At 32.8% G+C, this 72089-nt stretch overlaps 1 protein-coding gene across 2 annotated transcripts in view; it reads right to left on the bottom strand.

Annotated features, from left to right (window-relative positions):
• Positions 1-70747: 70747 nt before the first annotated feature.
• The window catches only part of LOC139527592 (uncharacterized), a 49539-nt gene continuing 48197 nt past the window's right edge, over positions 70748-72089 (bottom strand). Inside the window, exon 2 of one of the 2 annotated variants that reach the window (XM_071323121.1) lies at positions 70748-72089. This exon is cut by the window's right edge and continues 665 nt beyond it. In XM_071323121.1, the coding sequence (XP_071179222.1) occupies positions 71238-72089 (852 nt within the window). In that variant the 3' untranslated portion in view covers positions 70748-71237. The other variant, XM_071323122.1, reaches the window with a different exon arrangement.

Here is a 72089-nt window from a genome sequence, read left to right as displayed (position 1 = left end):
ATTTTGTGGACGGACGACGCTTTGCGTTTAACTTACGTAAAGTAAATGAAATCCTCTAGTTTTCAAATGTATCTACCAGTTTGAGCTTTGGTAAAGTTGATTATCATTTATTGAAACCTATTTATTTAGGTGACATAGAGGTTTGGCTAGGTGCAAGTGAATTAACTGTCGATGAACGATTTTAGTGGAACAATAACGCCACCTACTGTGAGTTTACAGACTTTGGATCAAGCGAGCCCAATGTTCGTTATTACGAGCACTGTCTAGCCACTCACTTGTACAGAGATGGCAAACTTCATTGGTACGATAGGGCATGTGCTATATTGAACTTCTTTGTCTGTGAGAAAAAATATTCACTCATTTATATCTGTGACACTGATATGATAGAAACCAACACATTGAGTTTAACGTACCTAAACCGTGCTGTATATAGTGAAAAAATATGTTTATGTTCTAATACATTCCTCAACTAGACATACATTCAACAGTGTTTTAAGTTGTGCTATTGCACCACAGTCTGTCGGATAAAACAGGGTCAGGCACTCACATCCAAACTTAACAACGACTCATTATATGTATTCCTGTCAAAATCCTGTACTCCATTGATTGTCGTTGGTTGCTCTCTGTTTTATTGGTATTTTGTTAATTGTTTTGTCATACATCTTGCCATTGTCTGACATAATATCTGTTAAAACGTAACAGAAATAATCAGTCTGTTGTGTACAGAATTTGGTTGATTAACAAAGTGACATTTGCCAGCTTTTGAACTTCAAGCAACGTCTTTGGCAATCTAGATCCCTCTTTCAAAGGTTAAATTTTGACAAATGGTAAAGGATTATTAAACCATATAAATAATTGTGTGACAAATGTAAACATGGGCACATATCATATATTATAAAGTATGACTAAAGGCATACAAAATTACACACCTACATCTTTTTCCTGGCGAGAGTGGCATGGAGAAAAATTACATAGCACAACTTTTTACATAAAAATTACCTTTTTTGGAGTAACATAAATATATATAAAGACAATATGAGTTTGATGCTCCAGCTTGCCTCCCTTAACACGTGTAAACCAATTTATCATGATAATTCTCATATATCATGTATATTTTCAGTGTTGGACCGACATCTGTTTTTATTCGAGTGCAACTGAAGAGAGGAGAATGATACCAAAAGGGACATTCAAAATCAAACGTCGCAAATAAACTAACAGTGTCGTCATGTCAAAAAAGACGCTCGTTCGTGGTATTGTAAAAATTGTGTCAGCCAGAAAATAAAAATAAAAAATGTCTTGATTCTTATTCAAATAAATGTATGAATGTTTTGGATATTCGAAAATCACCTCTATCATTGTGCATGCCAGCTAGCACAAAAAACATTCTTTCTTTTATTTGTTTTCTATATTTCAGCAAGAAAATGACAACATTACCGATTTTTTTATTTGTACAACAACCAAGCTGGTAGAAGAGACTAATGAGTTTATATGGAAATGATATAGCTATCATAGATACAACTTACAAAACCTTAAATTACAGCTTACCACTTTTTTTCATTTGTGTCCAAACCAAAATTGGCTGTACCATTGCTGCATCTTTCATCACCGCTACTGAAAGCCAATCTGCTATAAGAGAAGCATTGAAATTAAACAAAAATTGGAATGTTAATTGGAAAACAATTTTTTTTTATGCCAGATTATGATAATCGAGAAATAGATGCAATTGAAGGCCTATTTGAAGGTATGAGCTGAAAAATATCTGTGTATGTAATTGAATTAACTGTTATCTAAGCTGTAAAAAAAATGCAGTAGAATTCGTCATTGCCGTTAATGTAATCCCACATCACCAACAAATCTAAAAATAATCTAAAAAAAACCAGTTTGATTAGTGCAAAACAATTAACACAGTAACAAAACAACAGTCTGATGTATATAAATTTCTTTAAGATGATGGTTTAATGCCACTAGAGAACTGGTTGTGCTATTTCATGTCCACCACACAGAGGCAACAATTAGATAAAAAATCATAACTGAGCTAATCTACGTCGTTAAACGACTTAGCTAAGTCGTTTTAACGAGTTGGATAAGTTGTTTAAACGAGCTAGCTTAGTTGTTTAAACAAGTGAGAGAAGTCGTTAAAACAAGTAAGCTAAGTTGTAATAACAAGATGAATATGATAATTCGTTATACCAACTTAGCTGAGTCGTTATAACAACTCAGCTTAGTCGTTATAACAACTTGAAAAAAAACTCCACTCTGACATTAATCGGCTTCCTTATGTTTTCATATAAAAAAACGCAATATATGCAGAAACGTCTAAATGACGCCCTTGGACATAATGGCTAGACATAGGGAATACTTTCTAAAAAAATTGTTAGGTCATGATGTTCGTGAAAATAACCCCATTTAGCCATTATTATGAACTTATAGATAGTGTGTATCTTTTTAATATGTTAATTTTGTACTATAAATGCACATTGTCTATTCATATCACATATTTTAACTAATCGTAAGGAATGGAAAAAAAAACGTTTGGACATATTAGCTAGAATGCGATTTATCAAACTTCTGCTTTATGAAAAAGAAATGTTTATCTTTTTCAGAACTTTCTATTAAGTATAGTTTTAATATAATACGTATATTATAATGTTATAGTGATATTAAAGAAATCCGAAATTTTGATAAACTTTCCGCATAACATATAAAGACAGGTTCCTCTGCTGAGTATTTCTTTGAAGACTTGGTTCAAATTATAGCAAACGCAAAAAAGTATGATATTAGACTATGAATTAAATTAAATAGGAAGTTGATGTACCAAATATCGCGGGTTTTTTTGGCAAAATTACATCGAAACAAAGAAAAAAGCATTGTGTTCAATCTGAAAATGTTGTGCTTGACAAGCGATTATTAACGTAAAAGTGCGATTTGTGTGATCAATAAGATAATGTATGTTACAAAAATTCAAATAGTTAAGTTAAAATTAGAAAAAAATGTCAATGCCTTTCTGTAGATACATGCATGTTGATGGATTTATTTTGTATAAGCGAATGGTTCCTGTTTTAAAATCATATTATAGCGTTTTTTTAATCAAAACGCACTACCGTGCGTCACGTCTAAGCGCTTACACACATGTTTAACTCTGTCACATTGATAATTCTATATATGTATGTCCGCAGCCAGCAGTCAGCAGCTTATAGTACAGTATAACTCAGTATTAGTTTCATATGTAGGATATTCTATACTTAATCCTGAAGCATCACCGGTGAGATACTAATTGTTGAAATACGTATCAAATGATATACATTCACATTGGTACTGTTTAGATTATTATTAAAATTGAGTTTTGACTTTAACTCAGAATTTATTTGCTGTTTTGAAATTGAAGTAGAAAAACAAAAGAGAACAGAGGATAAGTTAATTAATGATTTTACTTGTTGAGTTAATGTTGTAAAATGTGTTTGTCTACTAGAATAAGATAATTAACGGTTTTTTCTTCAAATTTCACTTTAAATCGGCAAAATGTGCTACCTTCCATTTAAGTAACAATGAGAAAGGGAGTAAAAACTGGATAATGAAATTAATCAATTCATTTGTGATACCTCGGTGTTTTATGGGGATGACAACAATCACGAAATTACGTTTTAAATTGTTTGTGTTTTTACACTCATCAAGTTTATTGAGAATTACAATAACTACCCATCTCCGAGACCGAGTACGACTATAAATACTATAGGTAAGTTACAGGGGTGATTCAAAAATAATTCCTACACTTCATAAATTTTTGCGTTGCAATGTGATAGGACAAAACCTTTCATCTAATTGATTTTTTACTGAAGGGTTGAAGAAAACGCTATTTTTATTCTTACAGATTTGTTTTCAATATCTATCGTTTCGTGTTATCTGATCTCGTGTATACGTTCTCTGATCTAACTGATGAATAATTTAAAGGGAATTGAATAATCATCCGTGTACATTATATAATAACATTATATAATAATACTATAATTGTTCATTTTTTAATTTACCTTCTTTTTTTTAAGCAAAATTTTACACCATTGTACATGTAAATAGTCTTGGCGAATAGGATAACTATTTTCTATTGAATGATTGTAAATGCATTCTCTTGTTCGCATTTAATTTATGTATGAGAAAACACCACAAGTTACGTGAATGATTATGAATATTTAATCTGCATTAACTTTCTAAGTCATTCCAATCATTCCCTTGCAATTGTTTGTCTTATTTTAAAATTGTACAAAAACAAGTTCGACAAATAAACAAATTACGCTTCTTTTCTCCAAATAGACAAATCTACAAGATCTTTAACCTTTCAATTACGCAGTTGGTTTTTTTTTCAATTGAAGCAATTGAAAGAGTGTTATATCTCATCTTTTCTTCTAACAATTTAAAAAAAATTATAAAATTGAGAACAAACGATACAAACGGTGACAAACGCAGAATGATGACAAACTTCACCAGGTAAGTAGATCAAAATGTAACGTAAAAAGAAGGAAAAATCAATACGACGGAACTAAGTAGTGTGTGGAATGAAGATTGATGAGATATGGAAGAATCTTCAGAGGGGAAATACTATATTTGATAATGTGTAGCCGTATAACTTTTTTGTAATTGTATTTCTGGAACTGTGCATTTAAAGGGAATGTATTTAAGTTTCCTTGTTTTAATTGTTTGAAATATGTCATTCATCTACCCTTTATAGCTTTCGATATGCTTTATGGTTTTTGCTCATTGTTGAAGGCCGTACATACTAAACATTTTGTAGGTTAAACCTTTTAAGTCATTTGGTATCTGGTGGACAGTTGTCTCAGTGGAAACCATACCACATCTTGATTTTAAATAATCCCTTGTTTTATGATTGTTTGACTTTTCTTATTTTGTTCTTCCTAAAAATAACGTAACACAAAAAAATCGATGTTCAAGTCAAAGCTCATATTTTAGATGAGCAATGAAACATATATCAATAAGGCCTGTTGTTTTCATAATGTAGATTTTTTTTAATTGCGAAACGACAACATTGAACCATAACAGTTCATCACTTTTAGATGAATATAAATTCACACCTAGGCTTTAGAGCAGAATTACTATAACAGAAAACCGAGTTTTCGTTGAACATGTTATTGGTCAGTTGAATTGCTATAATGAAATAATTGATAAATTGGAAAAAAGTTATAAATTTAAAACAAATGAAAAAACTGAATTGGCAGAACATAAAATTGAGAGGATTGAACATACCAAGAGATTGAAATCAAAAGAACCACTAAGAAATATAGACGTGTTGATTAAAGGAAAATCATTGGTAAAAGATCTGGAACGAAGAAAAATATACAGAAATAAACAGGTGAAAATTAGTACACTGAAAGAAAAAACGATAAAAGGGGCTAGCAGCTTTATTCAATCACAAAGTAACAATAATGGGGTTATACAAGTAGGTTCTAATGATTTAGATTTTGAGGACAGTGTAGAACAAGTTATTCCTCCTTTACTGGAATTATTGAAAGAAACAAAAGAGAGTATGCACCCTGACTGCAACATCTTTGTAGGAGAAATTTTGCCTAGATTCTACCAAAAAAGAACAGAAACTCGAAAATTTGACGAAAAAAGGGTAGACTTCAATAAAATCCTTGAAAATCACACTGAAGAATATGGATTTAAAATCATTAGACAGAAAAACCTGACTCGAAATGACTTCATGGATGGAGTACATCTGTCTTTCGAAAAGAGGGTTCCTACATACGTCCGAAATTTAAAGGAAATTTTGAACCCAATATTAGGAATCAGTTCCGGGAACAATTAACAAAGGAAAGAAAGAGTCCAGTTCAACCGATGCTATAATCAGCAATATAGAATACGAAACCGATATCAGTCATACTCAAATGGACACCAATATACAGACTATAATGATATCCAATATCAAAATGGGAGGGAATATCCAAGTTATCAAAATGAGAGGGAACAACTGAGAAATCAGAACGAGAAAGAATATCAAAGATACCCAAATGAGAGGGAATATCAAAATAGACAGGAAAGTTATACATGTTATAGACATATTCAAACGGATCAAAACTACCCGTACCAATCAGATGAGACAAAAAATGTGAATCATGAAATGGTAACACTGATGAAACAACTATTAATAACATTGTCTTTTACTTATATATCTTTTCAAAATCATAAACAACATGAATAACGCTGAAAATTAAATTTGGACTGTAACAATTTATTGTTTTGCATTTATCGTGTATATCAAATTTGGGTAGCTACGGTGTACATTTTTGTTAATAATTAATCGGTAAATTGACGTCCAAAGATTTGCTGAGGTGATTACGGCTTTATTATTTCAACTGTTTCTTAACAGAAAAAGGAGAGAAAAGAAAGAAGGAAAACATGAGATTTAATTATTTTTGACTTGTCTATTTTAGAAATACATGAAGTACAATATGTTTTGCGTTGACCTATGCTTATATGTTTGTTGAAACTCAAAGAAAACAAAGATAAAATATTATCTTGATATTGCTAGATAAAATTAGTAATTCATTCATCTACATGTATATAGGATCAATAGGATCCCTTTCAAATTATTCATATTTTATTATTCATAAGGACAAAAAAATACATTTGTTGGTTTTTTTTTATAAGAATTAACTTACATTGTTCGGTTTACACAGATATATATAAGCTAAACACCAAGAGAACAATATTTACACTAAAATGAAAAAAATGTATTTGAATTTAATTGTACATCTAGATAGTTTTAATTGAAAATAATTACAGCATGAAATGATTTTTTTTCTGAAACGTTAAGAGTATTTTTTATAGATTTGGCATACATATTGAAATGAAAATATTTTTCACTTTTTCGGACCCTAGTTTTATCAAAAATATTAAATCTGATATAAACATGATAAATGTAATTCTTGAAACACGGAAAAGAGAAATTGCAGATACACAATAAATGGATTTATATCAATCTCAAAATCTAGGAAACAATAAAAGGTATAAGAGACACAGCGGGGGTATTATCTATAATACTAAAATAACGAGGTCCAATTTATCAGCCGTCATGGGGTTAAACCGACAAATCAAAGAATTCAACTTTAAAGAAAACTGATATAGGACAATGGTGTTGATTAAAAATTACAGCACACCAGACCCTTTTGTTTTCCACACAATAAATATTGCCAATAATTAACAAGTTCCGGGTCGAATCCGATACCGATTCCAAAAGTATATGCACCTGTTACCTTTTACCTTAGGTAGCAATACACAGTTAGAAAAGAGGGACGAAAGATACCGAAGGAACAGTCAAACTCATAAATCTAAAACAAACTGACAACGCCATGGCTAAAAATGAAAAAGACAAACAGAAAAATAATAGTACAAATGACACAACATAGAAAACTAAAGAATAAACAACACTAACCCCACCAAAAACTAGGGGTGATCCCAGGTGCTACGGAAGGGTAAGCAGATCAGGTTAGAAGTTTAGTTTCGCATTATTGCCCCTGTGAATTTTTTAAATATGAAAGTTTTTGTATAATAAAATTGATTTTTAGATATTTCAAGAATAATATCGCCTTCTTAGTGGTTTTATATGAACAATTAGATTGTTTTCAACATGTTTTATATGCCATTTGTATGATTGACAGTCCGTGTTTTCCTATCTGTACCGTCCATAGGTCCATAAATCATAAATTATTGTAGTGTTTATCAACAAAGATTTTGCGCTCGATCTTTTTAATTTAATTTTATGGAAAAAACGAGCAGAAATGAAGATGATTTTTTTTGGACCACTTAATAGATATTAACCTATTAATTCAGTTAAGGTATCACTGTGATTGATTGAAATTTTCCTTAAAACCAAATTTTGGAGACTTTTGCTATATTTTGTACATGTATCTAACAAATGCAGATTGTTACAATGGTTACACCCAAACGGGATTATATTTCACCCTTATGACCATTAGAAATCAAATGTATGGAAATAAAATCATCATAGATACCAGGATTAAATTTAGTATATACGCCAGATGCGCGTTTCGTCTACAAAAAAAATTCATCAGTGACGCTCGAATCCAAAAAAGTTAAAAAGGCCAAATAAAGTACAAAGTAGAAGAGCCTTTAGAACCAAAATTCCTACAAGTTTTGCCAAATACAGTCAAGGTAATCTATGCCTGAGGTAGAAAAGCCTTAGTATTAGTAAAAGTTGTAAACAGTAAATTTATAATTAGAAGATTCTCTTTCTATAAGTATTTACATGCATAACGCACATATAAAGCCTTCTTTGTTAGTAGACAGGAGGGAAAGAAGGGTGTTTAAAAATTAAGAGTGTCAATTTTAAGTTTTTTTTCCTCATTGTGTATTGATACCAGGGATGGACACGATTACTGACAAATGTAATCGATTATTATTAATCGATTACATCACGGATTTTTGTGCAATCGATTAAAAATCGATAACTCAAATTTTAGTATGTAATCGATCACAAGCGATTACTTTATCAAAAGTAATTACATTACTTTTCGATTACTGTCAATTACATGCTTCAACATTTCAAAAAAAAAAAATTAACATAAGTAAAACACAATTATTTTGCTCAACATTTATATAGTGGTTAGTAAGGGCTTTACCAAATGCATCATGTAAAGCATTGTTCTAAATTATAAGTTAATAGCTGTTTTTTTTTTATCAAATATCTTAATGAAGATTAGAAATATTTAAAAAAAATCTTGAAATTTTACTTTCAACATAAATGAAAGATGACTTTGCATTGCAACAATCACTTATTCATAATTAATTGTTTTTCAAAAATGTTGCTTTTTTACGGACTTACGTTAGCTTTTTTTGTTTTTACTCTTAAATAAATATTTTAGCATAGTTAATTATAATGTTTAACACGCTTAAGAAAATTTAAAAAAACGTAGACTTATTTATTAGTTCAGCTAATTTTAAGATCAACATTAACTTTTATAATGACATGCATGATTTAAACCTTTTGTTTGGGTAACCATCCTAATTACAGATTATTTAACTGCCATTGGAGTACAATTTATAACCTGGGGCTAAATATTGTACATTTCCTTCACATAAGATAATTGAAACAAAAACAAAGTATGTTTTTTATTGATCAGAAGACTTTGATCATCTCATTAGTAAAGGCAAGAATGTTGTTAAGATGTGTTAACTTCTCCAATCAAATTATATACAAAATATATTTAAAGTGTCAAAGGGATACATGTATCTTTTTCTAAAAAGAATTGCAATTCATTGCCATTGGTGTTCTTGTTTTAATTTAATTTATATATATGTATCTCACCACATTTAAGAATTCAACTGTTTATCTATTCTGAGTTTTAATTTCAACTCTGATTGAAATTATGTTTTCAAGAAATTTAATATAAATAAGACTACTACTTTTAAAACGATAGTACAGAACTTAATCAAAGACAGACACATTTCTTATTTAAGATCTATTTTATTATTTCAAATCTATTTTCTTGTCTTAATATTAAAGCTCTTGAATTCCGATTACAGATTACGATTACCCCATCCCTGTAATTTATTAATAGCCAATTATTAACAACATGGGGATATAGCCCTAGAATTGGACTTTAAAGCTAAAACTGGGGAAGAAGCTGACTACATTGAAAATGAAAATAACAGTATATAATTTTTACAGGATATATTACCCTAAGACTATGATCTAGATTCTCCTATTAAAAGAATTAATTTAGATATTTTAAACCAACAAGGTAGAAATTTAGTGAACATGTGATTCGTTGTGTCGAACTAATTTTTCTAAAAATGGCTGTAGCATAGATGACTATGCAAAATTGAACAAAGATCTCCTGCCCTAAGTAGAATATGTTTGTACCTCTGATATAAATTTCTAATCGGACCATGTGCAAATTTCCTTTCAACCTAAATGTGATATAAAACAATATATAAATATAAAGGACTTTGATGATAAATTTATGTAAAAATTCACAACATACAGATGGACTGATGTGTCACATGGTAAGATGCATGAAACATTAAACTCTGACGAAGTGAAAAATAAGATTTTAAATTTTGAAATCACCCACTTTGTAAAAAATGAAAAAGGCATAAATGAAGCTTCAAAATCATTAACAGAAATTCTAGATAATGTAGCCTCAAAAATATGTATAATAAAAGTTCCAATAAAGCAAAAGAAAACTAAACAAAAAAGGAACCCTTGGTCAAACAATGAATTAAGGTAAAACTAAAACATGAACCATTTGATAGAAATTTGAAACAGCAATGTTTTGAAACTGCAAAATATTTTAAAAAAATCAAGTAAAAGAAAAAAAATCCCATTTCAACAACAAATGATTGAAAAACTATAAAATCTTCAAACTAAAGACCCTCAACAATTTTGGAAACTACTTCAATCTATAAGAAATAATATGAATAGCACATAAATTGATATGAAATCAGATAGACTAACAAACCATTTAAAAAAAAGTCTTTGGAACAAACATTACGATAAAGCAGAAGATGAGATAAACCATTTTTTGAAAGAAAAAAAACAAAGAGAATGAAAATAGATGCAATGGTAAAACTAATAGTTCAATAACAGTATCAGAAGTAGATAAAGTTATAAATCCCTTAAAATGAAAAAAAATCGCCTGGACCAGACTCCATTGTAAATGAGGTGATTAAATATTCAGTAACAATTAAATGCTACACAAAATTATATAACCTCGTTCTTGGTTAAGGACATTTCCCTGAAACTTGGCAATATTGTCTATTAGTGAAAATATGTAACTCTGGAGAATCCAAAGACCCAAAATATCTATAAAGTAACATCTCTTATAAATGTTATTGCCAAAATATTAAGTTCAATTTTAAATAACAGAATAACTACACATAAAGAAAACAAATTAAGTCAGGAACAATTTGGATTTCTTCCTAAATTAGGAATTACAAATAGTCTATTTGTATTTAAAACTTTGATTAATACATATCTAAATTTATAAAAGAAACCACTATATATTTGTTTTTTTTTGACTTACGTAAAGCATTTGACTCCATCTCAAGAACAGCTTGAGTATATAAACTTTGTCTCGGGGTATTGGCAGTGAAATGTATCAAGTATTAAAAAATATGTATTCAACCTCAAAATATCCAATTAAGATTTATAATGAACCCACCTTCTGGTTTGAAGTAACTAGAGGGGTAAGACAAGGAGATTCTTTAAGTCCAACCCTATTAAATTTTTCATATATTATCTACCTTAAATTTTTAAACAGGATGACTGCGATCCCTTGAAAATAGATCAGACAAATATTGGAAGCCTCCTATTTGCTGATTATATTTTGATAATGTCTGAAATTAAAGAGGGTCTTCAGTCAAGTTAAAACCATTTGTCTCAATACTGTGATAAATGGCAGTTAACTGTAAACTATGAATTAAATCACAAGTAACAATAGGAAAAATCTTTACCATTCTTTTAAAATTCTTTTTCTCTTCTATTTAAAAAAAAGTCACTAAGACTGAGGGCAAAGAGTCCTTGATATAATTTGACTCTCTTATATGAAAGCTTCATTTTTATGAAGCCCATGTGGTCGTATGGTCTAGCGCACCGGCTACAGTGCAGGCGAGTTGGTGTCACGATATCTCAGTAGCATCGGTTCGAATCCAGGCGAGGGATGAACCAAAAATTTACGAAAGCAAATTTACAGATCTAACATCTAACATATATATTTATCAAATGAGATTTGTCAAAACAGACTTTTTCACTTTTTTGGTCTTTTGGTAAATTTTGTTTGTGCTATATTTAGACCCTTCTACAACGAAATTTGTTTTACATGCACACGTATAGAAATTGCGCTTTTCATCTAACGCAATCATAGGTTTGAACGTAGTTTTCAATTTAGACTTGTTAATATTTATCCGTTTGGGCTTGTATCATATTTTCACTGTATGGGGAAAAAAGAAAAACATTAACAAAGAACTTCAAGGAACATTCAACAAAAAGGGGTCCATAAAAACTGATAAACACTTTCAATCAATGGGACCAGTGAAAAAAATGCGTCCTTTTTTCTTTATTATTATGAGACTGACTTCATGCAGGAATTTCTTAGGAAGAAAGATAAGAAGTTAGCAATATCCTTTAACTCTACTTTCCGCTATATAGATGATGTTCTTTCACTAAATTATTCAACATTTGGTGACTATGTAGAACGCATCTATCCCATTGAACTAGAGATACAGGATACTACAGATACAGTTAAGTCGGCTTCATAACTTGACTTACATCTAGAAATTGACAATGAAGGTCAGTTGAAAACAAAACTTTACGACAAAATAGATGATTTTAGCTTTCCAGTTATAAACGTTCCATTTCTAAGTAGCATCATTCAAGCAGCACCTGCATACGGGGTATATATCTCCCAATTTTTACGATATTCCCGTGCTTGCATTTCCTATCATGATTTTTTCGATAGAGGGTTTCTGCTCACAAGGAAGCTATTAAACCAAGAGTTTCAAATGGTGAAGTTGAAATCATTCTTTCGTAAATTTTACGGACGCCATCACGAGTTGCAATTGGTTGACTGTTATGGTATAACCGTTAACAAATGATATCGGATATGTTCCGTACCTCGTAACTACAATCCTTTTCCCTTTCATGAATGTGACCTACCGAGTTAGACTTTTTACCGGATTTGATATCACATTAGCAACACGACGGGTGCCACATGTGGAGCAGGATCTGCATACCCTTCCAGAGCACCTGAGATCACCCTTAGTTTTTAGTGGGGTTCGTGTTGTTGATTCTTTGGGTTTCTATGTTGTGTCATGTATGCTATTGTTTGTCTGTTTGTCTTTTTCAATTTTAGTCATGGCGTTGTCAGTTTGTTTTAGATTTATGAGTTTGACTGTCCCTTTGGTATCTTTCGTCCCTCTTTTTTCCCCTCCGGTTCATATGATCCGTTCATCCTATATTGACTCTTAAAATTTAAGAGTTTATCTAAAATTGAGGGTAAATTATATGGCCTTCCAAATACCGTTTCGATCCCTAATATCACTAACCACATTCGATTTAATTTCGTAGATTATCATTCATAAGTGATTAGAGTGATGTATCATCTTTGCATACACATATACTAAGACATGTTAAAGGTATCATATTGATAAAATATTTAAAGATAAACACTACTCCGTTCAATCGCCAATGGAAGTCAGTTTAAGAAAGTCAGTTGTTCGACCTGTTAGTTAAATGCGTTTTGTTTAAATTTATTTTTAATCTTTTGGGGTATTTTGGAAAATGTTGTTCGTGCTGTATTTGGATTCTTCTACAACATGTTCAACGAAATTTGTTTTACATGTACACGTATTAAAATTGCTGTTTTTGTGCAACGCAATTATAGGTTTTCAATTTAGACTGGTTTATATATATAAAGTTTTTTTCCTCACTGTCTATTTCTACCAGGAATGGACACGATTACTGACAAATGTAATCGATTAATAATCGATTACATGCAGGATTTTAGTGCAATCGACTAATAATCGATTACTCTAATTTTAGTATGTAATCGATTACAATCGATTACTTTATCAAAAGTAATTACATTACTTTTCGATTACTGTCAATTACATGCTTCAACATTTCAACAAAAAAATAACATGAGTAAAACACAATTATATTGCTCAACATTTATATAGTAGATAGAAAGAACTTTACCAAATGCATCACGTAAAGCATTGTTCTAAATTATAAGTTAATAGCTGTTTTTTTAGATCAAATATACATATTGATTTTAATAAAGACAAGGATTATAGTTCAAAGTGTCTGCATTGTTTATTTTCATTGTTTAATATGTGAACTGTATATTATGTATGATGTTTAAGCCATTGGCCTATATGGCCGTAAAGTGCTTTTCACTAAAGATTATGTATAATTTCATGGGAACTCTTTGAAGGCATCTTCGTTGGTGGGAGTTTTGATATTCGTCGATGTTATTCGGTTACACAGCTGTCTCATGTTAGGAGAGGATTGGGCTCTTTCAAACATTGGAACTCTGTCATATTATGTATGTGCACGTCCAGGAGAGTGTAGTTCGGTGACGGTCATTGATTCATATCTGTCATATGTATTTTGTAATTTGATTGTTTTATATTAGATATTATGTTTTCACGTTTATATTGTTGAATATGTTTAAAGTCTCTTGTAGCAAAATATACGGAATTGGTTTTACTCATTTTTGAAGACCCTACGACTGCATTCATTCACTCCGTTTGAACTTTGGTAAATATTGCCTCCTTGACAACCACACCAAACCATTTTATAAATATGGGTTAGATTTAGTAAAAGAGGAACGAAAGATAACAAAGGGACAGTCAAACTCATAAATCTAAAACAAACTGACAACGCCATGGCTAAAAATAAAAAAAATCTAACAGCAGCACACAGTACACAACATAGAAAACTAAAGAATAAATAAATAAGTAAATTGGTAGTAAGATTTGAAACCTATAAATCATTTAACATGTTTATGACAATGGTTAAGAAATAATGTATTTCTTTTTCTTGAAAAAACGGAATAGTCTTTATCTTTAAAGATTTTACCAATATGATACCTTTAACATGTCTAAGTATATGTGTATGCAAAGATGATAAATCACTATAATGAATTATGAATGAGGTTTCTACGAAGTTAAATCGAAAGTAGTTATGTAGCATACAACGTCTGGCGTATTAAATTATATTCCGGGTACCTTTGTAAACTATATACATGATATACAAGAAATAATACGATAAAACGAACAATAAAACTTGGACTCTGAACACTGTACGTATACTTTCCAGTTCTAAAATAACGTTCGTAGCAGGTTAATATCATCTTTCATTAAATGATTTCAATATTTATACTTTTGTGTTATTTGGGCACAGTGCTTTTTTATGATTCATAATATGCTGATGAATGGACATAATTTGTATTTCCCCCTCTCAACAAACGCATAAATCCCTCTCTGAACAGCCTGTTCTCATGTCTAGGCTCAAGGCCTGTCAGAGAAGAACAAACTTTAGTTTCACAAGGTTTATAAAAACACCGCATTGGCTTCTCTTCTCTTCATTTCGTAACATGACACACTGGTGAAGAACTTAAAGGACCTAAATGTGTGTTTGAGTGAAAAATTCTAATTGGAAGAAACAACTGCTTTAAATAGGCAACATATTATATATTTTTTTTTAAATATTTAATTATAGTGGATTAGGAAACAAGTTTGCAACTTATATTAATTCTTTTCCACTTTAAAGGGTGCGAGTGCTGCCTTGCAGCGGCATTAGCCTGCTCTTTTTCGAATCTACAATGGTGTCTTTAACGTGCAAAAGATGTGGCTCTCTCTTAATACAGGTCACCTATTTATCGTCCCCTTCCGACGGACTAACATCGTTTTCTCAAGACCATACTATCAATTGGTGTCAAGGGAGAGCCGAAAATTAAGTCCCTATAATTTTCATCCCGAAACGGGAATCGAACCAGGATCCTTTGTGTTAGTAGTCCGATGACCTTACCACAATTTTATTGACAAAAACATACCTCAATGTCAGTACCGTCAACGATTTTAAATGCTACAATTGAGTTAACTTGATATTTGTTTTAACTCAAATACGGAACATGCAAACTAATTGATGTTCTATTTATATAATTACACCTTATGTAAGAATCCTGGACTCTGATTAGTTGATAGCAAGTATATTTTCCACCAATTTACTGTTAAAATATAAAGAGATACAGCATGTTCTTGAGGTGTATTTGCGAGAAAAAAAACCCCAGTCTTGAGAATGAATTTCCCTCGCCTTACGGCTCGTGAAATTTAACATTCTCTCCACTGGTATTTTTCGAAAATACCCCTCCTTAACATGATATATCTGTTTACAATTCTTTGCACATAAAAACTGTTTTTAATGATATCTACATGTATCTTTAGATTACAGGATTACATGATTACATTTTCATCTTCCGCCACCAATTGTTGACTTTGTTATAGAAATATGTCATCCTTGTGTTGAATCATTTTCCAATTTGAGGAGTTATTTTGACTATGTGAAATTTAAAAGTTTGTAGTCTAGACCTGTCTGAATAAGTGCGTTAAATTCGATATCTTGTGATGTGCGAGTTCCATGCTCTAACCAAGTTAGTCATCAAATTAATGTAAACACCTTTGTTTTTATTTTTTCGGGGTATTTTTTGTTGGAAAAAAAAAGCAAACATTGCTGCCTTATATGCAAAACCGAATGACAATAAGAAGTGTAATTGTAATCAGTTTTAGTTTGATGAAAGTGTTCTCATTTTTTACTTTGGAATCATTTCTAACCAGGTTGTGAACTCAGCATTATTCGGATGTCTTTCTAACACAACAATTGCATTGCTTATACCAGAATTTCATTAGATATCTCCCACAGTTAGTATACTGTCCATAGGATACAGAACAAACTCAACCTGAAAAAAAGAGAAGGTATAATAGTCTTTATGTTAATACTGTCTGTCTTTTGACAATTGGAGGAATATTTGATACTTATATAGTTTTTTTGTTCATTTCTTCTTTTTCATTTTTCGTTTTACGGCTCATTGCAAGTGTAAAACTTTATTGATGGGCTGGTAGGCTGATGTGAGGCTTAAAAATGGCAATATATTTAGAAATGCGCATAAAGACTTTCATCTTACAATGTAATTTCTGAAAAATCATGTTAAGAATAATACTTTTATGAATTTTGTTATTCAGATTTTTAGTTGAATATCAAACACATGTATATCACGTATAATGGTATTTGAACAAAACGTTTTTCATCAATTCAATGGCATACAATAAATCAACATACATATATCACAGTATTGAATATCACAGAATTCCCATCTTATGGAAGGATCTACCGTGTAACACCACGGACCTCCGTCTGTAAAGTCGACATTACGACAGTAGTTTGCCTGGTCACAAGGTATAAAATACCAATGTTTATGTGGATAATCAACATTCCAATGTTGACATTATCTGCCGTTAATTGTTACGTTTAATAGTCCTTTATACTCTCTTCCTAAATCCGTTTTCTTGCATTCATCCTCTGAAAACATTAATGGTCATTTTATGACAAATGAACATATATTTGTGTTACATTTTTTCCCGAGGATATCATCAGTTCATTAGTCAGTACTTCGGTACAGATATGATGTATATACATTTTGAATGTATAAACTAAATTAAGGTTTCAACTCACTCAGGCAAAATTGACTGATACTATGCGGTATGGGCTATGCTCATTGTTCAAGGCCGTACGGTGACCTATAGTTGTTAATGTTTGTGTCATTTTGGTGTTTTGTGGATAGTTGTCTCATTGGCAACCATACCATATCTTCTTTTTTATATGATTTGTTCTTTTTGGTCATATAGTTCTTCAAACGTGCCTATTTTTACATCATTGGCTCAAATATTCGACGAAGAGCGTTTTTGATGAAGGTAAATCGGGAAATCGCTTCGAACACATTGGATTTAGATCGTGTTGTTTTAATTTTTGGCGTATTGTATTTCTAATTATTTATACATATGTACACATTAATGCACGCTTGGTGTTCACCGTTTGGTCTAAGAATAATCGATCTGGATAGCAACTTGTCTAAAAAACATGTGTTGTTTGCATTCACTCTTCATTTTAAATTATAATACTACTTCACAAACGGGTGAATTATTTAAGGAATGACTGTAATATTTTTCTGTCTTAGAAGAAATAACATAAAAAATGTGGTCGACATATCTGGCGTAGTGGGTTATTTTAAAGTATGAACCACATTTTTTATGGTATTTCGAATGTTAAATCATGGAAAAACGTTGCTGACGTCACGGTCACATGACTATATTATTTTTATGAGCTGTTCAAAAACGACATCAGCCAATCAGAAGACGCGCTACATCCGAAATTTGATTATTGAACGGACGACGAATGTAAATGTCGGGTATTTGATATACAGAACTACAAATTGTAAAAGAGAAATAAATTCGCTCTGATTACATTAAAATATACGATAGTTGATGTATAGACAGAATAATATATTAAATAAAATATGACATATATCAAAATTTATTGATTTATGTTTATTTTAAATGATGGCAAGTTGAAATTACATGTTTTGGATCAAGAGTACAGTGTGAGTGACAGTAAAAACTTGTCAAGCAAATATTTTTGATGTAGAGCTGTATTGGAAAATATTACCAGCCTATTCGGTTCCTTTTTATTTTGAATATATGATATACATATAGTTTATTTGCATTGTTACACCAGGGTTTTTCGATATCACAAACTAGTCAAAAAATTTGCTAAATGTTATCATCGGTATAAGATAATAATTTGTAAATATAATCCAACTTGCAGACATCTTATACGTTCAGGTGTTTCACATCCAATCTTTTATGATGATATTCTTTACAAAGCGCAACCATGTCAGTATTCACCTCATAAGCTTACAAAACCTTTAAACAGACTTATTAAGGAGGGATATAGCTACGATACTGTTGTCAGGTCATTAAAGATTGCATATTTTGGTTTTAATATTTATTCACTTATAGGGTCTTTGCATCGGAACTAAAACATTTATTTAAAAAAAAAAACAGGTGTTGGCATGACACGGGTTATGCTCTCCTCATATATTTTATGTTAGTATGATACTAAACCCCTAACGGAAGAGATTGTGCCTGATATTCGTATGATAAAGACATAATCTTTCAATCAGTTTAAAGGAGATCTGGAACTGGTATGTCAGTTGACTGCTAGTACAAAAAATTGTAGTCTGTTGTTAATTATGTATTATTGTCATTTTATTTATTTTCTTTTGTTACTTCTTCTGACATCGGACTCGTACTTTTCTTGAACTCAATTTTAATGTGCGTATTGTTATGTGTTTACTTTTCGACATTGGCTAGAGGTATAGAGGGTATATACATCTCATTAACATGTTTAACGAGCCGCAATTTTGCAGGAGCCTCTGGCCTTTGTAAGTCTTGTATGCTTTTTAATTTTAGTTTATTGTGCATAATTCGGAGTTTCGTATGACGTTTATTATCACTGTACTAGTATATTTTTTTTGAGGGGCCAGCTGAAGGACGCCTCCAGGTGCGGGAGTTTCTCGCTACATTGACGACCAATTGGTGGCCTTCGGCTGTTGTCTGCTCTAAAGTCGGGTTGTTGTCGCTTTGACACATTACCAATTTCCTTTCTCAATTTGACTTTAGTAACATCAGAACTAAAAACCTAACGATATAATAACTTGTCACTAGATAGTGATACCAGGATTATAATTTAGTACGTCAGACGCGCGTTTCGTCTACATCAGACTCATCAATGACGCTCATGTCAAAATATTTATAAAGCCAAACAAGTACGAAAAGTTGAAAAGCATTTAGGATCCAAAATTCCAAAAAGTTGTGCCACATACGGCTTAGATAATCTATTTCTGGGATAAGAAAATCCTTGGTTTTAAAAAAAATCAAAGTTTTGTAAACAGGAAATTTATAAAAATGACCACATAATTGATATTCATGTCAACACCGAAGTGCTGACTACTGGGCTGGTGATACCCTCGGAGACGAAACGTCCACCAGCAGTGGCATCGAACGATTGAGATTGATTTTATGATGTATTGTAATTATGCTGAAGAATCCTTCACTATATTCATATATTCTGTAGAGTTAATCTTGATCTTCTTTTTCAGGATAATGCACATGCTATAATTTTGTGGAATTATGTAACACGAGTATTTTCGTTTCTTATTCTAGGGGGAAGAGAACTGTTGTACTTCCAAAATTTGTCACTTTCAACTTAAGGAAGTTCGCTGCTCAGTTTGAAAATAAATAGTTTTCAAAAAAACTAATACATATTTACTTCTTAATCTTAAAAGCCCCAAACAAATATAGGGGTCAATGTGTTTGTTTTCGAAATATTAGCCATTGGAATTTTGGCAGGAAAATGTTCTCTTGACTTTTTATATCTTTGTCATTGACTAGTACTCCAAAACTATTAAAAAATAAATAAAATGTTATTTATCTTTTGCAAAATGGCTTATAATTATACATGTAAATAAACTCATTATAGATACAAGGACTAAATATTTTATATACGCCAGACGCGCGTTTCGTCTACAAAAGACTCATCAAATACCGAATAAAGTACGAAGTTGAAGAGTATTGAGGACCAAAATTCCTAAAAGTTTTGCCAAATACAGCTAAGGTAATCTATGCCTGATGTAGAAAAGCCTTAGTATTTCAAAAAATTCAAAATTTGGTAAACAGTAAATTTATAAATATAACAATATCAATGATAATTCATGTCAGCACAAACAGTGCTGACTACTGGGCTTGTGATACCCTCGGGGAAATAAATCTCTACCAGTAAATGAATAATAAAAAGAAAAATGAGGGTCACCGGGCAAAATTTGTTAAAGCATTTAAATGGATAAAACCAGAGGATTCCGAAAATCTGACCAAAATCACAAAACATGACAAGCGAGCTTCCATAACGCACTTGCATCTTACCTGTTTTCCTTAGAACTACATCACTCTCAGAATACTCTGTCGGGGGATGACAGCAACTATCTAGGCGACAGTGCCTTGTTATTGAACTATAGCTTGCCGTACAACAGGTATCGTTATCTATAAATGTAGTACATTCGATGGCACATGCAACTGACGAAGGCACTGTTATCATGCCCACTATTGTAACTGGTGATGAAATTCGAGTTTTCACTTGGTTTGAAAACTTCGTGTTTACTTTGCAAATGCAAAAACAGACAGTTAAATGAAAATACAAAACAAAAATACTTTTGTTAGAATCCATGTTAATCTGACAATGAAGTTCATTCTCAAAACACAAATATGTCGTACGTACTGCTGTGAAACTCAAAAACAGCTGTCATTTAAACATAGGGGGAGTTATTTGTGTGGAATGAAAAACCAGGATTATAATATTTTCTGATAGTATTGGCTGAAATATTATTGACATTATCAACACATAATGATGTGATATTCGACTAAGTTCAATTTGGTTTTGCCTATTTTAATAAGTCATTCAAGTAAAATATGACCAAAAAAAAACAAAGCAAATGAAAGACAAAGGAGGTAACGAATTGTGTGTGATTTATCAATATTCAGTTTAAAATTAATGGAAATCAAATATCATAAATAATAGTATATACTTATATATCTATAATATTATCGTTTTGAAAAAGATATACAAACATAATTTAAATTTTGACACATTTTCTGAACCAATAACAATATGATTTAAAACTAAGCATTGTTCTATTTTATACTAAAATTGCTAGTTTGAATAATTCTGACTCAACGGGATTTTTACGGTATAAGCTTAAAACTCAGGATATAATATAATTTAATGTATCAGTTTGTCCTAAATCGTTCCAGAAACTTCATATCAATAAGCAGGTAATATATGGCTATAACTATTTTAAATTCAGAAATTAATTCGAGGTTTTTATTTTTGCGAAAAATGCGATAGAGCTGTATACGCAATAATTTAAACTCGCATTTTGATATATTTTATATGAATTAAACAGGATTTTTCTCAAAATCGTAAACATTTAAATTGCATTTAAATCTAAAATGACAAAATCGCAGAAATAAATACACGCAATAATTTCTGTATTTACAGTACTTAAAAAGTACGTTGGAGATAAGTGTGTTATTAGTGTACACATTATTTTACACTCGATTTCGACTGGTTTCTTCGTAGCCTCAGGTAAACAGGTAGCCTAAATTATGTAGAAAAATGTAAACGAAAAACAAATATGTAACACAGCAGCAAACAACCACCACTGAATTACAGGCTCCTGACATAGAACAGGCACAAATATACAGAACTTTGTGGGTTAAATGTTTAAGCGGGATCCCAACACGCCCCCGAACCTGGGACAGTTAGGGGAGGGTTGAATATTCTGATTTGATAACATTCACAGAAGGTATTTCGTCGTTTACTTGCTAATGTTAGCCCAACATTATCACGAAAGTGTCTATTTGAGAGTACATACTTAATGGAGTACCTGTTTACCTAGCTAGGGTTGCTCAGACCGAAAAAATCAGCCATGTTTAACAATCAAAGATAGCTTTTCAAACTAAGGTTGCATGAACAATATATAATAAAAAGCCAAGAAATTATAAGATTATGCTGGCATCCTGAACACTTATGTACGCTTTGATGTTATCAGATTATGGTACGTGTTTCAAACGCCAACACAGTTAATGACTTTACTAGCAATTTCGCCTTATCTTTTATATATTAAGCGTTTGTAATTTTACAAAAAATGTATGTAAAGAGGCAATATAAATTCCTTAAAAGACTTCAAAAAATCCCATTCTGATAAATTCACTTGTATTTTCATAAAATGCGTTTAAATGGAAACGTGGTACAACATACATAGTATTCCCTTGATCTGTCTTATTGAAAACTATATGTATAAAAGAATTTTATATATCTAACATGTTTTTTTTTAGAATGATTTGGTATGTAAAAACTTGAACAAAGGCTATAGCTATACATTCTCATTTTGGCTGATAAAAAATTTAAAGTATATAGATATAATATTTATATAAAACAACTTTAATGATGTAATTGTCCGCTGAGAGAAAAATGCTTTTGATGTTCCGATAAAAAAGGAGAAAATTTAAGATACCAAGGGGACTCTACTTATAGATTTTTTCAATTATAAATTATAAAGATTGATATAATAAGTAGTTTCTTTAGATCTTTAAAACATCAGATTCTATAGTTTCCATATGAAATCGGTCGTTGATTGGATTTCACAGCAGAAAACATTATTTGTCTTTATAACAATACAATTGGGTGTTAGTTTTGGATTTCACAGCAGGAAACATAATTTGTCTATATAACAATACAATTAGTTGTTAGTTTTGGATTTCACAGCAGAAAACATTATTTGTCTATATAACAATACAATTGGGTGTTAGTTTTGGATTTCACAGCAGAAAACATTAGTTGTCTATAAAACAATACAATTGGGTGTTAGTTTTGGATTTCACAGCAGAAAACATAATTTGTCTATATAACAATACAATTGGGTGTTAGTTTTGGATTTCACATCAGAAAACATAATTTGTCTTTTTAACAATACAATTGGTTGTTAGTTTTGGATTTCACAGCAGAAAACATAATTTGTCTTTATAACAATACAATCGTGGGTAAGTTTTGGATTTCACAGCAGAAAACATTATTTGTCTATATAACAATACAATTGGGTGTTAGTTTTGGATTTCACAGCAGAAAACATTAGTTGTCTATAAAACAATACAATTGGGTGTTAGTTTTGGATTTCACAGCAGAAAACATTATTTGTCTTATAACAATAGAAGTGGTCGTTAGTTTTGGATTGCACAGCAGAAAACATAATTTGTCTTTCTGACAATACAATTGGGGGTTAGTTTTGGATTTCACAGCAGAAAACATTATTTGTCTATATAACAATACAATTGGGTGTTAGTTTTGGATTTCACAGTAGAAAACATAATTTGTCTTTATAACAGTACAATTGGGGGTTAGTTTTTGATTTCAAAGTAGAAAACATAATTTGTCTTTATAACAATACATGTACAATTGGGGGTTAGTTTTGGATTTCACAGCAGAAAACATAATTTGTCTTTATATCAATACAATTTGGGGTTAGTTTTGGATTTCACAGCAGAAAACATAATTTGTCTTTATAATAATACAATTGGGTGTTAGTTTTGGATTTCACAGCAGAAATCATAATTTGTCTATATAACAATACAATTGGGTGTTAGTTTTGGATTTCACAGCAGAAAACATAATTTGTCTTTATAACAATACAATTGTGGGTAAGTTTTGGATTTCACAGCAGAAAACATTATTTGTCTATATAACAATACAATTGGGTGTTAGTTTTGGATTTCACAGCAGAAAACATTAGTTGTCTATAAAACAATACAATTGGGTGTTAGTTTTGGATTTCACAGCAGAAAACATTATTTGTCTTATAACAATAGAAGTGGTCGTTAGTTTTGGATTGCACAGCAGAAAACATAATTTGTCTTTCTGACAATACAATTGGGGGTTAGTTTTGGATTTCACAGCAGAAAACATTAGTTGTCTATAAAACAATACAATTGGGTGTTAGTTTTGGATTTCACAGCAGAAAACATTATTTGTCTTATAACAATAGAAGTGGTCGTTAGTTTTGGATTGCACAGCAGAAAACATAATTTGTCTTTCTGACAATACAATTGGGGGTTAGTTTTGGATTTCACAGCAGAAAACATTATTTGTCTATATAACAATACAATTGGGTGTTAGTTTTGGATTTTACAGTAGAAAACATAATTTGTCTTTATAACAGTACAATTGGGGGTTAGTTTTGGCTTTCAAAGTAGAAAACATAATTTGTCTTTATAACAATACATGTACAATTGGGGGTTAGTTTTGGATTTCACAGCAGAAAACATAATTTGTCTTTATATCAATACAATTTGGGGTTAGTTTTGGATTTCACAACAGAAAACATAATTTGTCTTTATAACAATACATGTACAATTGGGGGTTAGTTTTGGATTTCACAGCAGAAAACATAATTTGTCTTTATATCAATACAATTTGGGGTTAGTTTTGGATTTCACAGCAGAAAACATAATTTGTCTATATAACAATACATGTACAATTGGGGGTTAGTTTTGGATTTCACAGCAGAAAACATTATTTGTCTTTATAACAATAGAAGTGGTCGTTAGTTTTGGATTGCACAGCAGAAAACATAATTTGTCTTTCTGACAATACAATTGGGGGTTAGTTTTGGATTTCACAGCAGAAAATATAATTTGTCTATATAACAATACAATTGGGTGTTAGTTTTGGATTTCACAATAGAAAACATAATTTGTCTTTTTAACAATACAATTGGTTGTTAGTTTTGGATTTCACAGCAGAAAACATCATTTGTCTTTATAACAATACAATCGTGGGTAAGTTTTGGATTTCACAGCAGAAAACATTATTTGTCTATATAACAATACAATTGGGTGTTAGTTTTGGATTTCACAGCAGAAAACATTAGTTGTCTATAAAACAATACAATTGGGTGTTAGTTTTGGATTTCACAGCAGAAAACATTATTTGTCTTATAACAATAGAAGTGGTCGTTAGTTTTGGATTGCACAGCAGAAAACATAATTTGTCTTTCTGACAATACAATTGGGGGTTAGTTTTGGATTTCACAGCAGAAAACATTATTTGTCTATATAACAATACAATTGGGTGTTAGTTTTGGATTTCACAGTAGAAAACATAATTTGTCTTTATAACAGTACAATTGGGGGTTAGTTTTTGATTTCAAAGTAGAAAACATAATTTGTCTTTATAACAATACATGTACAATTGGGGGTTAGTTTTGGATTTCACAGCAGAAAACATAATTTGTCTTTATATCAATACAATTTGGGGTTAGTTTTGGATTTCACAGCAGAAAACATAATTTGTCTTTATAATAATACAATTGGGTGTTAGTTTTGGATTTCACAGCAGAAATCATAATTTGTCTATATAACAATACAATTGGGTGTTAGTTTTGGATTTCACAGCAGAAAACATAATTTGTCTTTATAACAATACAATTGTGGGTAAGTTTTGGATTTCACAGCAGAAAACATTATTTGTCTATATAACAATACAATTGGGTGTTAGTTTTGGATTTCACAGCAGAAAACATTAGTTGTCTATAAAACAATACAATTGGGTGTTAGTTTTGGATTTCACAGCAGAAAACATTATTTGTCTTATAACAATAGAAGTGGTCGTTAGTTTTGGATTGCACAGCAGAAAACATAATTTGTCTTTCTGACAATACAATTGGGGGTTAGTTTTGGATTTCACAGCAGAAAACATTAGTTGTCTATAAAACAATACAATTGGGTGTTAGTTTTGGATTTCACAGCAGAAAACATTATTTGTCTTATAACAATAGAAGTGGTCGTTAGTTTTGGATTGCACAGCAGAAAACATAATTTGTCTTTCTGACAATACAATTGGGGGTTAGTTTTGGATTTCACAGCAGAAAACATTATTTGTCTATATAACAATACAATTGGGTGTTAGTTTTGGATTTTACAGTAGAAAACATAATTTGTCTTTATAACAGTACAATTGGGGGTTAGTTTTGGATTTCAAAGTAGAAAACATAATTTGTCTTTATAACAATACATGTACAATTGGGGGTTAGTTTTGGATTTCACAGCAGAAAACATAATTTGTCTTTATATCAATACAATTTGGGGTTAGTTTTGGATTTCACAACAGAAAACATAATTTGTCTTTATAACAATACATGTACAATTGGGGGTTAGTTTTGGATTTCACAGCAGAAAACATAATTTGTCTTTATATCAATACAATTTGGGGTTAGTTTTGGATTTCACAGCAGAAAACATAATTTGTCTATATAACAATACATGTACAATTGGGGGTTAGTTTTGGATTTCACAGCAGAAAACATTATTTGTCTTTATAACAATAGAAGTGGTCGTTAGTTTTGGATTGCACAGCAGAAAACATAATTTGTCTTTCTGACAATACAATTGGGGGTTAGTTTTGGATTTCACAGCAGAAAATATAATTTGTCTATATAACAATACAATTGGGTGTTAGTTTTGGATTTCACAATAGAAAACATAATTTGTCTTTATAACAGTACAATTGGGGGTAAGTTTTGGATTTCAAAGTAGAAAACATAATTTGTCCTTATAACAATACAATTTGGGGTCAGTTTTGGATTTCACAGCAGAAAATATAATTTGTCTATATAGCAATACAATTGGGGGTTAGTTTTGGATATCACAGCAGAAAACATAATTTGTCTATATAACAATACAATTAGGGGTTAGTTTTGGATTTCACAGCAGAAAATATAATTTGTCTATATAGCAATACAATTGGGGGTTAGTTTTGGATTTCACAGCAGAAAATATAATTGGTCTTAATAACAATACAATTGGGGGTTAGTTTCATTGTCTGTTCATACGTAAACAAAATTAAAAATAGTCGATTTGTTTACCGATATGTAATATTAACTAATTTAGAAGAAATCCAAACGAAGCAATGAGGGTCTGGATGGGGTTTATAATACAGAGGCATATACTTAATACTACATATTTAGTATATATGTCTCGGGAGTATTCGGTTGGGGGGGGGGGGTGCTCGAAAGTACCCTATATTTGTCATAAGACACATCTTGAGACCAATTTTTGAGCGACACTGATGAGTCTTGTGTAGACGAAACGCGCGTCTTGCGTATTAAATTATATCTGAGCGTCACCGATGAGTCTTATGTATGAACAGATAATGAAACTAACCCCCAATTGTATTGTTATTAAGACAAATTATGTTTTCTGCTGTGAAATCCAAAACTAACCCCCAATTGTATTGTTTTATAGACAAATTATGTTTTCTGCTGTGAAATCCAAAATTAACCCCCAATTGTATTGCTATAAAGACAAATTATGTTTTCTGCATTGTAATAATGATGATAATAATATTTGTGAATATTTATAATACAATCTGGCGTCCATCGAGCATGACGGACTGTCGGCCAACTAAGATTATGTTTACGTTGTTTATACATTTGTTATATACCAGAATAACTGAATAGCATTTTCTTAGAAATGTTTTTAAAATGACAAAGCATGTTCACCTGAATGTTTTACAATTTCCTTTAGTATGAAAAAAAAAATCAACTATATTTAGTAAAAGGTAATTAATTATCTAAACTATGTTCACTTGCAAAGAACATCATATAGTGCTACAATGATTATAGTACAAATGAGAGTGAAGTGCCAACGGAGGGGTGTAACTCGTAAAATGTCTACCAGAACTGTATGTTTCGTCAAAAAATGTATACATAAACGTTGCTGTTGCGTATTAGAGCATATAAAGTATAACAAAATTGACAAAGTCCCAGTTCAAAAAAAAGCATCAAATAATTTTATATTCAGCAGGTTCTATTGAAGAAAAGTAAAATTTCGACTCCTTTCATATTCGAATTCAGTATGTTGAAATACAATGTAAATAAGATATTACACAAAAAAAAACACACCTTTCGTTTATAACGTATAACATTTGATCTTCAAAAACCCAATTCATCATCAGTTGAAGAGAACTACCTGAAATATGACGAAATATGGTTGTCACATGACTTCAAGTGTAGTCCTTTAGACATCAAGTCATATGCGACCAAATCTAAAGCCAGTGAAATGGTAAGCTATAGCCCGATTATTTGACTTACTTAAAATCGCTAGAAAAAATTTAATGCTATATCTGTTAACCAAGCACATTATATAATCAGAATTTTCAAGACCGCCTTCATTATCTAAAACAATTGTGTTTCTGGATCCGTTTGGTGATATTAAATGAAGAGTGTTGTGTTTGCTAATCACGTATACATAACCATCTTCATCCACTTCTATTCCTATAGGATCTCGAATGATATCTGGAGCAATCCATCTCTGGTTACCAAATGTATCATAACATAATACAAGGTCTTCTTTCTCATTTATGGCGTAAATACTGCCATGAGTTACTGCAAACCTATCACCGGGAATATTAAGATATCCGAGCTCACGACCAAATAAGTCAGCAACAATGATTTTACCATTATTTGGACAACCAATAAACAAATTGTTGTCGTTGCATTTTATGTAATAGCACTTAAGTCTATAAACCACTGATTCGACAATTTTACGTTCTTTTGTATCAACAAAAACAACCATGTGATCGGTGGGAATCGTAACAGCAGTTATGTTTCTGCTCTTAATGTAACACACATCTAATGGAATGCTAGTGAATTGAACGATATCTTTCAAATGTACACCACTGCGGTTCAGTACAGCTAAACGTTTGTTAAGACTATCAACTACATAGAAACCATTTGATAATGCTTCACATCCTGTTATGTAGAAACTTTCCGGAATGCTTTCTTGGATATTTTTCTGGATGCTCTCCTGAATGTTTTCCTGGATGCTTTCCTGAATGTTTTCCTCAATCGTTTCTGTATATGTATTTGTGGGTTTTTTCTTGCGAACATTGAACAAACAGCATGCTCCGATTTTGCTTCTTTCTTTTCTGTTAGACATTTTAAATGCCAACAGGTTTAAATGGTCTTTTATATAAACGATGCAACTGCTTTACTCAATTTGATTAACTGGATTGGCTTCAATGCATCATATGAATTTTAATAAGCTTGGACAACAATCGAAGACATGAGCTGATGACTAGTTGTTAACACTATTGCTGGTTACTCTTCATGATATTTTCCAAAACCTGGAAAAGATATATGGAAAGAGCATTAAGACATTTCATTCAATTAAAAAAAAAGATGAAATATGGTTGCCAGTGATACAACTATTCACCAAAATGAATTGGATATAAAACATTAAAGGCAACCGCCTGGTATTTAACAATGGGACAATGAAACAAACTGATACTGTACGTTTAGGTTAAAAAAAAAAGGTTCCCAATGAAAACGTAAAAAAATCGCAATAGAGAAAACGAACAGCATAATTCATAACAAATCAATTTACGCTAAAACAAATATGACAGACATGAATCTATAGCAACCACCGAACTTCATGCTCGTGACTTGATTATATTATATCATTTGTGTAGTATTAATGTCATACCACAACCAGATTATTGGCTGTGTTGACTTTATTGTCGGCCTTCACGAACACAAAACACTTTGGTTTTTTTTTTATTCTAGACATGAGCGTATGACTTGTTGTGCGCCTATATGTATAAAAGAATTAATTATCGACGGTGGGAGATATTTTGGTCCTGTTTGCAACTCTTGGTGTTGAACGGGGGTGTCAACCCATGGAATAAATTGACCGCAGTAGTCTTACCTTCAACTATTTTTTTTCAAATTATTTGTGATGCGAAATTACAAGTTGAGATTAAGTTAGAATAACTAATATGATAACATTGATGAAAATTAAAGCAGAAATAAAAATAAAAGATGAAAATGTTTATTTTAACAATCCCATGTCTTACTTTTTATCTGAAGAGCTTAATGACCATTTAAATAAAGAAAAAACACCAGACGATTGAACCTGATTTCTATGAAAAGTTCAATGTGTGTATTGATATAGAAACCCTTACACAGAATGGATTCATCAGTACATGAATTAGCCGTACAATTATACCACCGGGAGTCATCCATTTAACCCGAATAATCTGCCTCTTCTTGGTTATTTTTGACATTTCATATTTCCCATTTATCCTTTGGATTTTTCATTTTTCATTTTTTTTTAACACGATATCAAAGGTCAAAATGTGGAAAATAAAATATTGGAATGGTGAAATATGGAAACAGGAGACAGAAAAATTCGATCTAGCATCAATTGAAAAAACACGCTTTTATGGTTGAAATTTCTCAGTCAGGTGTACTAGCATTCTATGACAATGACAAGAATACGGGCATGTTGCTTAGTGTTTTAGTTTTCCATGTTGTGTCTTCTGTTCTACTATTTGTATTTTCATTTTTAGCTAAGATTTTGTCAGTTTATTTTCGATCTATGACTTTGACTGTCCCTCTGGTATCTTTCTTCCCTCTTTCATAAAGAACTTGATAGTATATTAAAATTTTATGTCCGAATTTGAACTTATTTTAAATACACAACAAACAGATGATCAATCTTTATTTGAAACTCTTGTGTGTTTATATCCTCTAGTAATGAAAAGTGTTTACCCTTGGTTTATTCCATTAAATATTAATCAAAACTATTAATAAGTTGTACATGTACAAAATCCTGAAATATATAGAGTTTACGTACACTAGTAAGCAATATAGTATGTGCTGTACCAAGTCAGGAAAATGACAGTTGTTATCATATATATTGTAGTCTGTTTCTGTGTGTGTCAAGTTGTTTGGATATTTGTTGCACTAAAGTGTTTCTGTTGTTTCGTTGTTTTTTTCTTACAGTTGATGTGTTTCCCTCGGTTTAAGTTGTTAACCCGGATTTTCTTTCTCTTAATCGATTTATGTCTTTCGAACAACGGTATACTACTTTCATCTAGCGCCAAGTTATACTTACAGCACTTAGGCTCCTTTTAAAAAGTGTCATATACTTAGCAGCTATAAATAAACTCATCATAGATACCAGGACTAAATTTTGTATATACGCCAGACGCGCGTTTCGTCTATAAGAGAGAACAACAACATATCTACGAGACAATTTAATATTAAGATATCAAAAATCAAAAATAGGGCAACGATTGAAGTTCAAATGAGCTATGGGTGAAATTAATAACAAGCAGAATATTTTTCTAAATATATGAATTGATCATTGTCATTTTGGATAAATATAAAACTTGGTCCCATCGATATATATGTATATGAGTCATAGATGAAGTGGATGCAATGCTAAATGCATACTGTTTGATATGAAGTGCATGTAGTTTAAGTTTTACTTTGCCTTTTTATACTTTTGCAGCATTGATCCCAGCATAAAGGTTGTCTATTATTAAGATTACATTTCAAATTTTAAATTATACGTGTAATATGCAGGATTGAATTTGAAGTTTGCATTTCTGTATTACACATTTCTTGTTCATTTCTTTTAACTATTAGAAGTATTCGGATTTTCCTTTTATACAAATTCAAAGTACATTACTATTTCATATCTTTCTTTTATAGTTTTCTTTTAAATGAATCCATGTATTAATCTACATAATAGTAAATAAGGTAAAGCTAAGGGAGCATTTTTCACAACTATTTACGTCTAATTCAATTAAAACATAAACTGCCAAAAAACTCTATTGTATTTTGTTTTATATCAATAGAAGGGATAGAAGGAATATGTACCTTTGAAAACGTAGGAAAAGCACAAAGAACCCTTTTTATCTACCATAAATACCCAATTACCATGTGTGTCTACGTCCTTTGCAATAGTTCGATCTGTTGATAAATTTTGAACTTGGCAGTAATTATGAGCATGATGAGATTCAATTAAAAATCAAAAGAAGAAAATATGTTTAAATGAAGTAAACAAAAGTGTTCATATTACCCTTTAGGACAGTCACTTTATTAAAGTATTTGTTTTAAACGGTTTCATTTCAATTATGATACTTTATTATTGAAAAATACAAAATACAACGCTTGTATAAAAATTTGGGATCTAAGCACGTCTTAAGTAGTTTATAACTGTCCCCCTGTAATGGTTTAAAATCATTTAGATAAGTAATTTGCTTTATCATATGACTATATGTAGATTTGGACATTTAATACCTCGTAAATAACTTGTATCTCTTTCTTTATGGTTATATTTAGGACAACATGTAAACAATAACTATGAGCCCAGGTATTTATTTACACATTTTGCCAAAATAGATTCAGGTCATCGAGTCAAATGATGGTTTGTAGACACCATTAAACAACGGTGTCAACTTGAAAATGAAAAAGGAGAAAAAGAATACATTTCGTTTATATCTTTAAAATTTTATCATCAATGAAACGAACTTCTTAAAATAGAATGCATGTTTATTTGGAATATCGAAAAACCAACGAAAAAAAGGTTCTTTTCAAATCAACAAAACTGATCAGTTTTAGACTTTTCATTATTTGTACACTTGTAAATTTTCTTTTAAATGGTATACATTATAGTGTTTTACCCTATTTTTATTAAGTCTGAGTCGTACAAAAATTTGTGATCGAGCCCATTTGCTTTTCTTCACCTCAAGTTATTATGTACATTAAAATAGACAGGTACAACAAAAAATGAACAAGTAGTCATTCAGTTTGTTTGCCACAATAACTAAATAAACTATTGTGATACTTTGGAATAAAAGATTACAAATCATTTATCATCATTTTAGTAGTCATAATAGTCAATGTCAACTCACCTTTTCTGAAATATTTTGTAATAGATCTAAATCTCGTTGTTAAATCTATCGCCATCGTTTAAATATTGACGTTCGGTAGATTACATATTATGTTCATCAGATGGAATGTTAAAATACAGAGGTATGTCATTAAAGTCAACGAAGTACAAATGTATTGAATATCAAGCTATCACAAACAAAAGATTACGTCACGTATGTATGTATATATTATAGATTATAACAAAAAATCGTGTCCGATGACTTGGCCATCCAACAAAGATGGCCGACATGGATAAAAAACATTGGGGTAAAATGTAAATGTGGGCGTATATCCCTAATAATGTTCAGCATAGTAAGATCTACAAATAAGTCAAATGACCAAAATGGTCAATTGACTCCATAAGGAGTAATAGCCCTTTAAAGTCAAATTTAACAATTTTTCTTATTTTTTGTAATCTTTTACAAAAGTCTTCTCCTGAAACAACTGAGACAAATTTAACTAAACTTGGCCACCATCAGCATTAATAGAGTATCCTGTTTTAAAAATGTCTCCGATGACCCTGACTGCCAACCAACATGTAGACATGGCTAAGAATAGACCACAGGGGGCAATGCAGCTCCTGACTTGCATCCCTGAAACTAAAGCAAAAGTAATAACGGTTGTATTATGTCATGCATCAGTTGTAAATAACAATACCAGGCGAGCGAAGCAGGCTCCTTGGAGCATCTTGTTCTATCTTACGATCAACTTTTGCTGAGTGTTCGAGAGACTGAACCGCAGCCATCTGGTTGAATATGCTTCCTCAATAGATGTCCTCCATAATATCTGTTTTAGCAATATTTACTCAATACGAAAAATTTTGGAATAATACTTGAAAGATACTAGTCCGTAACGGATTTTCACACTTAAATGAACATCTTAAATGCTGGTTTACCCAATACATTTCTACATACAAAATTCATGTTAATTGATACCCCTCGAAATTCACAGTTGTTGTCATTAACAAAAGTATACTTGTTTTTATTCCAATTTAACATGTTAAATGACTGTGTTATTAATGATTCGATTCATGCACAGCTTTGAACTTGTTGTCTGTTGTTTCTTACAGTTTATCATCTCCACTTGCCAATGATTACGATGTCATGTCCATTTCAACTGCATCTTTCTGGAAACAAGATCGCAATTTTTGGTTAAATGTTACTAGCAATTGTTTTAAGTTGGTACTCGGAATATAATCTTGTATGGGTTCTGATTAGACATTAACTTATAATTGAAAGCTTATCCAATTTGGTGTAAAAAATCCAGAAAGCCTGGGAAAGTGGCGTAACAGTACAACATAAGAACGAACTATAAAATTCCGTTGAAAAAAGGCTTAAGTCATCAAGTGGATAAATAGCATAACATATAACAAAAACACAGAGTGGACGTTGCCAGGTACTTCTATATGCCAAAAACAAACAGACACTATCCATTTTTGCTGAATGACCATGCATATGAGTTTGATTGTTATGCAACACTGACATTTCTAGAAACACTCTCTCCAGTGTTGCGGTGTAAAAAAGAGTTTGTCTATTACGTTACATTATTTACAAATTCCTGACACAGAAACCACAAAGATACGTTAATATTCAAACATTTGGTGCGAGAAAGTATATCAACTTCGTACTTTATTGGGGATTTAAACGGTTTTTTTATTCGAGTGTCACTAATGTGTCTAGCGTATCGCGGATATACTAAATTTAGTCCTGGTATCTATGATGAGTTTATTTACAACCACTGAGTCGATGCCACTGCTGGTGGAAATTTATTTTCCCGAGGGTATCAAAAGCCCAGTAGTCAGCACTGTTTGCGCTGACATGAATTGTCATTGATATGGTTATATTTATAAATTTACTGTTTACAAAATTTTGAATTTTTTGAAATACTAAGGCTTTTCTACCTCAGGCATAGATTACCTTAGCTGTATTTGGCAAAACTTTTAGGAATTTTGGTCCTCAATGCTCTTCAACTTCGTACTTTATTTGGCTTTTAACTTTTTTTTGGATTCGAGCGTCATTGATGAGTCTTTTGTAGATGAAACGCGCGTCTGGCGTATATACTAAATTTAGTCCTGGCATCTATGATGAGTTTATTTACAACCACTGGGTCGATGCCACTGCTGGTGGAGATTTATTTCCCCGAGGGTATCACTAGCCCAGTAGTCAGCACTGTTTGTGCTGACATGAAATGTCATTGATATGGTTATTTTGATAAATTTACTGTTTACAAAATTTTGAATTTTTTGAAATACTCAGGCTGTTCTACCTCAGGCATAGATTACCTTAGCTGTATTTGGCAAAACTTTTAGGAATTTTGGCCCTCAATGCTCTTCAACTTCGTACTTTATTTGGCTTTTAACTTTTTTTGGATTCGAGCGTCACTGATGAGTCTTTTGTAGGCGAAACGCGCGTCTGGCGTATATACTAAATTTAGTCCTGGTATCTATGATGAGTTTATTTACAACCACTGGGTCGATGCCACTGCTGGTGGAGATTTATTTCCCCGAGGGTATCACAAGCACAGTAGTCAGCACTTTTTGTGCTGACATGAATTGTCATTGATATGGTTATATTTATAAATTTACTGTTTACAAAATTTTGAATTTTCTGAAATACTAAGGCTTTTCTACCTCAGGCATAGATTACCTTAGCTGTATTTGGCAAAACTTTTAGGAATTTGGTCCTTAATGCTCTTCAACTTCGTACTTTATTGGCTTTTAACTTTTTTTGGATTCGACCGTCACTGATGAGTCTTTTGTAGACGAAACACGCGTCAATCCTGGTATCTATGATGAGTTTTTTTACACAGAGGAACTTCAATTAGTCGATTAAGAGATGTAAGTTGACACTAAATGCTGTCCTATAATGTTTTGGGAGTTCGGAATTGACTTGATGCACAATCACCTCACGGCAATTTTCTATTTAAGAGGGACGAAAGATACCAGAGGGACAGTCAAACTCATAATCAAAAATAATCTGACAATGCCAAGGCTAAAAAAGAAAAAGACAAACAGACAAACAAAACAACACATGATACAACATAGAAATCTAAAGAATAAGTAACAAGAACCCCGCGAAAAACTAGGGCTGATCTCAGGAAGGGTAAGCAGATCCTTCTCCTGCTCCTGTCCGTCGTGTTGCTCATGTTATAACAAATCCGGTAAATAGTATTATTCGGTAAATCACATTCATGAAAGGGAAGGGGATTGTAGTTACGACGTAATTCCGGAACATATCCGATATTATCTGTGAAACGGTTATTCCATAACGGTCAACCAACTGGTGATAGCGTCCGTAAACTTTACGAAGGAATGATTTCACCTTTACCGTTTTGAACTCTTGGTTTAATAGCTTCCTTGTGAGCAGCAACCCTCTATCAAGAAAATCATGATAGGAAATACAAGTACGGGAATATCGTATCAATTTGGATATATTTACCACGTATGCAAGTGCTGCTGGAATGTTGCTACTTAGAAATGGAAAGTTCACAATTGGAAAGCTGAATTGAATTATTACCTTTGTCTACATTCACACATGATCACCTTAAAGGCCCTTATTAATTGAATGCTGCAAGTTACAACTTGGACCAATATAATTATCACATCACTCATCCAAAAATCTATCGTAAACTTTTACAATCTTTCAAGAACCATAACTCCTGAACGGTAAAAGTCAAAATCGTCATTATTGAACTTGACCTCTATTTTGTCATCAGTAACAACATATAAAAATTTCAAAAGCTTTGGTTGAATGGTTCATGAGAAAATGCACGGACACGACTGGAAACACCATTTTTCAATCTTTCAAGAACCATAACTCCTGAACGGTAAAAGTCAAAATTGTCATTATTGAACTTGACCTCTATTTTGTCATTAGTAACAACATATAAAAATTTGGGAAGCTTTGGTGGAACAGTTCATGCGTAAATGCACGGACACGACTGGAAACTCCATTTTTCAATCTTTCAAGAACCATAACTCCTGAACGGTAAAAGTTAAAATTGTCATTATTGAACTTGACCTCTATTTTGTCATCAGTAACAACATATTAAAATTTGGTAAGCTTTGGTTGAATGGTTCATGAGAAAATGCACGGACACGACTGGAAACACCATTTTTCAATCTTTCAAGAACCATAACTCCTGAACGGTAAAAGTCAAAATTGTCATTATTGAACTTGACCTCTATTTTGTCATCAGTAACAACATATTAAAATTTGGGAAGCTTTGGTAGAACAGTTCATGCGTAAATGCACGGACACGACTGGAAACTCCATTTTTCAATCTTTCAAGAACCATAACTCTTGAACGGTAAAAGTCAAAATCGTCATTATTGAACTTGACCTCCATTTTGTCATCAGTAACAACATATTAAAATTTGGGAAGCTTTGGTAGAACAGTTCATGCGTAAATGCACGGACACGACTGGAAACTCCATTTTCAATCTTTCAAGAACCATTTATAACTCCTGAACGGTAAAGTCAAAATCGCCATTATTGAACTTGACCTTCATTTAGTTGTCAGTAACAACATATTAAAATTTTAAAAGCTTTGGTTGAAGGGTTCATGAGTTAATGCACGGACAACATTTGATTGCCGTCCGCCAGCCCGCCCGACTGCCCGCCGTATATCCCCAAATCAATAACCGACATTTTTGTCACAAAAATCCGGTTAAAAATCAAATGTAAATACATTACTTTTTTCCTTGAAAAAATATATGAATTAATTAAGTTGTGTAACATATTATAATAATGTATTGGCAATTTTATTTTTGCTTATTTCAATTGAAATTCTGCTGTGGAAAGAAAAACAGTACTTCTTTTAAAATCTTTAAAGAAATTTCTTACTGTTGTAAAAGTAACTGGAAGAAATTTCTTCCAAGAAGGAACATTAAATAAGTGAACTATCTGTGTTGAACAAATAGTAAATAATTTTAAATATATTACATGTTTGTATATTTGTTGGAAGAAATTTTGAATGAAATATAATTAAGAAGAAATTCCTCCAACTTGAGAGGATAGAAAATGAAGTGAAGAAGTTGAGTTTATTAACTGTAATTATATAATGGCCTGACCACTAAGTATAACCGACGATTGGGCTTAAGCGGAAAAGACTATCAGGTGCTGATACTTTAATCAAGAGTCAATCTAACAAATGGTAAAAAGCTGAAAATACAAATAAAATACAATTTTACAATGTGTTCAATTAATGTTATTAAAACGAAATGTCAAAAATAATAGATAGCACAGTCCGTTGAATGCGAGAAAATGTTATACTTTCAAGAACGGTTAAATTTCAGATATTTCACGGAGAAAAGGTTCAAATATGTAGAGAGCAATTTGAAGTGTTCAAATACAATGTTGTAGAATTACCTCACTCTGTGGTTAGCCACGAATTGTGTACAAGATGACGTTTGTCCTTAGAATGTTCTCCAGTACTAGTATGACCTTGCAATCTTCAGTTTTAGATACGTGTGAGAGGGGGAAAGGTAGCGACAATACAATGTTTTAACGTTCTTCTAAGGTTAAAGGTGAATAATCCACCTAGACTGGAACACATAAATAGATTACGAATATAAATGAACGGACTATATAAATAACGGAACGGCGTAAATAATACTCCCCGTCTGATGTCTATCTGATATCTCTATTATATAAACTATTCGCAGATGAATATAAGATCTAGATAAATGAATAAATCCCAATATAAATAGAATATATACAAATGAAATAACCACTATTGGTCGTGTGAGAAATATCACTTACGACATTTCACTATAAAGTTTCCAGAATAGATTAATTCCACGGAAAACAGGGTTCGGCACAGTTTATTGTCCTATGAAGAAGGATCTCTCCAATGAGATCGCTGTAATTTGTAGAATGTTCCATAGCTGTTGATGAGATAGTAGGAACTGTTTTCTCCAACGTTGTTAGACAGCGACGACGGTTATAGGTGGTCCTCTGATGGGTTTGACGAGCGGTTATAATTGATCCTCTTTCGGTTTGGCGAAACTCATATGTTTTTGAGAATCAGACGAAATTTATCCTTTCGTCTTAATGTTCAATCCTGCTGATCTTGCTGTTTTATCTGTGAAGTGGCGACCTCGATGTTTGATTTCGTCTTTGTAATGTCCAACAAAGGGTGTTACTTTGTGATGATGTCCAGATGAGACTACTGGTTCCTTTTCACTAACATTCTAGTCAGATTTGGCAATACTGCTTCCTCCTCGGATTTAAGGTTGCTTGCTCAAAGGCAGATTGATATTGGCAATAGGTCCTTCTGTCTGAATAGGTTTGTGAATGCTACTGATTTCCTCACCATGAACTTCAGGTCCTGTTGATTTCGGAATGAAATTTGATTTCGGAATGAAATTTTCTTTATCTATAGATTTTTCTATAGAAATCAAAGATTTGCTTTTGGTGACGCAAGTGATGTCCCTTTAGAGGAACTCGTGCGTTTACCAGGCTTGGTACTAGGTCCTTTAAATTCAAGGAATTGTACTGAATGCGATTTTGCGAACTTGGCATTCGAATGAAAGATTTTTTTCGTTAGACTGAACTTCAATTGGATTCTTGTCCTTGACGGCTATTTCCGGTCTTGAGGCAAGACGTTGTTCTGATTCCGTGATTGCAACGTTAGTTATTTTTGTGTTGACTTCAATAGGAACAGTTTGCTTGTCAATGCATGTATTTCCAATTATGACCCAACCAAGTCTCAACTTTTGGGCAAATGGAGTTCGGGATTGTCGTAGGCGTTGTTCAAGGACGTGGTGTGCTTCTATAAGGTCTCTTCCAATAAGGAGTAGAATTTGACAACGTTCCTTTATTGGTGGAATGCTTCCTCTGAGTTCTTTCAGATGAGGATGATGCATTGCGACTTCAGGAGTAGGAATTTCTTTTCAAATAGTGGAATACTATTACATTCAATTATTATAGGCATATCAAATTGTACGTCACTATGTACAGATTTTATGACGAAATCTTTTCCTCTTTTCCCGGAAATGCGGAAGTAGCTACTCTGCCAGAGTATGTTGTAAGAGAGTAGTTTTCAGGTTTTTTCCGAACGTTGAACAGACTGAAGAATTCAGCCGACGCAAGAGACCGGTTGCTTTGGTCGTCAATAATGGCGTACATCCTGATAATTTTGTCTATCTTGTCCTTGTGGTACACGTCCCCAGGTAATATCTTGGCATAAGATTTTTCGCTCTTATGACCTTTGTAGATCTCTGTTCAGATAAAACTAACAGATGTTAACTTTGTGTCAGCGGACTCTGTCTGCTCCCCGCCGTAGACTTGTGTTAGCTCCCCGCCGTATGTTGTCTGGGTGAGCTAAACTGAGAACTTTCAGATAGTTGTTGTCTAGTGATGTGAAGTGCGGTGGTATGTCGTTCACTTCCATACTCACTACAACTGATACTTGCATTGCAGTCCCGACTACGGTGTGTGGTTAACTCACAACACTTGTAGCGCACATTGTTTTGTCTTAACAGTTCCTTGCGTTCCTCGATTGATTTGGCTCGAAATGCTCGGCATTCATTCAAGGTATGCTTTGTCTTGTGTAGGATACACAGATCTTGTTGTTGACTGCTGTCTTCAGTTTGCTGTTCAACAGCCGTCTTATGAACGTTGACTTTAGAGTACGTCTGAGGTGTGAACCTTGGCGTAGCGGCCTTTGTATTAGGCGTGACTTTTGACCCAAAGTAAACCCAGGATCGTTCTTTATTTTGCTGATTTCCCTGATGAAGGCAGATAATTTTGTGAAGGGTGGAAATGCAACTTCATATTTAGACTTGTATCTTGAAGCCCTTGTTATCCAATTTTCTTGGAGTCCGTATGGCAGTTTTTCCACAGTAGGATTTACCCCCTTCGAAGAGTCGAATTAAGATACCAAACATCCCAGCTTGGGATTTTTTTCGTGATATTCTATTTCTTAGATAATATCTGACAAATCGTACAGGAGTGAGTTGTCTTTATTTGTCAGTGTTGGTAAGTTGTCAAGTTTGTTGACGAGAGACGTCTGCAACATTATTGGAGCACCATATCGATCTTCCAGTCTTTCCCATAGTCTGTGTAGGCCTCTTGTTGGGTTGTTGGCATTTGATGCCCTTATACTCATGGCATGTTTACCAGACTCTGGTCCAAGCCATTTAATAAGTTGGTCTATCTGATCCGAGTCTGAAACTTGTAGTTCGTCTATGACGTTTCTAAAGCTGGCTTTCCATGTATGAAAGGGATTCTGCCTGGTCGTTAAAGCTTGTAAGCCGGGAGAACAGCAAGTCCTTGTGAAGGAGAAATCTGGTTATCTCTAACTTTTGGTGACTTAGAGTGTGCAGGTAAGACAGCAATATCTCTGACGGCAAGTTCAATGCAACCGAAGATACGAACTCATGTGCTTTATGACTAAGCTTAACAGGAGTTTGTTTTTTCTTTACAGGGTCTGTCAATTCATGTTCCGCGGTTGCTACAGGATGTGTGTTTATAAAATCTTGCACCCGTTGGAGAGGGTCTTCTGTCTCATTAGGGAGATCGCTAAATGCTTGGCTGCCGTCGTATTCCAGGATACGAGCCTCGGCTTCAACGGCTGCAGCTTCTCTTTGTGCTTCTAGAATGTTCATAGCAGCTTTAATTTCGACTTTTTCCCGTGTTGCACGTGCAGCCTCCTCTACTATTTAAGTTTTCCTGTGTATGGCCTTACGTTTCATTTCAGCTTTCTGGTGTGCAGCCTCAGCATTTCTACGTATGGCCTCTTGTTCCGCCTCGGCTTTTCTGCTTGTGGCTTCTTGATCTGCTCTAATGGCTTCTTGTTCTACTCTGATGGCTTCTTGTTCCGCTTCAGCCTTTATTTCATTTTGCTTGAAAAGAGTCTGTTCTTCTATCATTGCCTCCTGCTTTAAGAGCAAGGCCTGTTTTTGTCAGAGACGTTGGAGCTCCCACTGTGTGAGGTTTTCTTGCCTTTAGATGTCTTTGTTTTTGTAGATTTAGCCTTTGTAAGGGCAAGGCGATGCTCATGTAAGGTTTCCATGACTAATTCCACTCTGGATAGACGAAAATCCCATGAGAGATTACACGCGTCTATGTCTTTTTGACTCTCCAATGTCCTGGTCCTTTTCAGAAAGTCCCGATATTCGTCTGTAAGTCTACAGACTTTTACAAGTTCATCCTGTACTGTTAACAGTTGCTGGAGTTCTTTTGGAGGCTTGGTGATCACAATAACTGTGATTCTATATCTGACCAAAGGGTCTCTATTTCCTGACAGAACGTTTTTCTGTGAAAACTCCTTTACCTTTTTCTGTGAGGTCACGCACTCGCCTAGTTTCGACATTTTCATCTGCAAGTGTTGTATTAGACGGATTTTGTAATAGTTCTTCAGAAATATCTCACTCTGGGGTTTGGATCTCTTCTTGCTGTTCCACGTGACTGTGATCCATGTTGACTCAACGCTGTTGGGTTGCTACCTAGGACACACAAGTAATGTAGTCCACTATCAGTGTAAAGGTATGTACGTTACTACGTTTTCGTTCCTTGTCTGGATATGTAAAGACAGGTAGTCGTCAATTTACTGTTCGTCAAGGGATGACGCGTGCATGCAGGGCTCAACTGGAAGGTTGTAGCTGTAGAACTAACGTGGAGTGGCGTTATCTGTGAGACAACAACAGGCAAGTTGTAGACTTTTGACTGTAATGGCCTGACCACTAAGTATAACCGACGATTGGGCTCAAGCGGAAAAGACTATCAGGTGCTGATACTTTAATCAAGAGTCAATCTAACAAATGGTAAAAAGCTGAAAATACAAATAAAATACAATTTTACAATGTGTTCAATTAATGTTATTAAAACGAAAGGTAAAAAAAAATAGATAGCACAGTCCGTTTAATGCGAGAAAATACTGTACTTTCAAGAACGGTTAAATTCCAGGTATTTCACGGAGAAAAGGTTAAAATATGTAGAGAGCAATTTGAAGGGTTCAAATACAATGTTGTAGAATTAACTCACTCTGTGGTTAGCCACGAATTGTGTCCAAGATGACGTTTGTCCTTAGAATGTTCTCCAGTACTAGTATGACCTTGCAATCTTCAGTTTTAGATACGTGTGAGAGAGGGAAAGGTAGCGACAATACAATGTTTTAACGTTCTTATAAGGTTAAAGGTGAATAATCCTCCTAGACTGGAACACATAAATAGATTACGAATATAATCAAAGGAACTATATAAATAACGGAACGGCGTAACAGAATAATACGGTATTGGAAATGAATTGCATTTTGTTGGAAGAAATTTCTTCCAAGGAGACAGAAAATGTTTTTACAACAAAAAGTAATGAACAAATTATTTCTTTCTATTTTATTAATTTATAGGTTACCAATTCCTCATTTTATTGTGGTTCAAATGCTTTGTTAAATATGAATGTAAATCTGTTATATATATCCAATAAAATTGTCATATTAATGGTGTTTTTTTCCATGTGTTTCCTTTGCCAGAGAAAAAAATTCTTCTTACACTGTTTTGTTTAGAAAAAATGTCTACCAAAAGCAGAATATTCGCATATGAAATTGAAAAATTAGATATATTCACAATAACAGCAAAAAATGTGGTTGAACCATGTCACATGTACTAATTATATCCATTCTCTTGTTATATATTATACCGATTTAACTCAGAGAATATTTATTTTCATGGCAGACTTTTGAAATGTCTGGTTAATGATCATTTTAATATGTTTCAAGTAATTTCACAGGATATCGATATAATTATTTGGATGCCTTCGTAATTGGGTTCTATATTTATAATTACATAATTCGTCTCAAATTTAGCCAAACAATGTTAGATCTTCCAATTTGAGTAAGCGGGATTCGAACCCTTGCTGTGAAATCGTGGCAAGACCCCTTGCATTATGTCCAGCGCCCTACACCAATCTACCACCTAGGCTTCATAAAAAAAAGGATGTCAATGGTAAATATTTGTGTAGCGTGCCTTTTACGAATCAACGTGAATTCAGAAATTATTGCGATGTATTTATTATTGCGAAAAATGCCACAGGGTTAAAATAGCAATTATTTAAACACGCATTTTGAATATTCTTATATAAAAAAAATAGGATTTTTCTCAATATAGAAAAAAAAAACCAACGCATTTTTAGTCTAAAATGACAAAATCGCAATAATAAATGCACTTAGTTTAATTTTTGACCCTTTGGACCTTAATGTAGACCAATTCGAAAACGTGACCAAAAATTAAGAATCAAAATACACGGTTAGATTCGGCATATCAAAGAACCCCAATAATTCAATTTTTGATTAAATGAAACAACGTTTAATTTTGGAACCTTTTGGCCCCTAATTCCTAAACTGTTGGGACCACAACTCCCAAAATCAATCCCAACCTTCCTTTTGTGGTCATAAACCTTGTGTGTAAATATTATTGATTCCAATTAATTTATACTTAAGTTATTGTGCGAAACCAAATGCCTTCAACAGCCTTTCGGACGACGACGACGACGACGACGACGACAAGATACTAAAATACGATCGCAAAAAAAAAAATTTCATGGTCGTATAAAAACTGACCAACGAAAAATCTACAGGTGTTTTCAGAATGGAATATGTTAATTTGATAATAGCGCGGAGAAGAAGTTATCAGGTTTTTTTTTGTATTTTTGTTGTATTTATCAAGATGAAATAAGTATTACTTGAAGGTTGCGTTTCTGTAAATATAGACAATGCAATTTTCCATAGTAACTCCCTTTGCGGCATAAACAGTGACACTTTTACTACATGTAGGAAGTTTCGTGAAAATTTTAATCCTAGAATAGAAAGTTGATATGCACTACTTTTTTATTCAAAGGTCACAACATAGGGCTGTGCGGCATATTTTCAACTATTTACATATGCCCTGAACTTGTCAGAGTCTCAAGTTGTGTCTCTATGAGATGAAACATTTGTATGTCAATAAATCAAATTATCTATAAATAATATATATCTCCCCAGAAAAGGCGTGGTTTGAGAAACAATTGCCACTTCTGATTGATTTTTATTTTTTGTATGCAGGGGTTAAGAAAGTATTTTTCTATATTAATCCAATATTTTACATATTCTATCCCACCATATTCAAGCTCAAACAAAAAACCTAACAATTTGAACCTTCCAGAAAGGTTCCAAACAAGAATTTTGTCTAGTAAAAGTTTTTTATACTACCTTTTTTTTTACCCAATCCATATGGCTTCCGTTTTGTCAACATTACACCTAAGTCCAGCACATTCTAAAAACATCATCAGACAATGTAAACATTGTTTCAGGGACCATCCAGGACTAGGGAAGAATCGTCAGCATATTGACTCAACAAAACCTCAGTCATTAATTGTGTCACCAGTAACCTCAGGGTCATTTTCAATGGCTGCACTGAGTAATTCAAGTCTTAAAATAAATAGATAAGGAGACAGAGGATCCCCTTGACGGACCCACCTTTTCGAAGAATAAAATTCTGAAATATATATTCGTGTTTTAACACTGCACTAAAGGCATCACAGTAGCACGCTTTAATTCAACTTATAATGTATGGTCAAAGCTATAAAACTGTAAAACCTCTAATATAAAAGACCATTCGACCGTGTCGACGGCCTTTTCAAAATCAACTAAAAAAGTCCAGGAATTTCATCTTCTTCCATCTTTTCAATCAGTTCATAAATAAATCTAGTGCATTTGCCTATAGACCTACCTTTAAGAAACCCTTTTTGTGTTTGGCTTATTATATTTATCAGCACCTTTTTTTAGACTATTTTCTAGACTTGCAGCTATCTTATAGTCTACACATAACAGTGTGATAGGCCGCCAGTTTTTCAGATCAAATTTTGACTTACCTTCCTTTTGTATACAAGTATTGAGTTCCTGTCTATGGGTGATAAAAAAAACTTTCCATGTTCTTAGCTTCTAAAGCCTCATTTAAACATCTTACCAGTGGTATCTTAATATCATTCCAAAACAAATTTGTAACAGTAAATCCATCTAAACCAGGTGGTTTGGGATTCTTCAAATGTTTAAGAGAAGACAAACATTCCTGCATTGTCACAGGTCGCTCATAGGAACCTGCCTCTTCCTTATTAGTTTTTGACGAGGATTATCACGTTGAAAAAAATGTGTCCATGTGAGTTTCAAATAACAACGGATTAGATTACCTTAGCTGTATTTGACAAAACTTTTCGGAATTGTGGTCCTCAATGCTGTTCAACTTCGTACTTTATTTGGCCTTTTATTTTTTTTTGGATTCGAGCGTCACCGATGAGTATTTTGTAGACGAAACGTGCGTCTGGCGTATATACTAAATTTAGTCCTGGTATCTATGATGAGTTTATTTAGAACTAGTATAAAATATTTCATAAAAATGTTTTTGTTCATTTCTTATTATATAATAATACTGGGCTCTACATATTTTGAAAGAAACAACCATGCGTAGACACCAGTTTGTGTTATAAAATTTGCACAACTTTCTGACTGGGTCTGGAATAGTGGTGTAACACCTTATGAAACACTTAAAGTGTTGTTATCAGGGTTCCCTTACAATGTACATCTGTGATGCTCTCCCGACCCAAGACACCAGATTTATCGTCTCCATTCTGACCAGATGTGTTTTTATACATCTTGCACAGTCAAATCGAATGTCCCTCTATTGCATAGATCATTTTGATTACAGGTTTCGTTACTGAAATATTTAATTGTCTATTCTTTAATTTTACGTATCAGATCGTCGGATAACGTCAAATAAAAAAATGACTAAACTTCAACGTGTCATCAATTAAAATCAACATATAGAGTTCATATAACTTCTTGTAGAGATTTACAATAACTACCGGACTCCGAGCCCGAGTTATAATACAGATAAGCTATAGGGTTGATTAATGAAAGAGGTTTATATAGATAGATAATGGATTGATCTTCTACATGAATGCAATATTTTTGTTATGCAATCATCATGTAATTAATTATTTTGCAATTAATGGAAAAATCTTGGTCAGTTCACTTAAATGAATCTATCATCTCTATAACTATACAAGAAATCTTAATCAACACAGCATGAGCTACAAAAGGGTAATTATCGCTATCGTATTCTGTTCTCTCATAAATCTTTTATTAGTGTAAACATCCTTACCACATAAAAGTAGATAATTTTTTATTAGGTGTAAAATTTGAATTATACATTCTATCCAAAATCTGAGACACACCCTCTCGGGGTTTCCACGAGGAAGCTAATTTCAATAGTCCATTTGCCAATTACCGATTCGATTCTGCTTTTACACACTTTTTAAACAAATTAATTCCCTTGTCAATCTTAGACTGGTTCTATACCGGACAATATTGGCTTTTTCCTTTTTCCAATGCATAGTATGATGAATTGAAATTGATGAATCGGCTGTTTAACTTATTTTTCATGAAAAATTATTTCTGATGTCGTAAGTATTTAACTAAACAACAAATTAAGATAAATAAAAGATTTCAAAACCTTACATGTACAGATTATTAACATAATGCAGAGGTAAATTTTCTCTTTCTGCTAGCTCTCCATTGTTAATAAAAATTAAAGTCCCTCATAAGGGAAACAACTATAAAGCAGGTCTATAGTTACAGGGTCAATTACAGGAATTGGCAAAAGCACTATTGAAAGTGGAAATTTTTTGTTAAACTTTGTAGACATAGTTAACATTATAATTGATTACATAATTGTTGTAAAATACTATAACATTATTTTGAGATCAACCCTATAGCTTACCTGTATTATTTATAGTCGAACTCGGGTTCGGAGTCGGGTAGTTATTGTAAATCTCTACCAGAAGTTATATGAATTCTATATGTTGATTTTAATTGATGACACGTTGAAGTTTAGTCATTTTTTTTATTTGACGTTATCCGACGATCTGATACGTAAAATTAATGAAGAGACAATTAAATATTTCAGTAACGAAACCTGTAATCAAAATGATCTATGCAATAGAGGGACATTCGATTTGACTGTGCAAGATGTATAAAAACACATCTGGTCAGAATGGAGACGATAAATCTGGTGTCTTGGGTCGGGAGAGCATCACAGACGTACATTGTAAGGGAACCCTGATTACAACACTTTAAGTGTTTCATAAGGTGTTACACCACTATTCCAGGCCTAGTCCAGTTATAACACAAACTGGTGTCTACGCATGGTTGTTACTTTCAAAATATGTACAGCCCAGTATTATTATATAATAAGAAATGAACAAAAACATTTTTATGAAATATTTTATACTAGTTCTAAATAAACTCATCATAGATACCAGGACTAAATTTAGTATATACGCCAGACGCATTTTTCGTCTACAAAAGACTCATCGGTGACGCTGAACAGCATTGAGGACCACAATTCCGAAAAGTTTTGTCAAATACAGCTAAGGTAATCTAATCCGTTGTTATTTGAAACTCACATGGACACATTTTTTCAACGTGATAATCCTCGTCGAAAACTAATAAGGAAGAGGCAGGTTCCTATGAGCGACCTGTGACAATGCAGGAATGTTTGTCTTCTCTTAAACATTTGAAGAATCCAAACCACCTGGTTTAGATGGATTTACTGTTACAAATTTGTTTTGGAATGATATTAAGATACCACTGGTAAGATGTTTAAATGAGGCTTCAGAAGCTAAGAACGTGGAAAGTTTTTTTTATCACCCATAGACAGGCACTCAATACTTGTATACAAAAGGCAGGTAAGTCAAAATTTGATCTGAAAAACTGGCGGCCTATCACACTGTTATGTGTAGACTATAAGATAGCTGCAAGTCTGGAAAATAGTCTAAAAAAAAGGTGCTGGTGAATATAATAAGCCAAACACAAAAAGGGTTTCTTAAAGGTGTGTCTATAGGCAAATGCACTAGATTTATTTATGAACTGAATGAAAAGATGGAAGAAGATGAAATTCCTGGACTTTTTTAGTTGATTTTGAAAAGGCCGTCGACACGGTCGAATGGTCTTTTATATTAGAGGTTTTACAGTTTTATAGCTTTGACCATACATTGATAAGTTGGATTAAAGCGTGCTACTGTGATGCCTGTAGTGCAGTGTTAAAACACGAATATATATTTCAGAATTTTATTCTTCGAAAAGGTGGGTCCGTCAAGGGGATCCTCTGTCTCCTTATCTATTTATTTTAAGACTTGAATTACTCAGTGCAGCCATTGAAAATGACCCCGAGGTTACTGGTGACACAATTAATGACTGAGGTTTTGTTGAGTCAATATGCTGACGATTCTTCCCTAGTCCTGGATGGTCCCTGAAACAATGTTTAGATTGTCTGATGATGTTTTTAGAATGTGCTGGACTTAGGTGTAATGTTGACAAAACGGAAGCCATATGGAGTTGGTAAAAAAAAGGCAGTATAAAAAACTTTTACCAGACAAAATTCTTGTTTGGAACCTTTCTGGAAGGTTCAAATTATTGGGTTTTTTGTTTGAGCTTGAATATGGTGGGATAGAATATTTAAAACATTGGATTAATATAGAAAAATACTCTGTATGTTTCTTAACCCCTACATACAAAAAATAAAAATTGATCAGAAGTGGCAATTGTTAGAAGCAGCATTTAATTAACAAAATCAACTGTAATATTAATACCTTATTATACCCTTATGATTTGATCGAACTTACAGGTTACACTTTGTAAAAACAGCTGTTTCTCAAACCACGCCTTTTTTTGGGAGATATATATTATTTATAGATAATTTGATTTATTGACATACAAATGTTTCATCTCATAGAGACACAACTTGAGACTCTGACAAGTTCAGGGCATATGTAAATAGTTGAAAATATGCCGCACAGCCCTATGTTGTGACCTTTGAATAAAAAAGTAGTGCATATCAACTTTCTATTCTAGGATTAAAATTTTCACGAAACTTCCTACATGTAGTAAAAGTGTCACTGTTTATGCCGCAAAGGGTGTTACTATGGGAAATTGCATCGTCTATATTTACAGAAACGCAACCTTCAAGTAATACTTATTTCATCTTGAAAAATACAAAAAAAAAATACAAAAAAAAACTGATAACTTATTCTCCGCGCTATTATCAAATTAACATATTCCATTCTGAAAATACCTGTAGATTTTTCGTTGGTCAGTTTTTATACGACCATGACATTTTTTTTTTTGCGATCGTATTTTAGTATCTCGTCGTCGTCGTCGTCGTCGTCGTCGTCCGCGGGCTTTTTAAGGCATTTGGTTTCGCACAATAACTTAAGTATAAATTAATTGGAATCAATAATATTTACACACAAGGTTTATGACCACAAAAGGAAGGTTGGGATTGATTTTGGCAGTTTTGGTCCCAACAGTTAAGAATTAGGGACCAAAAAGTTCCAAAATTAAACGTTGTTTCATTTAATCAAAAATTGAATTATTGGGGTTCTTTGATATGCCGAATCTAACCGTGTATTTTGATTCTTAATTTTTGGTCACGTTTTCGAATTGGTCTACATTAAGGTCCAAAGGGTCAAAAATTAAACTAAGTGCATTTATTATTGCGATTTTGTCATTTTAGACTAAAAATACGGTTTTTTTTTTGTTGCTATATTGAGAAAAATCGTATTTTTTTCATATAAGAATATTCAAAATGCGTGTTTAAATAATTGCTATTATAACCCTGTGGCATTTTTCGCAATAATAAATACATCGCAATAATTTCTGAATTCACGTTGATTCGTAAAAGAAAAAGGCACGCTACACAAATATTTACCATTGAAATCTTTATTTTTATGAAGCCTAGGTGGTAGATTGGTGTAGGGCGCTGGACATAATGCAAGTCGGTCTTGTCACGATTTCACAGCAAGGGTTCGAATCCCGCTTACTCAAATTGGAAGATCTAACATTGTTTGGCTAAATTTGAGACGAATTATGCAATTATAAATATAGAACCCAATTACGAAGGCATCCAAATAATTATATCGATATCCTGTGAAATTACTTGAAACATATTAAAATGATCATTAACCAGACATTTCAAAAGTCTGCCATGAAAATAAATATTCCCTGAGTTAAATCGGTATAATATATAAAAAGAGAATGGATATAATTAGTACATGTGACATGGTTCAACCACATTTTTTGCTGTTATTGTGAATATACATGTATCTAATTTTTCAATTTCATATGCGAATATTCTGCTTTTGGTAAACATTTTTTCTAAACAAAACAGTGTTAGAAGAAATTTCTTCTCTGGCAAAGGAAACACATGGAAAAAAACACCATTAATATGACAATTTTATTGGATATATATAATAGATTTACATTCATATTTAACAAAACATTTGAACCACAATGAAATGAATAATTGGTAACCTATAAATTAATAAAATAAAAAGAAATAATTTGTTCATTACTTTTTGTTCTTAAAACATTTTCTGTCTCCTTGGAATAAATTTCTTCCAACAAAATGCAATTCATTTCCAATACCGTATTATTCTGTTACGCCGTTCCGTTATTTATATAGTTCCTTTGATTATATTCGTAATCTATTTATGTGTTCCAGTCTAGGGGGATTATTCACCTTTAACCTTATAAGAACGTCAAAACATTGTATTGTCGCTACCTTTCCCTCTCTCACACGTATCTAAAACTGAAGATTGCAAGGTCATACTAGTACTGGAGAACATTCAAAGGACAAACGTCATCTTGGACACAATTCGTGGCTAACCACAGAGTGAGTTAATTCTACAACATTGTATTTTAACCCTTCAAATTGCTCTCTACATATTTGAACCTTTTCTCCGTGAAATACCTGGAATTTAACCGTTCTTGAAAGTACAGCATTTTCTCGCATTCAACGGACTGTGCTATCTATTATTTTTGACCTTTCGTTTTAATAACATTAATTGAACACATTGTAAAATTGTATTTTATTTGTATTTTCAGCTTTTTACCATTTGTTAGATTGACTCTTGATTAAAGTATCAGCACCTGATAGTCTTTTCCGCTTGAGCCCAATCGGTCGGTTATACTTAGTGGTCAGGCCATTACAGTAAAAAGTCTACAACTTGCCTGTTGTTGTCTCACAGATAACGCCACTCCACGTTAGTTCTACAGCTACAACCTTCCAGTTGAGCCCTGCATGCACGCGTCATCCCTTGACGAACAGTAATTTGACGACTACCTGTCTTTACATATCCAGACAAGGAACGAAAACGTAGTAACGTACATACTTTTACACTGACAGTGGACTACATTACTTGTGTGTCCTAGGTAGCAACCCAACAGCGTTGAGTCAACATGGATCACAGTCACGTGGAACAGCAAGAAGAGATCCAAACCCCAGAGTGAGACATTTCAGTAGAACTATTACAAAATCCGTCTAATACAACACTTTCAGATGAAAATGTCGAAACTAGGCGAGTGTGTGACCTCACAGAAAAAGGTAAAGGAGTTTTCACAGAAAAACGTGACAAGTTCTGTCAGGAAATAGAGACCATTTGGTCAGATATAGAATCACAGTTATTGTGATCACCAAGCCTCCAAAAGAACTCCAGCAACTGTTAACAGTACAGGATGAACTTGTAAAAGTCTGTAGACTGACAGACGAATATCTGGACTTTCTGAAAAGGACCAGGACATTGGAGATTCAAAAAGACATAGACGCGTGTAATCTCTCATTGGATTTTCGTCTATCCAGAGTGGAATTAGTCATGGAAACCTTACATGAGCATCACCTTGCCCTTACAAAGGCTAAATCTACAAAACAAAGACATCTCAAGGCAAGAAAACCTCACACAGTGGGAGCTCCAACGTCTCTGACATGTCAAGTCTCGAAATTAAAGCTGCTATGAACATTCTAGAAGCACAAAGAGAAGCTGCAGCCGTAGAAGCCGAGGCTCGTATCCTGGAATACGACGGCAGCCAAGCATTTAGCGATCTCCCTCATGAGACAGAAGACCCTCTCCAACGGGTGCAAGATTTTATAAACACACATCCTGTAGCAACCGCGGAACATGAATTGACAGACCCTGTAAAGAAAAAACAAACTCCTGTTTAGCTTAGTCATGAAGCACATGAGTTCGTATCTTCGGTTGGATTGAACTTGCCGTCATAGATACCTGCTGCCTTACCTGCACACTCTAAGTCACCAAAAGTTAGAGATAACCAGATTTCTCCTTCGCAAGGACTTGCTGTTCTCCCGGCTTACAAGTTTACTTTGGGTCAAAAGTCACGCCTAATACAAAGGCCGCTACGCCAAGGTTCACACCTCAGACGTAATCTAACGTCAACGTTCATAAGACGGCTGTTGAACAGCAAACTGAAGACAGCAGTCAACAACAAGATCTGTGTATCCTACACAAGACAAAGCATACCTTGAATCAATGCCGAGCATTTCGAGCCAAATCAATCGAGGAACGCAAGGAACTGTTAAGACAAAACAATGTGCGCTACAAGTGTTGTGAGTTAACCACACACCGTAGTCGGGACTGCAATGCAAGTATCAGTTGTGGTGAGTGTGGAAGTGAACGACATACCACCGCACTTCACATCACTAGACAACAACTATCTGAAAGTTCTCAGTTTAGCTCACCCCGACAACATACGGCGGGGAGCTAACACAAGTCTACGGCGGGGAGCAGACATATTCCGCTGAGACAAAGTTAACATCTGTTAGTTCTATCTGCACAGAGATCTACAAAAGTCATAAGAGCGAAAAATCTTATGCCAAGATATTACCTGTGGACGTGTACCACAAGGACAAGATAGACAAAATTATCAGGATGTACGCCATTATTGACGACCAAAGCAACCGGTCTCTTGCGTCGGCTGAATTCTTCAGTCTGTTCAACGTTCGAAAAAAACCTGAAAACTACTCTCTTACAACATGCTCTGGCAGAGTAGCTACTTCCGGTAAAAGAGGAAAAGATTTCGTCATAAAATCTGTACATAGTGACGTACAATTTGATATGCCTATTATAATTGAATGTAATAGTATTCCACTATTTGAGAAGAAATTCCTACTCCTGAAGTCGCAATGCATCATCCTCATCTGAAAGAAACTCAGAGGAAGCATTCCACCAATAGAGGAACGTTGTCAAATTCAACTCTTTATTGGAAGAGACCTTATAGAAGCACACCACGTCCTTGAACAACGCCTAGGACCATCCCGAACTCCATTTGCCCAAAAGTTGAGACTTGGTTGGGTCATAATTGGAAATACATGCATTGACAAGCAAACTGTTCCTATTGAAGTCAACACAAAAATAACTAACGTTGCAATCACGGAATCAGAACAACGTCTTGCCTCAAGACCGGAAATAGCCGTCAAGGACAAGAATCCAATTGATGTTCAGTCTAACGAAAACAAACTTTCATTCGAATGCCAAGTTCGCAAAATCGCATTCAGTACAATTCCTTGAATTTAAAGGACCTAGTACCAAGCCTGGTAAACGCACGAGTTCCTCTAAAAGGACATCACTTGCGTCACCAAAAGCAAATCTTTGACTTATATAGAAAAATCTATAGATAAAGAAACTTTCATTCCGAAAGCAAATTTCATTCCAAAATCAACAGGACCTGAAGTTCATGGTGAGGAAATCAGTAGCATTCACAAACCTATTCCGACAGAAGGACCTATTGCCAATATCAATCTGCCTTTGAGCAAGCAACCTCTACTCCGAGGAGGAAGCAGTATTGCCAAATCTGACTTGAATTTTAGTGAAAGGAACCAGTAGTCTCATCTGAACATCATCACAAAGTAACACCCTTTGTTGAACATTACAAAGACGAAATCAAACATCGAGGTCGCCACTTCACAGATAAAACAGCAAGATCAGCAGGATTGAACATTAAGACGAAAGGCTTAATTTCGTTTGATACTCAAAAAGATATGACTTTTCGCCAAACCGGAAGAGGATCAATTATAACCGCTCGTCAAACCCATCAGAGTACCACCTGTAACCGTCGTCGCTGTCTAACAACGTTGGAGAAAACAGTTCCTACTATCTCAACAACAGCTATGGAACATTCTACAAATCACAGCGATCTCATTGGAGAGATCCTTCTTCATAGGACAATAAACTGTGCCGAACCCTGTTTTCCGTGGAATTAATTTATTCTTGAAACTTTATAGTGAAATGTCGTAAGTGATATTTCTCACACGACCAATAGTGGTTATTTCATCTGTATATATTCAATTTATATTGGGATTTATTCATTTATCTAGATCTTATATTCATTTGCGAATAGTTTATAGAATAGAGATATCAGGTAGACATCAGACGGGGAGTAATATTTACGCCGTTCCGTTATTTATATAGTTCGTTCGATTATATTCGTAATCTATTTATGTGTTCCAGTCTAGGTAGATTATTCACCTTAAACCTTATAAGAACGTTAAAACATTGTATCGTCGCTACCTTTCCCTCTCTCGCACGTATCTAAAACTGAAGATTGCAAGGTCATACTAGTACTGGAGAACATTCTAAGGACAAACATCATCTTGTACACAATTCGTAGGTAACCACAGAGTGAGGTAATTCTACAACATTGTATTTGAACCCTTCAAATTGCTCTCTACATATTTGAACCTTTTCTCCGTGAAATATCTGAAATTTAACCGTTCTTGAAAGTATACCATTTTCTCGCATTCAATGGACTGTGCTATCTATTATTTTTGACATTTCGTGTTAACAACATTAATTGAACACATTGTAAAATTGTATTTTATTTGTATTTTCAGCTTTTTACCATTTGTTAGATTGACTCTTGATTAAAGTATCAGCACCTGATAGTCTTTTCCGCTTGATCCCAATCGGTCGGTTATACTTAGTGGTCAGGCCATTACAGTATACAATTACAGTTAATAAACTCAACTTCTTCACTTCATTTTCTATCCTCTCAAGTTGGGGGAATTTCTTTTTAATTATATTTTATTCAAAATTTCTTCCAACAAATATACAAACATATAATATATTTAAAATTATTTGCTATTTGTTCAACACAGATAGTTCACTTATTTAATGTTCCTTCTTGGAAGAAATTTCTTCCAGTTACTTTTACAACAGTAAGAAATTTCTTTAAGATTTTAAAAGACGTATTGTTTTTCTTTCCACAGCAGAATTTCAATTGAAATTAGCAAAAATAAAATTGCCAATACATTATTATAATCTGTTACACAACTTAATTAATTCATATATTTTTTCAAGGAAAAAAGTAATGTATTTACATTTGATTTTTAACCGGATTTTTGTGACAAAAATGTCGGTTATTGATTTGGGGATGTACGGCGGGCAGTCGGGTGGGCGGGCGGCAATCAAATGTTGTCCGTGCATTAACATCATGAACCGTTCAACCAAAGCTTTTAAAATTATAATATGTTGTTACTGACAACTAAATGAAGGTCAAGTTCAATAATGGCGATTTTGACTTTACCGTTCAAGAGTTATGGTTCTTGAAAGATTGAAAAATGGAGTTTTCAGTCGTGTCCGTGCATTTACGCATGAACTGTTCTACCAAAGCTTCCCAAATTTTAATATGTTGTTACTGATGACAAAATAGAGGTCAAGTTCAATAATGACAAGTTTGACTTTTACCGTTCAGGAGTTATGGTTCTTGAAAGATTGAAAAATGGTGTTTCCAGTCGTGTCCGTGCATTTTCTCATGAACCATTCAACCAAAGCTTTTGAAATTTTTATATGTTGTTACTGATGACAAAATAGAGGTCAAGTTCAATAATGACAAGTTTGACTTTTACCGTTCAGGAGTTATCGTTCTTGAACGATTGAAAAATGGTATTTCCAGTGGTGTCCGTGCATTTTCTCATGAACCATTCAACCAAAGTTTCCCAAATTTTAATATGTTGTTACTGATGACAAAATAGAGGTCAAGTTCAATAATGACGATTTTGACTTTTACCGTTCAGGAGTTATGGTTCTTGAAAGATTGAAAAATGGAGTTTCCAGTCGTGTCCGTGCATTTACGCATGAACTGTTCTACCAAAGCTTCCCAAATTTTAATATGTTGTTACTGATTACAAAATAGAGGTCAAGTTCAATAATGACAATTTTGACTTTTACCGTTCAGGAGTTATCGTTCTTGAAAGATTGAAAAATGGTGTTTCCAGTCGTGTCCGTGCATTTTCTCATGAACTATTCAACCAAAGCTTTTGAAATTTTTATACGTTGTTACTGATGACAAAATAGAGGTCAAGTTCAATAATGACGATTTTGACTTTTACCGTTCAGGAGTTATGGTTCTTGAAAGATTGTAAAATGGCGTTTCCATTCACGTTGTTGCATTTACTCAGAAACCATTCAATCTAAGCTTTTCAAATTTTAATATGTTGATACTGATGACAAAATGGTAGGTCAAATTTGATATTGACGATTTTCAATTTCACCATTCATCAGTAATGGTTCTTGTGATATTGCAAGGACACAAATAAATGTTAATAAATCCGGTTTGCTGTCGTTGTGACAGCCTCTTGTTATATTATAACACAAATAAGTCACTCCATTTCAAGACTAAATCTTGGAAATTCTTAGTTTGTCTCTTCCTGTACTTCTCTGGGAATAGTACACATATATTGTTTCTGTTTCTTTGTTGCCTTTTATTTTTATCTGCAAGTAAATTACCACTCAATTATTTTCTCTGTCAAAAACATATAGATGTATCAAAAGCATGATCTTAACTAAAATTATACACCAATATTCATAAAAACAAAATGCTTTTTTTTAAAAACTTTGTACTCTGTCCTCTTTTCTAGCTAATGGATATGATCAAGTCCCCTCCTCTCTAATCCTTGATAGTTTAAGATAGAATTTTGGATGAGTGATGTGATAATTATATTGGTCCAAGTTGTAACTTGCAGCATTCAATTAAAAAGGCCCTTTAAGGTGATCATGTGTGAATGTAGACAAAGGTAATAATTCAATTCAGCTTTCCAATTGTGAACTTTCCATTTCTAAGTAGCAACAGTCCAGCAGCACTTGCATACGTGGTAAATATATCCAAATTGATACGATATTCCCGTACTTGTATTTCCTATCATGATTTTCTTGATAGAGGGTTGCTGCTCACAAGGAAGCTATTAAACCAAGAGTTCCAAACGGTAAAGTTGAAATCATTCCTTCGTAAAGTTTACGGACGCTATCACGAGTTGGTTGACCGTTATGGAATAACCGTTTCACAGATAATATCGGATATGTTCCGGAATTACGTCGTAACTACAATCCCCTTCCCTTTCATTAATGTGACTTACCGAATAAGACTATTTACCGGATTTGTTATAACATGAGCAACACGACGGACAGGAGCAGGAGCAGGATCTGCTTACCCTTCCTGAGATCAGCCCTAGTTTTTCACGGGGTTCGTGTTACTTATTCTTTAGATTTCTATGTTGTATCATGTGTACTTTTGTTTGTCTGTTTGTCTTTTTCATTTTTAGCCATGGCATTGTCAGATTATTTTTGATTATGAGTTTGACTGTCCCTCTGGTATCTTTCGTCCCTCTTAAATAGAAAATTGCCGTGAGGTGATTGTGCATCAAGTCAATTCCGAACTCCAAAAACATTATAGGACAGCATTTAATGTCAATTTACAAGCTCTTAATCGACTAATAGAAGTTCCTCTGTGTAAATAAACTCATCATAGATACCAGGATTGACGCGTGTTTCGTCGAAAAATAAACTCATCATAGATACCAGGACTAAATTTAGAATGTACGCCAGACGCGCGTTTCGTCTACAAAAGACTCATCAGTGACGCTCGAATCCAAAAAAAAATTAAAAGCCAAATAAAGTACGAAGTTGAAGAGCATTGAGGACCAAAATTCCTAAAAGTTTTGCCAAATACAGCTAAGGTAATCTATGGCTGAGGTAGAAAAGCCTGAGTATTTCAAAAAATTCAACATTTTTTTTTTATCAAAATAACCATATCAATGACATTTCATGTCAGAACAAAAAGTGCTGACTACTGGGCTTGTGATACCCTCGGGGAAATAAATATCTACCAGCAGTGGCATCGACCTAGTGGTTGTAAATAAACTCATCATAGATACCAGGACTAAATTTAGTATATCCGCGATACGCCAGACACATTAGTGACACTCGAATAAAAAAACGTTTAAATCCCAAATAAAGTACGAAGTTGATATACTTTCTTGCGCAAATGTTTGAATATCAACGTATCTTTGTGGTTTCTGTGTCAGGAATTTGTAAATAATGTAATGTAATAGACAAACTCATTTTTACACCGCAACACTGGAGAGAGTGTTTCTGGAAATGTCAGTGTTGCATAACAATCAAACTCATATGCATGGTCAATCAGCAAAAATGGATAGGGTCTTTTTGTTTTTGGCATATAGAAGTACCTGGCAACGTCCACTCTGTGTTTGTGTTATATGTTATGCTATTTATCCACCTGATGACTTAAGCCTTTTTTCAACTGAATTTTATAGTTCGTTCTTATGTTGTACTGTTACGCCACTTTCCCAGGTTTTCTGGATTTTTTACACCAAATTGGATAAGCTTTCAATTATAAGTAAATGTCTAATCAGAACCCATACAAGATTATATTCTGAGTACCAACTTAAAACAATTGCTAGTAACATTTAACCAAAAATTGCGATCTTGTTTCCAGAAAGATGCAGTTGAAATGGGCATGACATCGTAATCATTGGCAAGTGAAGATGATAAACTGTAAGAAACAACAGACAACAAGTTCAAAGCTGTGCATGAATCGAATCATTAATAACACAGTCATTTAACATGTTAAATTGGAATAAAAACAAGTATACTTTTGTTAATGACAACAACTGTGAATTTCGAAGGGTATCAATTAACATGAATTTTGTATGTAGAAATGTATTGGGTAAACCAGCATTTAAGATGTTCATTTAAGTGTGAAAATCCGTTACGGACTAGTATCTTTCAAGTATTATTCCAAAATTTTTCGTATTGAGTAAATATTGCTAAAACAGATATTATGGAGGACATCTATTGAGGAAGCATATTCAACCAGATGGCTGCGGTTCAGTCTCTCGAACACTCAGCAAAAGTTGATCGTAAGATAGAACAAGATGCTCCAAGGAGCCTGCTTCGCTCGCCTGGTATTGTTATTTACAACTGATGCATGACATAATACAACCGTTATTAATTTTGCTTTAGTTTCAGTGATGCAAGTCAGGAACTGCATTTCCCCCTGTGGTCTATTCTTAGCCATGTCTGCATGTTGGTTGGCAGTCAGGGTCATCGGAGACATTTGTAAAACAGGATACTCTATTAGTGCTGATGGTGGCCAAGTTTAGTTAAATTTGTCTCAGTTGTTTCAGGAGAAGACTTTTGTAAAAGATTACAAAAAATAAGAAAAATTGTTAAATTTGACTTTAAAGGGCTATTACTTCTTATGGAGTCAATTGACCATTTTGGTCATTTGACTTATTTGTAGATCTTACTATGCTGAACATTATTAGGGATATAAGCCCACATCTACATTTTACCCCAATGTTTTTTAGCCATGTCGGCCATCTTTGTTTGATGGCCGAGTCATCGGACACAATTTTAAACTAAATACCTCAAAGATAATTGTAGCCATGTTTGGTTAAATTTGGTCCAGTATTATCATCAGAGAAGATTTTTATGAAAGTAAACAGACGACGGACGACGGACGCCGGACGATTGAAACCTAATGGTGTGGAGTGGGAAGACCAAAGGTACCAAAACTTTGCACAAAATAAAATTCCTTTTTGATCAATGATTTGTTTTGAATGCGTTTTGAATAAGCAATGATTATTGTATCTCAAGCATTGTATACGTTTTGATATTGCGTTTTTTGTTATAATCTATAATATATACATACATACGTGATGTAATCTTTTGTTTGTGATAGCTTGATATTCAATACATTTGTACTTCGTTGACTTTAATGACATACCTCTGTATTTTAACATTCCATCTGATGAACATAATATGTAATCTACCGAACGTCAATATTTAAACGATGGCGATAGATTTAACAACGAGATTTAGATCTATTACAAAATATTTCAGAAAAGGTGAGTTGACATTGAATATTATGATTACTAAAATGATGATAAATGATTTGTAATCTTTTATTCCGAAGTATCACAATAGTTTATTTAGTTATTGTGGCAAACAAAGTAAATGACTACCTGTTCATTTTGTTGTTGTACCTGTCTATTTTAATGTTCATAATAACTTGAGTTGAAGAAAAGCAAATGGACTCGATCACAAATTTTTGTACGACTCAGACTTATTAAAAATAGGATAAAACACTATAATGTATACCATTTAAAAGAAAATTTACAAGTGTACAAATAATGAAAAGTCTTAAACTGATCAGTTTTGTTGATTTGAAAAGAAACTTTTTTTCGTAGATTTTTCGATATTCCAAATGAACATGCATTCTATTTTAAGTAGTTCGTTTCATTGATGATAAAATTTTAAAGATATAAACGAAATGTATTCTTTTTCTCCTTTTTCATTTGCAAGTTGACACCGTTGTTTAATGGTGTCTACAAACAATCATTGGGTTCGATGACCTGAATCTATTTGGCAAAATGTGTAAATAAATACCTGGGCTCATAGTTATTGTTGACATGTTGTCCTAAATATCACCATAAAGAAAGAGATACACGTTATTTACGAGGTATTAAATGTCCAAATCTACATATAGTCATATGATAAAGCAAATTACTTAATATCTAGTTGATTTTAAACCATTACAGGGGGACAGTTATAAACTACTTAAGACGTGCTTAGATCCCCAATTTCTATACAAGCGTTGTATTTTGTATTTTTCAATAATAAAGTATCATAATTGAAATGAAACCGTTTAAAACAAATACCTTAATAAAGCGACTATCCTAAAGGGTAATATGAACACTTTTGTTTACTTCATTTAAACATATTTTCTTCTTTTGATTTTTAATTGAATCTCATCATGCTCATAACTACTGCCAAGTTCAAAATTTATCAACAGATCGAACTATTGCAAAGGAAGTAGGCACACATGCTAATTGGGTATTTATGGTAGATAAAAAGGGTTCTTTGTGCTTTTCCTACGTTTTCAAAGGTACATATTCCTTCTATCCCTTCTATTGATATAAAACAAAATACAATAGCGTTTTTTGGCAGTTTATGTTTTAATTGAAGTAGACGTAAATAGTTACTATTATGTAGATTAATACATGGATTCATTTAAAAGAGAACTATAAAAGAAAGATATGAAATAGTAATGTACTTTGAATTTGTATAAAAGGAAAATCCGAATACTTCTAATAGTTAAAAGAAATGAACAAGAAATGTGTATTACAGAAATGCAAACTTCAAATTCAATCCTGCATATTACACGTATAATTTAAAATTTGAAATGTAATCTTAATAATAGACAACCTTTATGCTGGGATCAATGCTTCAAAAGTATGAAAAGGCAAAGTAAAACTTAAACTACATGCACTTCATATCAAACAGTATGCATTTAGTATCGCATCCACTTCATCTATGACTCATATACATATATATCGATGGGACTAAGTTTTATATTTATCCAAAATGACAATGATCAATTCATATATTTAGAAAAATATTCTGTTTGTTATTAATTTCACCCATAGCTCATGTGAACTTCAATCAGTGCCCTATTTTTGATTTTTTGATACCTTAATATTAAATTGTCTCGTAGATATGTTGTTGTTCTCTCTTATAGACGAAACGCGCGTCTAGCGTATATACAAAATTTAGTCCTGGTATCTATGATGAGTTTATTTATAGCTGCTAAGTATATGACACTTTTAAAAAGGAGCCTAAGTGCTTTAAGTATAACTTGGTGCTAGATGAAAGTAGTATACCGCTGTTCGAAAGACATAAATCGATTAAGAGAAAGAAAATCCGGGTTAACAACTAAGACCGAGGAAAACACATCAACTGTAAGAGAAAAACAACGAAACAACAGAAACACTTTAGTGCAACAAATATCCAAACAACTTGACACACACAGAAACAGACTACAATATATATGATAACAACTGTCATTTTCCTGACTTGGTACAGCACATACTATATTGCTTACTAGTGTACGTAAACTCCATATATTTTAGGATTTTGTACATGTACAACTTATTAATAGTTTTGATTAATATTTAATGGAATAAACCAAAGGTAAACACTTTTCATTTCTAGAGGATATACATACACAAGAGTTTCAAATAAAGATTTATCATCTGTTTGTTGTGTATTTCAAAGAAGTTCAAATTCGGACATAAAATTTTAATATACTATCAAGCTCTTTATGAACGAGGGAAGAAAGATACCAGAGGGACAGTCAAAGTCATAGATCGAAAATAATCTGACAACGTCTTAGCTAAAAATGAAAATACAAATAGTAGAACAGAAGACACAACATGGAAAACTGAAACACTATAAGCAACATGACCGTATTCTTGTCATTGTAATAGAATGCTAGTACACCTGGCTGAGAAATTTCAACCATTAAAGCTTGTTTTTTCAATTGATGCTAGACCGAATTTTTCTGTCTCCTGTTTCCATATTTCACCATTCCCATATTTTATTTTCCTCATTTTGACCTTTGATATCGTGTTAAAAAAAATGAAAAAATGATAAATTCAAATGATAAATGGGAAATATGAAATGTCAAAAATAACCAAGAAGAAGCAGATTATTCGGGTTAAATGGATGCCTCCCCGGTGGTATCATTGTACGGCTAACTTAAGTACTGATGAATCCATTCTGTGTAAGGGTTTCTATATCAATACACACATTGAACTTTTCATAGAAATCAGGTTCAATCGTCTGGTGTTTTTCTTTGTTTAAATGGTCCTTAAGCTCTTCAGATAAAAAGTTAGACCTGGGATTGTTAAAATAAACATTTTCATCTTTTATTTTTATTTCTGCTTTAATTTTCATTAATGTTGTCATATTAGTTATTCTAACTTAATCTCAACTTGTAATTTCGCATCACAAATAATTTGAAAAAAAAATAGTTGAAGGTAAGACTACTGCGGTCAATTTATTCCATGGGTTGCCACCCCCCGTTCAACACCAAGAGTTGCAAACAGGACCAAAATATCTCCCACCGTCGATAATTAATTCTTTTATTCATATAGGCGCACAACTAGTCATACGCTCATGTCTAGAGTAAAAAAAAAAAGTGTTTTGTGTTCGTGTAGGCCGACAATGAAGTCAGCACAGCCAATAATCTGGTTGTGGTATGACATTAATACTACACAAATGATATAATATAATCAAGTCACGAGTATGTAGTTCGGTGGTTGCTATAGATTCATGTCTGTCATATTTGTTTTAGCGTAAATTGATTTGTTATGAATTGTGCTGTTCGTTTTCTCTATTGCGATTTTTTTTACATTTTCATTGGGAACCTTTTTTTTAACTTAACGTACAGTATCAGTTTGTCTCATTGTCCCATTGTTAAATACCAGGCGGTTGTCTTTAATGTTTTATATCCAATTCATTTTGGTGAATAGTTGTATCACTGGCAACCATATTTCATCTTTTTTTTTAATTGAATGAAATAAAATTGAGAATGGAAATGGGGAATGTGTCAAAGAGACAACAACCCGACCAAATAAAAAAAACAACAGCAGAGGGTCACTAACAGGTCTTCAATGTAGCGAGAAATTCCCGCACCATAGGCGTCCTTCAGCTGGCCCCTAAACAAATATATATTAGTCCAGTGATAATGAACGCCATACTAATTTCCAAATTGTACACAAGAAACTAAAATTAAAATGATACAAGACTAACAAAGGCCAGAGGCTCCTGACTTGGGACAGGCGCAAAAATGTCTTTATGCTCTTTCCATATATCTTTTCCAGGTTTTTGAAAATATCATGAAGAGTAACCAACAATAGTATTAACAACTAGTCATCAGCTCATGTCTTCGATTGTTGTCCAAGCTTATTAAAATTCATATGATGCATTGAAGCCAGTCCAGGAAATCAAATTATGTAAAGCGGTCGCATCGTTTATATAAAAGACCATTCAAACCTGTCGCCGTTTAAAATGTCTAACAGAAAAGAAAGAAGCAAAATCGGAGCATGCTGCTTGTTCAATGTTCGCAAGAAAAAACCCACAAATACATATACAGAAACGATTGAGGAAAACATTCAGGAAAGCATCCAGGAAAACATTCAGGAGAGCATCCAGAAAAATATCCAAGAAAGTATTCCGGAAAGTTTCTACATAACAGGATGTGAAGCATTATCAAATGGTTTCTATGTAGTTGATAGCCTGAACAAACGTTTAGCTGTACTGAACCGAAATGGTGAACATATGAAAGATATCGTTCAATTCACTAGCATTCCATTAGATGTATGTTACATTAAGAGAAGAAACTTAACTGCTGTTACGATTCCCACCGATCACATGGTTGTTTTTGTTGATTCAGAAGAACGTAAAATTGTCGAATCAGTTGTTTATAGACTGAAGTGTTGTTATATTAAGTGTAACGACAACAATTTGTTTATTGGTTGTCCAAATAACGGTAAAGTTATTGTTGCTGACTTATTTGGTCGTGAACTCGGATATCTTAATATATCCGGTGATCGATTTACAGTCACTCATGACAATATTTACGCCATCAATGAGAAAGAAGACCTTGTATTGTGTTATGATTTACATGGTAACCAGAGATGGGTTGCTCCAGATATCGTACGAGATCCAATAGGAATAGAAGTAGATCTTGATGGGTATGCATACGTGTTAAGCAAACACAAAACTCTTCATTTGATATCACCAAATGGATTCAGAAACGAAATTGTTTTATATAACATGTATAATGAGAACGGTCTTGATGATCCTGATATCAAATCAAATTTTTTCTAGCGATTTTAGATAAGTCAAATAATCGGCCAATAGCTTACAAAATGTTGGCCGTAGATTTGGAATATAATTGATTATAATTATCATAATACAGATTATATGTAAAAAGTTGTGAACAGGTTTTTTTTTAATTTCTAAACAGGTAGAAAGGATATGCAGTTAATCTGGGACATAACATATTAATCCATGAATCATATTTTTTTAATTTGTATATATTTGCTGTTGTAACAGAGTAAAAATAATTTGAGGCAGGCGTTACCTGTGAAAGGAAACGAAGTCGGTATACTTATTTTATTTTTGAATTCAATCATATTCTAACTGCGGAGTCTGTTACAAAAAGAAACGGATATACGGAAACATTTCTGACGCTGGTCCTGTTTTTATGAATTTTAGTTTTGGCGTCATTTCAAATGTAAACATAGAAACGCTATCACCAGTTTACGCTTTTCCATATCAAAGAATAATCAAAAACAACAAATAAACGGAGAAATTAACAATTTTCCCCATTTAACCAGCAATATACCAACTTCACCTGCATATGAGAAACGCATCTCCCAATTCATTTCATTTTCAAGAGTTTTTCGCTACTACTCAGACTATCTAAATCGTCACCAGTGTTTCAACAGGAGGTTGATGAACCAGGGTTTTGGCAAAGATCGTCTCGTATTTTTCGTAGATAAAGTCCACCGGAAGATATCTTATTGATAAATATTTCGATTCAGCTTCAGAATGGGATTAAAATATAGATTCTAGGTATTGTTTATCATCTGAACTACTTGTTAGGGTGTTCTTATATGTATTTTATATTATAAACCTTTACTCCTTAATCCGTTTTAGGGTGTCTATTTTTTTCAATGGGACGACGGTCCTGATCGTGTTTATTGTTTTGTCAAATTCCCGTTTCGCGCTTATTGATGTAATAATAACGCTTGTGTCCCGCCAGAATTCGTATCCCGTTTTCATTCTTCAAGAAATCAGCCAATTCCGCGTCACGCTTAGACCCTAGATAAACCAAAATAATTGTTAATATCTTTTCGACGTGGCTCGACAATGCTTGTATCAAGTCAGGAATATGACAGTTGTTATCCATTCGTTTTGATTTTGCCATTTGATCAGGAACTTTCTTTTTTTAATTTTCCTCGGAGTTCAATATTTTTGTGAATTTACTTTTTATACATCCCGCATTTGTGTTATTGTGCTAGGATAATTTTGTTTATTCGTATCTTCCACTTTTGCTTTTGAGCTTTGTCTATCTGACACTTATTTTTTAACATGGTTGTTTGTTTTTATAGTGGTTAAGATTATAACATAATGTTGACTGCTATATATCAATTTTTGAATTTTTACCTATAATATCTGTTTCTTCAAACATTGTTGTCAATATAATGAAATTTAATGCGATTACCAAACAAGTGAGATGTTTAGCTTGGCAGTTTACAAAATGTATATGTAAATGCAATTTGACCTATGGATTAACAAAAAGCCGCCCAGGATTATAGGAAAAGCGTTGAATTTAAAAAATGAACAATTGTCTCGTCAATCGCTCAGCTCGACTAGTTATCATGGTTATAATAACACATTCATTCATGATATTCTGCAGGTGCTCGTAAGTTTCTACCTCATTTTCTACAATAATGTAAATTGGTCAATTTCAAACAACAACGATATTAATACAGTGAATAGCTATCACGATGTGAATTGATGTGAATTTCAGCATAAGAACAATTACAGTTTATTAACATTTCAAATACAATACTTGTTTTTAACAAAATGAATTGAAAACATAAATTACAAATTAAGTTCTGGAGCATTGAAACAGAAAAAAAAATGATCTAAAGATAATGTTTTTGAATAGTTTATTACAAAGATGCGAAATATGCAAAGATTTTATATTACAGAGTGTGTAATAAAAAGGAAGTATGTTATCTCATTGTTTTAAACAATTACAAGTTTTAAAATATGTCAATAAGGAAACATTCGTGTCAGCAGTTGACATATTTAAAACAGAAATGTGCTGAATTGTATATGTCGCTTACAAAACTTAATAAAAAATATGAAAAACTGGAAACAATTTCTAATTAATGTACTAAAAAAGAAAGTGTTAAATTATATAAATACATCATTATTATAGAATACGAAGATGTAAGTTGAATACGAATGAGACAACTTTCAAACAGAGACCAAATCACGCAGATTTTATCAACAGTTAAAGATCACCATACGACTTCAATAAAGAGCAAAATCACATAAAATAGTGCGCACTACATGGTCCCAATTTTTCAAATGATAAACTACTCAAACCAAAATTGTAATTGCCTTATATATGTACAAAACAAAAAATTAACAAAATAATATGATATACAGATATAACGAAAACCACTGAATTACATGCTCCTGTTTTAGACATCCACATTGCAGAATGTGGTTGCAAAATATTTCCTCTAAACTTGGACAGCGTAGTAACAGCACAACTTGAGAATACACTTTTAAAATTCAGTTGAAAAAAAAGGTTTGATTCATCAGACCGAAAGACATGCAGGCTCTAACAAATATACTCAAGATAATGAAAATATTAACCATTACATCTAATTCAACATTAAAAAAACAGAAAACAATCTACTACCGTACATGCATTTATTTCGATGTTAAAGTTCAGTTTTAGTCAAGGGTTTGAACCGACAATATGTATCTACAACAAGTATATATTTGTTATAAAAAAAGTCCAACTCTACATCAATGAATATACAATTCATTCTACAAAATATATCATTCCAAAATAGACAGTATAATTGTTTGTTAAATAGACGTGTGATGGCGATTTCATTGTCCCAAAAATATTTAATTTATATAATAAAAATGTAATATACTAATTATATGGTATGATTCCTGTAAGTACATCTTTTAAAGGATACTGTATATACCTTATTACCTTATTGATTTATATTCAACCCCACTTTATTAAAAGGTACATAGTTACGTCCATTTAACATGTTTAACAAACTGTAATTTCGCCTCTTCATTATAAATAGTTTCATAAATTGGAAAAAGATAATATACCACACGATGACAAATTGCAAGGGGGATTCCATTCCATTCAATTTGATAACTAACAATAATGATAATATTTGAACTATTTAAAAAACAATTGAGATTTTCATCCTTTAATCATATAGTTTTCATTCTTTTTCCTCGAATTTTTATTCATCCAAGGAAATAAATGATCTAATACAAATCTCCAACTAAGGGTCATATTCACATGCCATATCAATCAGTAAGCTAACAAAAAATCAATGAGGTACCAAGAAACATTCAAAAATTTGTAAAAGTCTATGTCTGAATTTTAGTTAAATGTTGTAGATAGATATAGGAAGATGTGGTGTGAGTGCCAATGAGACAACTCTTTCATCTAAATAACAATTTATAAAGGTAAACCATTATAGGTCAATGTACGGCCTTCAACACAGAGCCTTGGCTCACACCGAACAACAAGCTACAAAGGGTCCCAAAATTACTAGTGTAAAAGCATTCAAACGGGAAAACCAACGGTCTAATCTATATAAAAAAAAACGAGAACGTCAAACACGTATAAATTACATAAACAAACGACAACTACTGTACATCAGATTCCTGACTTAGGAATGGTGCAAACATTTGCAGCGGGATTAAACGTTTTAATGGTACCAAACCTTCTCTCTTTTTCCGAAACAATAGCATAACATCACAACATAGAAAAACACACGATAAAATATCAATTAGCAGGCTTAACTCAATAAAAAAATGTCGAATACAATCAACACTTACTAAAAATTGAAAACAAATCAACATTTTAACATTGTATTTCCATTGATTGCAAATCCTTGAAATAAGTAAAATATCTATTCAGAATTTAAGTTAAAAAAATGTTACTACACAAATTCATTTAAAATTATTATCTACAAAGATATGAATTGACAGTCTCTAGTTTTTTCTTCCAAATCGTTATGTTGTCTGATAGATTTCCATTTGTATGATGTAACATAATCATAAGGTCATTGCCATTGTTATTTTTGCATAAATTAATTTAATGAATTTCACATCGGTAAAATACAACACAACGTCAAAGTATGTGTAACTTAATAGTCATAAAACGTTGCTCACTAAACGCAGTTCATTAACAACACTGTAGCCTTTGATTTTGAATGACACTTATTTATCTTCCATCAATCTTTTATCGACGTTCACTTATATATATAAAAAAAGACAAATTAAGACAATAAAAAACATAGTGTATCGTCAAACTCTAAAAAAGAATAAGGGTTTGTCGACAAAGTAAGACTCTGAAGCTATAAATGCACCTTCCACCTTGCGACTGTAAACTTAATCAAAGTGGAAGTTAAAGATATCGAAATTAAATGCAAAACAACAAAAGTGTGATGTCGCCCATTGACATATACTTTCAACTGTGGAATAATCACTATAATTGTGAAATAAACAAAAACAAAATGGCAGATTTAAGTGTTTCTTAACATTCAGTTTATACAATTAACTCAGTCCTATGGGTTAAAAATCAACGTTTGAAAACATATTTTGTATTGCCATGCTATACATATCGTGTCTTATTATATATAACAATGTGATGAAGTATGATTAAAATGGGATCATCAATAAACCAGCAAAGCCACGGCAATTTATTTTCCATATTTTTCAAAAATTTACGTAAATGTCATATTAAGGGGGTTCGCGGGTCTAAATCATTTATATAGGATTTCTATATTTTTCTATAAATGAACTTTATCTTATAGTTAATAGAAAAATAAAATAAAAAAGTGGGGTCACCGTTCATTTGCGCTCACAATCTGCCTTCGAAAGAAGCATACATTTTTGTAAAGGTGTTTTTTTTCTGTTGAAGTAATAGGAGAAATAAAGGTAATATCGAAATAAAAAAAGAAATTTATTACAGAAATCGCTAAAATTTTACAATAATTTAGTTTAAGTACAGCTTATATGGAAATTATATTAAAAAAGATAGGTCACCGATGAGTTGAAGAAGATATTTCAATTTTAGAGCCAAAAAATAGCATTTTTCCACCAAAGGGAGATAATTTGGAACTTTTTCAATGATGTATACATTTTGAAAGTCATCTGGGGCCAACACGAATTGATTGTTTTGAACGATTTTTGTACCATATGATAAAGTAACAACTACAAAAGGAAATAAATAAAATTTGTAATGAAAAACAAATGTTTTATTTTTTTCTGAAATTTTTATACCCTCGAGCCTCCTTAAGATAACAGAAGAATTGCAGACATAAAGTATAGCAACACCTAACATACACTTATTTTAAGACTGATAAAATACAACTTTCCAATATATGGAAAATTAATATCTTCACTCATCTTGGAAAGAAGGCAAGTAAATCATTTTTCGTTAACTTTCGACCTCGTACATTATAGCCTCGGTACTGTGTTTACATACATATAGTTCGTCAGAACTTGGATACATATACAAACAACTGAAATCATTCAGATCTTCTTTAGCATTATCTTCAAGAATTCTGCTGTACAATCCGTACGGTGAAATTAGATATATAGACTTATTGAATTTGCTGAACACATACACCTGTCCATCCTCATCAACGGCAATTCCTGCAGGCATGCGTACTTTATCAGGATACATCCATAATTCTTTCCCAAATAAATCATAGCAAATAACATTGTCCAGTTGCTCATCCACGGTATAAATTGCATAATCGTTTATTGTAAACCGATCACCACAAACATTGAAAGACCTGAGTTCCCTGCCACCTAAGTCGGCTACGATTACACGTTCATTACGTGGGAACCCAATAACCATGTATTCTCCATTACACTCTATTCCTTTACATTTATTTTTAAAAAACAGAGAAGATTTAATTTGCATGCCCTTTAGTATGTCTATGTACATCACCTCGTGTGTTTCCGGAATAGTCACGGCAACTATACTGTGTTCAATATGACAGACATCAAATGGTGATTTGGTGAATGGTATAATATCACGGAAATTCCCACTTTCATTAAGGACTAATCGTTTTTTGTGACTATCAACAAACACATGTTTTCCATCTGGTAGTCGTGCACATCCTGTTATCCTCATTATTCTTGGAAATTTTAATGTATCGCACTTCCTTAGATATATTTTAGTGTCTGATCTGAAAAGTTGTTGATCATATCGCCTACCACCTGGAGGTTTTGAATAACTCATGATAGATCGACTAGACTCAATTACGACCTCCCCAAACGA

The sequence above is a fragment of the Mytilus edulis genome, chromosome 6 (assembly GCF_963676685.1).
Source record: "Mytilus edulis chromosome 6, xbMytEdul2.2, whole genome shotgun sequence".
Classification (NCBI taxonomy): Eukaryota; Metazoa; Mollusca; class Bivalvia; order Mytilida; family Mytilidae; genus Mytilus; species Mytilus edulis.
This window is presented reverse-complemented; position numbering and strand designations above follow the sequence as displayed.